This window comes from Chlorocebus sabaeus, chromosome 7 (genome assembly GCF_047675955.1).
Source record: "Chlorocebus sabaeus isolate Y175 chromosome 7, mChlSab1.0.hap1, whole genome shotgun sequence".
In the NCBI taxonomy this organism is placed as follows: Eukaryota; Metazoa; Chordata; class Mammalia; order Primates; family Cercopithecidae; genus Chlorocebus; species Chlorocebus sabaeus.
The window spans coordinates 86,850,156-86,922,244 of record NC_132910.1 but is presented as its reverse complement, the minus strand read 5'-3'; the positions used below and the strand labels follow the sequence as shown (position 1 = coordinate 86,922,244).

At 33.1% G+C, this 72,089-nt stretch overlaps 1 long non-coding RNA gene across 1 annotated transcript; it reads left to right on the top strand.

The window, feature by feature from the left end:
* Positions 1–17,218: 17,218 nt before the first annotated feature.
* Positions 17,219–70,019, top strand: LOC119620488 (uncharacterized). Its single transcript, XR_005236977.1, has 3 exons — positions 17,219–17,277; positions 69,076–69,137; positions 69,818–70,019. It is a non-coding gene; the product is annotated as an uncharacterized lncRNA (long non-coding RNA).
* The last annotated feature ends 2,070 nt before the right edge of the window (positions 70,020–72,089 follow it).

The window sequence follows — 72,089 nt, the reverse complement described above, 5'->3', positions numbered from 1 at the left end:
TTGAGTTCCTTATAGTTTCTGGATGTTAGAGCTCTGTCAGGTGGATAAATTGCAAAATGTTTCTCCTTTTCCGTAGGTTGCCTGTTCACTTTGATAATAGTTTCTTCTGCTGTGCAGAAGCTTTTTAGTTTAATTAGACCCCCCTTGTTAATTTCTAATTTTGTTGCAATTGTTTTTGGTGATTTTATCATAAAATCTTTGCCCATGCCTAGGTCCTGAATGGTATTGCCTAGATTTTCTTCTAGAGTTTTTATAGTTTTGGGTTTTATGTTTAAGTCTTTAATCTATCTTGAGTTAATTTTTGTATGAGGTATAAGGAAGGAATCCATTTTCAATTTTCTGCATATGGCTAGTCAGTTCTTCCAGCACCATTTATTGAATAGGGAAACCTTCCTCCATTGCTTGTTTTTGTCAGATTTGTCAAAGATCAGATGGTGGTAGGTGTGTGGTTTTATTTCTGAGTTCTCTATTCTGTTCCATTGGTCTATGGGCCTGTTTTTGTACCAGTACCATGCTGTTTTGGTTACTGTAGCATTGTAGTATAGTTTAAGGTTGGATAACGTGATGTCTCCAGCTTTATTCTTTTTGCTTCAAATTGTCTTGGCTATACAAGCTCCTTTTTGGTTCCATATTAATTTAAAAATAGGTATCTTTCTAATTCTGTGAAAAATGTAAATGGCAGTTTAATGGGAATAGGATTGAACCTATAAATTTCTTTGTGCAGTATGGCCATTTTCATGATATTGATTCATCCTATCTATAAGCATGAAATGTTTCTCCATCTGCTTGTGTCCTCTCTGATTTCCTTGAGAAGTGTTTTGTAGTTCTCCTTGAAGTGTTTTTCACTTCTCTTGTTAGTTATATTCCTAGGTATTTTATTCACTTTGTGGCGATTGTGAATGGGAGTTTATTCATGATTTGGAACTCTGCTTGTCTGTTTTTGCTATGTAGAATGCGTGTGATTTCTGCACATCGATTTTGTGTCCTGAGACTTTACTGAAGTTTATTATCAGCTTAACAAGTTTTGGGGCTCAATGGATTTGGGTTTTCTAGATATAGGATTATGTCATCTGTAAACATAGACAATTTGCCTTCCTCACATCCTCTCTGAATACCCTTTATTTCTTTCTCTTGCCTGATTGCCCTGGACAGAACTTCCAACATCATGTTGAATAAGAGTGGTGAGAGAGGACATTCTTCCCTTATGCCAGTTTTCAAGGGGAAAAACTGGGCAAAGAGTATGAGGAGATACTTCTCAATAAAAGACACACATGTGGCTAAACATATGAAAAAACTCAACAGCACTGATCTTTGAGAAATTCAAATCAAAACCACAATAAGTTACCATCTCATGCCAGCCAGAATGGTGATTATTAAAAAATCAAGAAACAATAGATGCTGGAGAGGTTGTGGAGAAATAAGAATGCTGTTACGCTGTTGGTGGGACCATAAATTAGTCCAACCATTGTGGAAGACAGTGAGGTACTTCCTCAAGGATCTAGAACCAGAAGTACCATTTGATCCAGCAATTCCATTATTGGGTATATACCGAAAAGAATATAAATTATTCTATTATAAGTTAATGTGCATATGCATGCTCATTGCAGCACTATTCCCAGCAACAAAGACATGGAATCAACCCAAATGTCCATTTATGATAGACTGGCTAAAGAGAATGTGGTATGTATAGATCATGGAATACTATGGAGCCATTAAAAATAATTAGATCATGTCAGGAACATAGATGAAAGTGGAAGCCATTATCCTCAGCAAACTAGCACAGGAACAGAAAATCAAATGCATAACATTCTCACTTATAAATGGGAGCTGAACAATGAGAACACATGGACACAGGGAGGGAAACAACACTCACTGACATCTGTTGGGGGAGGGTGGGGCATGCAGGAGAGCATCAGGGAACAGAGTTAATACATGCTGGGCTTAACACCTAGGTGATGGGTTGATAGGTGCAGAAAACCACCGTGACACATCTTTGCCTATGTAACAAACCTGCACATCCTGCATATGTACCCCAGAAGTTAAAAAAATAAAATAATAATTGTTAAAAAAAAAAAGTTTAGCCCCAACTGAGGATAATTTTTCTCAATTTCGAATATTTAATTTCGAATTTCTCTACATGATGAACTAATCATTCAAGATTAGAAAAACTCCTTTGGAAATCTTATCACTTGTCCATTGTTTCAGTAAATATTTATTTTCTCCTCTATATCAAGTATTATTTAGCATTCCCACCACCCAGAAAAACTGCAGATAAATCTGCTTATGATAATACACAAAAGTATGATGAAAGTATGCTTCAAAGGGGAAATGGAAAACCAATTTCATGGTAATGGAATATATTTAGCTATTGGTCAAAGGGTGAAAAGGGATGAACCTGAAAAGATAGTTTTTAGGGACTTTGTATGTCAACTTATTTTTACCTACCATTGGCTTCATATAGAAATATCCTCTGCTACACATTTTGAGATGAGAAGCAATTTCAAATTTATCTCTCTCCCTACTTTTCATCTGTTAGTGCTGATTCAGTGAGTACATTTTAAATTATAAATAAACTCAAGTATTCAACAAATTGTACCACATTTTAATTTCTTAATATAGTCCTCAAATTTTATCATGGTAACACAAAAATATACTTTGTGGTAGTCATAACTTTCAAATAAATTTTCATAATAACGTGAATTCATTGTCCCAGAAGCAAAGCCCTTTTGTCTTATCCTTTTTCCTTTTCATCTCCCTTTCTTCTTTACTTTTTCTGTTTATCCTTCCTTTTTTAACTTTGTTATTTTTGAAGAGAAGGTATGTTCCTGAGACCTATTGCTAAACAACTGGATTTATCTATTAGCATAATTTTTAAAAAATTATATGTGAAATAAACACTAAAGCTAGTCTATTGTATCTTTTAAATGGTGTAACCTAAATAAATAAAACATTTGTACCTACTGGGAAAACAACCTTTAGGATTAATTTTGGCTTTGACAGATAAACATCTAAAGGTGTTCAATTTCTCAGTAGTTTCTCTATTATACTTTAAAGCCCAGGAATATGGAGGGTAGATTTACTTATGGACTGATAACTTTTACTGAGGAAAAGATTTTGAAATATGATGAAAATTGTAAAAGAAATAAATGTTCACTGTGAAATAAACTGAACAAATAGACAAGTGGTTTGTGACTAATACTGCAAACAGAGTGACTTTTATTTCATGTTTATACAATTCCTTTGAAGCTAGCCTGATATGATTGATCCTGAATCCTTGCTAAAAGCACCTATACATTTCAGTTTTCTAGTCATGTGGAGATTCAACTCTATTGTGTTTTCTAGAATAAATTTAGTGGATTGACTGTTTTCATGGGCCATTACATTTTAAAGAGAGAATTTCTTTTAATAATAAAAGAAATCTTTAAAAGTAGGGTTATATGAGACATTTCTGAATGTCATCCCAATGAATATATCATGATTGATTCTTACGAGTACATTGTAGCAATAAAAATCTATTATTTCTCAACATTGGAAAGGAAAAAAATGAAATTGTTACAAAGTAAACACCCTAAGTCCTAATTCAAGAAACATTCATTTAAAATATAGCTGTTATATAAAATACTATGGATCTCTGAAAAGATTTGCTTATAATTTACAATCAACATTTTTATTTCAGTTCATATTATAGTATTATCATGTGTAATAAGTATTCAGAATAGTAATTTTGGCAAGTTTATTATTGGTTTTTTATAAGTTAAAATTACCACTCCTATGTATGTGTACACTTTTCCATATATATACACAGATGCATCCATACATATGCATATATACATACATACATATTAAATACAATTTTCAGAACATTTGTGCATTATACATTCTGGAAAGTGGTTACTGAAACCATGTATTGTACGCTAAATCCCATTTATCACAAAATTATATCAGTGTGGTGCTGGGGTTGTTCTTTCTAATACATAGCTGTCTAGGTATGTCTTCATGCATTAAAAAAAATAAAAAAAAATAAAAAATAAAAAATAAAAAAAACTTAGCCAGATATACTAGGGTAAAAAGAGCAAGTTAAATTACTTTAAGAAGAAATATATATATTTCTCAGTAAAGACATTAAAAACTTTGCATGATAGTTATTTACTCAGCTAAAGTCTTAGAGAAAACTAGAACCCACAGAGATAAGCAGAGAACCAGAGATTATTTGCTTTGGGGTCATTTACAGAACCTGGTTTGGGCTTTAGTTTCCTTTTTAGGTTGCTGGGAATAAAAGGCAAAGCTCAAAACCAAAGGGAGAGTTAAATAGGAGAGAAATCCTTTATAGCAGGGATTCCACAGTTTTATCCCTTCCGGAAGCAAACAAATTCGACCTCACAACCTTAGCTGACTGCAGTGAAAATGCTATCACACTGTCAAGAAATTAAAATAATTATCCATGCAAAGTTATCATCATAAACATGCCCTCATGTGGATTTGCAGCACAAATTCACATTATCTGCACTATGCAAAAATAAAATAAAATAAAACTAAAAACATCAAGTCATGAATATATTTAAAATGGTCATGGACTAATAGTTGCCCAGTTTACTGACTGAAAGATGTAAACCCCTATATGCATTCTGGAGGAATACTTTATTATTCAAGTCTTGAAATAATTTTCAGATATTTTTCCAATGAAAATCAGAAACACATCAAGAAAGTCTTTGTAAATGTGTGACTATTTCAGTTGTCTTTGTGTGTGGATGGGGATGGAGAGAGAAAATAATGCCTTTCTATTGCCCCAGCATGGATCATGTTACACTGTGAAGAGGCGGTAGATAATACTTAAAATGGAAAATCAGAAATAATGAAATGGCATGCATAAATAACCTACTGAATGAGTTGAATTCAATGTGGTACAGCTTAGGAAAAAAAAAAAAAAAACAACTTTATATTTTCTTTCTCATTCTCTTTCTGAATACTCTATGGATCATTTCTTCTTCCCCATTTTAGAAAGAAATCTCCAACTCACCTTTTAATTTTGGTGTAAAATAGCATCACTTTCAGCCACAAGAAGAATCTCTACTCAGTTAACAAAATGTCCAAGTCAGTATCTTTAAAGGGAACTCCCGTTCACTTTGTCTCCTCTCTCTTCTAAGCTATCTTAAACCTATGAATCTTTGCAGCAGGAGTGAAAGGGTGTAGTGATTGACTTTTAAGTTCATGGCTGTGTCTCCTTAATTTCCTTGAATTCTGTCTACTTCTCTGAAACTCCACCCTAGTGCCTAACCCTGACTGTTGTCTTCTCTGGCCTGCAAATGAAAACTATTTTTCCTTTTATTTTCTTTTTTTTTTCTTCTGAGACGGAGTCTCGCTCTATCGCCCAGGCTGGAGTGCAGTGGCGCGATCTTGGCTCACTGCAATCTCTGCCTCCCGGGTTCAAGCAATTCTTCTGTCTCAGCCTCCCAAGTAGCTGGGACTACAGGCACCCACCACCACACCCAGTTAATTTTTGTATTCTTAGTAGAGAGACAGGATTTCACCATATTGGTCAGGCTGGTCTCAAACTCCTGACCTCAGGTGATCCGCCTGCCTCAGCCTCCCAAAGTATTGGGATTACCTGTGTGAGCCACCACGCCCAGCCTGAATCATATTTCTTATCTTAATTTAATTCCCTTGCAACCCATTCCCTATAATACAGCCAGGTAAAATTATTATCTGAGGACAGAAAATTATTATCTGAACACAGATAATAATTACTGTATTTCCTTTGGGAAAAGGGAGAACATCTTATGAGTAAATCCAGGACAAATTTTATTGAAACCAAGTTAGGTTTATTTAGTTTGTTATAAGATGAAACACACCCCGGGGAACAGCCAGGACCATTTTAATATGGAGCAGTTGGGAGGGACTTTATAATATTAAAGAAGTAATTCAAAAGATGGGCCATTTTCTGAATTTGAAGTGATGTTAATTTCGTGATTGGATACCTCAATAATCTTTATCCGGAGGCTGGAATATTAAAGCTTGGTGAGGTTTGTCACTGGTAAGGAAGTAGTGATAATTCAAAAACAGGAGTGCTATGCATAGGAAGAGGAGATAATTTTTTGATTGCTGTGTTTCACGTTTTGTTGCCCATACGGTCAATTTCTATTTCCTTGGAAAGAAAAATAGAAATAATTGACTGGGAGTGTTGACTATCTAATTGGTCTTTGAGATCATAAATTCTTTGGGTCATAATTCTGTCTGCTTTAATGATAGAGGCCAGACTTTGCTAAATATTTGAATAATCTGAAATAGGCCTTTTGTCACCTGAGGACACTGAAATGAATTAAGTAAAGACACTTAAAGTGTTGAAAAGCTTTAGGTAGAGTGATATACTGTAAAATATTCACTGAACAAAGAGGAAAATGAAGACAGGAGGAATCCAATGAGAAAGACAAGAGAGATTTGAATTTTGGGAGAAGCAGTTGATAATCACTCTCAATAGCAAGAATGTTGTCACACAGGAAAGAAATCCCAGCATTAGCATTTTAGATGTGAGGAAACTTCTGGGTGTTGACTAAGGCTATGATGTAACCGTGCTAGGGGAGAGCTGAAATAAGGAGAAGGTGAATAGTATTCGAGATAATGTCAGATTCTGTTTAAGTTACCCAGCTTGATGTCAGCGTGGAAAAGGCAAATGTAAGACCAGTGCTCAGTAACTGAATGAATGAGAAAGAGTTAAGGAGATGTCAGTAAAAATATCAAGGTCATGAAAAAACAAAGATTGAAAAATTATATCACCTTAAAGAGGCCTTAAAGGAATGACAAATGATGACAACCTGAATTGAATTCTAGACTAGACCAAAAAAAAAAAAAAAAAAAAAAAAAAAGAGCGCCAGTGGGCAGTGGGACATACTGATAAAATTTAAAAATAATCTATGCATTATATAAATAGTACCTTATCAATTTGATTTTGTGATATCTGTCTTTAAACTGTGCTTCTTTGAAAGAATGTCCTTTTAAGAAACACACACACAATTATATACAAAGTCATTCACAGGTAAAGGAGCAACTCACTGAGAATTTACCTTCGAATGTGTGTATGTGTGTGTGAGACAGAAAATACATAGAAATTGAACAAAAGTGTGGTAAAATACATAGGATACAAGTAAAACTTGTATACATGTTCTTTTTAATGTTTTTAAATTTTTTGTATAAATTGAATGTTTCAAAATTCACTGTTAAAAATTGAAAAGAATATGATATATAACACAAAGCTAAGAGCCTCTAATTCACAGATGATTTCACATAAAAGTGAAGAACTTATAATTTGGAAATAGAATCATAGCAGCAGGGATCATGGAGGTTCCTATGTAATCTCCTGACTCCCAATTTTGTGAGATACGGAAAATGAGCACCTTCTACTTGAGGGAGCTTAAGATGAAGTGCTGTATTCAGGAAATGGTAAGCTAGCATGCTTTATCAGTAGTAGCAGTATTAATATTATTATTATTTTATTTAATACTGAAGTAGAGACTATTTCCTCAAGCAAAAATATGAAAGTAAGCTTGCATATGAATAATTTGATTTTTTTCCAGTAAGTATTGCGTTTAAAGATGCATTATGTAGTTACTGTTCCCATGTGAAACAAAGTGGCTTCTATTGGGACTGGGCATAGATCTTTGGCTTCATTAGAGAAATACACCCACCAATTGAGCCAAATGCTCAGATCCTGTAAACCTACACTCCACACTGAGTGATTAACAATGTGGAACTGGGGAGGGAAACTGATAAATTAGTACTTAGGTCCCAGTTTAGAAAACATAACGAAATGAAAAGTAAAGGAAATAACATACTCAAATTTCAACAGAAATAGCTAGTATTTTTGTATTTAATTCAGTTTTCCATCCAGGTGTTATTAATTCAATTTTATTATGACTGTGACATATTTCATGAAGATGAAATAACATGTATTTTAAACACTTATTTTTAAAATTCTTTTCATGCTGATCTATCATTTGAGATAACATATAAATCTAATCTTATAATTTAAAAAGCAATTAAACAAAAATTTTAAGTAGTACAACCTCATAATTTATTTGAACATAAGGAACATAGTAATTAATAAAAGTACTTAATTTTTTATACTAATTTTTAAATGCATTTATATGGGCTTAAATAGAAATCTTGACCACAGAAGATGCTCTTCTAACATTTGATAAATTATTCCATAATATAAATTATATAATTAGTTTTTAAGTAATCATTTGAAAAAAATTTTTATCTATTAGTAATATGTTCAAATTATTTTCACAATATTCTGTGCTTTGCCCTGTGAATTCTCCTGAAAAATAATACCTATATTGCAGTAGGTGTTAACATATTGTCATCTGTCAGTTTTAACAAACTTATTAGATCATCATTAATATTGTCATAGATTTCAAGCACACTGATGTATCCTCATGGACATACTATATAAAGTATGTATTCTATGACTGAAAATGTATCAATCTACATCCCAAATAGAGACACATAGCACATTTCAGTTAAGATAATTTGAAGAGGTTTTATTTGTGTAAGAATAAATTATGAAGGTGTGAATGAGGTGTAAGAAAACTCAAGTGTTAGTACAGATTCCTGCACTAGCTGAATTTTTTTAACAATAAAAGGAGGGTGAGGTTATAGGAACAAGAAAAAAATATAGCTTTGAGGATTAGTTATCTTCAGTAAAAGAACACAGCCAACTGTTGTTATCTTAGTAAGAGGGAGCCTGAGGATAATTTTCCTGACCTATCTCTCCTTCACCCTTTAGATTTCCTACTGGGGCTAATCATTGGTGGAACTCAACTAGAAGTCAGAGGGCCTTGAAGTCTTGTTGATACAGCCCACATATGTCAGTGTCCTGAGTCTAAAACAGGGTTAGCAGAGTTCAAAGTGGATGTGGAGGCCAACCAAGCAAGAGAGAACTATATTTAGAAGACTTTGACTGAGTTGCAACGTACGTTGACTAATAACTCAATAAAAACAAAACAAAACAGAACAAAAATTGGTGTTTCAAATTAATTCAGGAAAAATTATGCAAATAAGGAATGGTTCATAAGAACAGTTCACCTACCTGTTTCTATTTAGACCTTAATGATAATGAAAGAGCTAACTAATTCAAAAAGAGAAAATTTACAATAGACAAATTCAAGTTTTAAAATATATGGACTAGGGTATGGTGGGTCTGAGTGCAATCTGTATTGTCTTTCTTATATTTTCCTAGGTACATATGCTATATATTTACACACACACACAGTGTGTGTGCAAGTACACACAGCATATATAATACACAATGAATATTTTCACTGTTAGCACACAACACCCTAGAACAGGACTTCTGAACAGGGCTTTAGCACCACAGTAATAAATCCTCTTCAATAAGGCCATTATTGGAAGTGCTCCAGTTAGTGCTAGTTGTATTTTTTATCTTGTGTCTGTGACTGTAAATGTTAGCAGTCTGATTTAAGACAGAGTCAGTCACCCTCGCCTGTAACTAAATTCTAGAATTCACACATATGTAAGTTAAAGCCCAAGAAAATATTCTTATTACATATGTTACCATGCTTGGTACTATGTTAACTACGGATACTTTAGTTTAGATTACCAAGACAGAAAATAATTGTAAAGCATTAGATTTTTAGTATCATTTTTATGAGACCCAACTTATTGAAATCATAGACTTTTTCAAAAGATTATTTATCTTCAAATTATGTAACGGTTACTACTGAAACTCCATTCTGATTATATAATAAACAAGTGCTGACTGGAAACAGTAATGGTAACTATGACAAATTATGAAATATAAATACCAAAATGTCACTAAAATACTGATAAAAGTTGACGATCTCATAACTGTTTGGAAGGAAGAAGATATTAATAAATTTTAGATGTTTTAAAATTTTTTAAGTGACAGAGTTTAGTTATATTGAATCTTTAATATTGCAACTTTTCATCAGTAGATGTTACTAGATGTGTTTTAGTTGACAAAGAATTCATTACTTACACCAGTAACTGCTAAGGCACAATAAGTTATAATTGTGAGTTTCTTAAATAACTATCATATTTTAAATATAATTGTTAATTTTACTTATGTTGAATTAATATTGTGACTAAAGTAGTTTTCAGCCTCCACAAATTACATCTCTCAAAGCTTTCCATAGAAAATATTTTCAACAAATTCCTACTAAATTTTGTACTCTTAATTTATAAATGAATAAATGAAAAATAGTCCATTATATATTCTAAAAAGCATCAGCAAAAATACTCAAAATTTTAATTATGTTTTTAAACGTTCAATGTATGATATTTCAAATAATTATTTAAAAATAATTGTAGTAATTTTATTAACCCCATTCTTTGATTGTTCTTAGTCTTGCATCAATAATTTGAAGAAAAAAATCAAATTATGTTTGTCATGCTTTCTTTAAAAATACATCGGCCGGGCGCGGTGGCTCATGCCTGTAATCCCAGGACTTTGGGAGGCCGAGGCGGGTGGATCACGAGGTCAGGAGATGGAGACCAGCCTGGCTAACACTGTGAAACTCCATCTCTACTAAAAATACAAAAAAATTAGCCGGGCGTGGTGGCGGGCGCCTGTAGTCCCAGCTGCTGGAGAGGCTGAGGCAGGAGAATGGCGGGAACCTGGAGGCGGAGCTTGCAGTGAGCTGAGATCGCAGTACTGCACTCCAGCCTGGGTGACCGAGCGAGACTCCGTCTCAGCAACAACAACAAAAATGCATCGAAGGTCAGATTAAAATATAATTTTAAAAGCAATTATGGAAGTAAAAATCATCCCACAGGCTACAGATACAAAATATAAAATAATTCAGGCCAAGCCATAGTAAAGAGCACTTGTATGTAATATAAGAAAGTTGGTTAAAAATCCTGATATAGTATATTCTACAATTTATAATTTTCATAAAACTTTGGATGTAAGAAAAACAGATTTTTTTTTTAGAATATGAATTTAAAATACTCTAAAACATAGTGGAGAATAATAATAAGGGGAGCTAAGCATATTTTGATTATTTGCAACATATTAGCATATATACTTTGTATTACCTAAGCTAAATTATATATAGTAGTTAATATATATGCCATTCTAATATTGGCACTCATTCTGATTTACAATATTTATTCGTAGCATTTGGTTTTCCAAGAAAGCATTACTACAATTAATTAATTCTTAGGGACATAGTTCACATAATACATTGAACACGCCTTAAACCAAATACTAATTTATATGTTTTTAAATGGAGTCTGCTATAGAGAGATTTATGATTCAACCGTATTCTCACGGAGTCCAATTGTGCTCTCCATTCACTATGTTCTTATCAAACCACAGGGGAAATAAAGAGCATATGAGAGGGATTTCCAGAAATGAGTGTAAAGATTAGTAGTGGCCGAAATGCAAAAGTTAATGTCAATTTTCAGATGAATATTGAGAATGAATTTATGCAGTAGTTTGGGAAATCTTTGTCTATATTTGGCATTATCCATTTATAGTTATCTGTTATTCTATATTGTTTAAGATGATAGTTTACTTTAGAAAAGTATATATAAGATAAATTTTTATTATTTTATACTTTAAATAACCAAGATGAGAAATAAATTCACACCAAATAAAATTAAATTTTCAAATTCTCATTTGTTCAACTTCTTCATAGCATATGAAGAGTCTAATGCCATAGAATCAAAGTTTTTAAAAGAAAAAATAATGAAATAAATAAATATTAATATCTAATAGACTTCTCAAAAAAAGCTTATAAATTCAAGTGCATAAAACTAAGAATGATGTCTGGATGTAGGAATCAGAGCTTTAGAAGTTGTTCCATATTTGGGGAGTGAGAAACATTACATATGTATCATGAGTTTATAAAGATCATTGAAATCATCTGCCTGAAGCAAATCTTAATAGACTTTATTAATTGGCTTTGGTTGGTTAGTTTGTTTTAATTTCATGAGCTGGTAAATTTCCTTTAGAAATTGGTGATTTGCCTAACTTTTCACCTTTTTATTGTCTTATTCATCAATAATTTGATGGGGAGTTTCTTTCATAAAATACCTGCTTACATCAATCTGATTAGTAATTATCTTCATTACTATTATTATGATTTAATGTTTGTGATTATTTATTTGTGTTTGTTATTGTTACACAGCTTTCTTTACTTTTTTAAAAAATCTGAAATATCTTGCTTCTGTGGATTTTAAAATAGCGTATATCTTCTCTGGGTAACTTGAAATTTTAGTTTTTAAAATTATTTTCTTTATCTTAAGCCAGAACATAACAAAAATGAACATTGTAAATACTTTTAAAATATAAAAGTGAATTAGTTTCAACCATGTTTTCTGGATTACCTGTGGGCAGCTACTTCTGTACACATAGGAGCCAGCAGAACAAAAGGTGACAGTGAATCTTTTACTTTCAGGTCTTTTCAGTGGTTTGGATTTCACATCTCATTACTCTGTCTTTTTTCATCTCTTTCGATTTTGCCTTACTCTATCTCATAACAAACAACCTTTAGAGGAGCTCAAAATAATTTCACGCTTATTTTAGAGGTAAAAAAGCAAAAAGAAAAAAAAAAAGAAAGTAGATTAACTTTTGTAAACATAAATTAGCAGCAGAAGGGAAAACACATTATTTAAGCAAATGTGAAGAAAAATAGGAAAGAGATCCCGTATGAAAAAGGAGCTTATAATGTTTATTAACAAGTGAAACTCCACAACACTTTATTTCTTCTTTAAAGATGATCTGCACCAATCATAGAGATCCTAATGAATATCATAAATGTGAAGGGACCACCGCTTCGCATTACCATGGTTGCAGAAATGTGTTCAAGGTTCTGTAGTTTGGAGGTCTAAATGGGACTTTCCCAGGAAGCTTACTAGGTTTTGTGAGAATAAATACTAATATCTAATTATAGGTAGAAGAAAATATTATGCTTTCATCTTAGACTATAGGAAGAGTAAATACTGTGGCATTTAAAATTTTTTAATTGATGTGTAATAATTGTTCATACTAATGGAGTATGCATTTTGATTTTAGTTGAAGAACTAATTACTATTAGTAATTTTATATTACTAAATGTATAGTGACTAGACCACTAACAGCAATTACTGATGTAGGCTATTATCAGGGTAATTAGCAGAGCCAGCATCTCCAGCATTTATCATTTCTTTGTCTTGTGAACATCTTCCTTCTAGTTATCTGAAACTGTATCAAACATTGTCAACTATAGTCATCCTAAAGTAGTATAGAACACTAGAAAATTTCCCTCCATCTAGCTAAAATTATATACCCCTTAATACATCTCTCCCTATTCCTCCCTTCCCATACCCTTCCTCTGTTCCACTTTTTAATTTCTGTGAGACCGACGTTTTTAGCTTCCACATAGGAGTGAGAATATGCAGTGTTTAACTTTTTGTTCCTGGCTTATTTCACTCACATAGTGCCCTCCAGTTACATCCATGTTGTTATGAATGACAGATTTTCATTCTTTTAATCTTTTATGGCCAAATAGTATCCCATTGTGTATATCACACAATATGATATTTTGTATATATCACATTCTTCTCATCAATTTATCTGTTTTTGGACACCTATAGGTTAATTCACTACAGTGAATAGTGCTGCAGTGAACATGGTGATGCAGATGTTCAACATACTGATCTTATTTTTCATTTGGATAAATGCCCAGTAGCTGGAATTGCAGGCTCATATGATCATTCTTTTTTTAGTTTTTTGAGGAACCTTCATACTGTTTTCCATAGTGGCTGTACTAGTTTACATTCAAACCAATAGTATTTAAGAGTTCCCTTTTAGCTGCATCCTCTCCAGTATTTTATATTATTGTCTTTTGGATAATGCCCACAATACTTTTGTTTTCTTCTTTTGATAATTGTCTGTTTAGGTAACTTGTCCATTTTTTAATCAGATTTTTTTTTTCGTGTTGAGATATTTGAGTTCATTGGATATTGTGAATATTAAACACCTGTTGAACGAATAGTTTGTAAATATTTCTCTCATTCTCTAAACTGTCTTCTCACTCTGTTGTTTCTTTTTTATACAGAAGCTTTTGAGTTTGATGTAAAATCCTATTTTTTTTCTTTTTTTTTCTTTTGTTGCCTGTGCTTTTGTAGTCTTATAAAATCTTTTCTATATGAATGCCTGAAAAAGTCTCATATGTTTTATTCTAATTTTTTAAAACTATACTTTAAGTTATGGGGTACATGTGCAGAACGTTCAAATATGTTGGTATACATGTGCGATGGTAGCTTACTGCACCCATCAACCTGTCATCTACATTAGGTATTTCTCCTAATGCTATCCCTCCCCTACTCCTCACCCCTGACAGGCCCTGGTGTGTGATATTCCCCTCTCTGTGTTCATGTGTTCCCATTGTCCAACTCCCTTGAGTCTTAAATTTGTGTATTTTATCTCCTTTAAGTTGATTTTTGTATAGGATGATAGGTGGGGGTATAATCTTATTCTTCTACACATGGATACCCAGTTTTCCCAGTACACTTATAAGTAATTTTATACAAAAATAAGAAAGAATTACATTTCAGGGATTGATTTTATTCAAGTGTTGTTACCGTGATCAACATTGAACATAAAGCTATAAAATATTAATTACTATAAAGGTTATATATGTGTAAATATATGCATATATACTTACATGGATAGAAGCATTTTCTGTATTTAAAGGAAAAAATTTCATGAAATTCTTGTAACAGAATTTCTTGAAAACCATATTTTAAAGTCTAATCAACCTTATTTTTAACATATTAGTTCAAACAATTAATGAAAGATATCCATACCTAGGTATAACCTTTTCTCAAAGTCTTGACTAATCTGGGATGAAAGCCTGAACAGTATACCATCCGAAGTGTCTAGTAATACATAAAAATGACTAAATATGTGATGGACTAGGAAAATATGACTGAAGGAAAATTAATAAATAAATAATCCAAGATAAACCAGAGATAGAAATTAGCAGGCAGGAATTTTAAACCAGTTGTCTGAAATATGTGCAAACACTTTAAGAAAAGCAAATCTTAATAAGTAAAACTAAAAACAGAGCTACTAAAAAAACAAAATGAAAATTCTAAGAAGTTAAAGTAAAAATTTATTGAATGTAACTAACAAAAGATTAAAGATGGCAAAGAAAGATTCAACGACCTAGTAGACAAAGCAATAGAATGTATACAATCGGGTGAAGTGGCTCACACCTGTAATAGCAGTGCTTTGGACAGCTGAGGAGAGAGGATCTCTTGAGCCCAGGAACTTGAGATGAGTCTGGGCAGCATTGTGAGACCCTAATCTCTACAAAAATTTAAAGAAATTAGCTGGCTGTGTTGGTGCATACTGATAGTTCTAGCTACTTGAGAGGCTGAGGCGGGAGAACCACTTGGGCCCAGGAGTCAGAAGCTGCAGTGAACTATGATTATGTTGCTGCACTCGAGCTTGGGAGACAGAGCAAAACTTTGTTTCTAAAAATCAATTAATCAATCAATAAAAACTGTAAAATATGAAGTACAGGCAACAAAACAGGCAGCAAAACAGATTGAAAAATAAGTAAATTTGATGCCTGTACCCAGTGGGTCCAGAATATGCTAATTAGATTCTTAGGATAGACAGAATGTCAGAGGGGAATATATGTGTGTATGTGTGTGTATGTGCATGTGCGTGCATGTGTATTTGAGGAAGTAATGGCAAAGATGTCCCAAAGAAGAAGAAAAATACAAATTCACAGACTCGAGATGTGCAGGAACCCTTTTTAGCAGGCCAAATGCAAAGAGCATCACACCCAGACATATTGTAATTAAATTGCTGACAAGTAAATATAAATCTTGAAAGCAGTCAGGGTAAAATAAAAATGAAACAAATAATGGTGGAATTCCCTAGAATCAGAAAATATCAATGAGAGCACACAATGAATGGGCCAATATCTTTAAGGTGCTTATAGGAAAAGTGAACAAGGAAACACATGGTAGACAAAAAACAAAAATTCTATATCCAATCAAACTGTCTTGATAAAGCAAGGTGAATTAAAAATCTTTTCAGAAAATGAAAGCTAAAACAATTTATCATCAAAAGATCTGTACCACAAAAGCTGCTAAGAGAAATTTTCAGACTCCAAATAGAGCGGACCAAAATAGAGGCTGAGACTAGATAAATACTTTGAATAAATGCCAAAGACTTACTTTTTTATTCTTCTCTTAATTGCCTTATTATACAAGTTATAATTTAATACAAAAATGTAACTTTGTATGGTTATGTTTATAACACATGTAGATGCAAAATGTATGTCCATGGTACAACAAATTTGAGGCAAATTAAATACTAATATTATAAAATTCATACATTTTGCATAAAGTGTTAAAATATTAACCCTATACTGAGATAAACAAACATAAAATAATCCCAACAGCAACCATACAATAGATACAGAATGATATGGCAGAAAGTCCATTAATGGAATTTATGTGGAATATTAAAAAAAAAGTTCAGCAATTCAAGAAAAAGAATAAAAATACGAAAGACAAATGGGAAAATAAAAAAAGAATCAATAGATATGGATGGAAAATTATAAATATAAATACAACTACATTCCATCAAATATAAATTGAATTTACAATTCAATTAAAATGTACAGATTGTTCCAAATTGCCAGCCCAAACTCTAAAAACAAAAAATGATAACTCATGTAAAATTATTTCTTTCAATAAGATGCACTTCAAATGTAAAGACATGAATGACTCACAAGTAAAATATTAAAATATATCCCATGCAAATATTAAACATAAGCAAGCTAGTGTTGCTATATTAATATCAGATGAAATAAACTTCAAGACAAGCCATTGTACAAGAAGTAAAGAGGGTCATTTAATATAAATCTTAAAAAACTGTATCTTGAAGACTAATTTTTAATTGAGCCTAATCAATAATTCCCACTCATATCTCACATATTGAGAGTTTTATTATTATTCCATACCAGAAATTGTTTACTGACCTAGGATTTGTATATATTCAATATTTTAATGTATCTGATGGTTAGACTGTCATTACATAAAATATACTTTTGATCTTGTGCTGTATACTCTTTAACTCCCATTTATTTTTAGGTCAATGTCATAAGAGATAAGAGGCATTATTAATGCTACACGACAGAGGCTAAAGAATTCTTGTTCTGTTCTGTACAGGCTCTTGTGGAACAATGAGAAATCAGAGAAAGAACAAGAGGTCATCTGCAGCCAAACCTGGTCAGAAGGATTATAGAACCTTTTATCTTTCTTTTGTTCCCTCAATCCTATTGTCATCATTCAATTAGAACTATTCTTTTGAAGAGCTTTAATAGAAAATTAATGGACTTAACTTTTTTCCGGATTTATTGTGCCCTGCATTTCAAAATAAATATTAGTCACTGAGCTAAGATATATCAGACAACATCAGGAATACTAAGTTATTAATCAAATGAATTTTAAAGTGAAAATGCTGATATCATAGGCTGGATGTAGGCTCTTACCTACTGAGGATCTGTTAGACAAATAGTGCCTTGTTACTGCTAAAGCTAAACAAATATAAAAAGAAAGCAGAGATGGGTTCCCTAGCTCAGCTTAAGCCATGACAGACACAATCTATTCCTGTTACTACTAATCCTATAATACTTACTTAAGAATTCTTACCTTTAAAAAAATTGCTTTTCACAGAATATGTAACTATAAAAATGATGGCATGCTATTAGCATTGTCTATGTAGTCACCTTCTTCATACTTGGTAATATAAACCTATTAGTTAGGATGATCCTGCAACACAAGAAAAAAGAACATATTCCCCAAAATGAAAAGGAAACCAGAGTAACAGATAATGAGTGTTGGCTGTTTAAATATAGGCTCAAATATTTGCCAGAACATGGGGAAATCATGTTAACAAGATTTACAATTACTGTCACATTTTCAAATCAAAAGATTGATAAAAATTAGGGATTGAATTTTCCTGTTTTACCTGAAGAAATGCAGTTGTATATTTTTTAAATGTTAGCAAATATCTAACTAATACAAAATCAGTTTCTTTTCATTGATATTTTGAACATAATAATTTTAAATTTATAATTTAGATACCTAGTCTGATTTTTTAAAATAATATTTGAAACTATTTAAAATGCTTAGCTACAAGTAGGTAATAGTAGTTTTGAATCAGTTTTGAAAATCAAATTCCAAATTCAGTGTGAGTTTACAATTCTTTTATTCAAAGAATTTAAACATTGTCTTGACATTATGTCACATATTTAATTCAAACTAGGATTCCTTTCCATTGAAAAACGATTTTAATTGATGGCTTAATTTAAAGAATGACTCGGTTACTGAATTATTTGAATTTTACATACAGATTGAAATAGTTCACATTAAGTAAGCAATATACCGTTTAACAGAGTTTTCTTTCTTTATTGGGGTTTACTATTATCAAAAATATTACATATGTTGTGAACATCTTCTGTATGAAACATATGACACAGGACTTACTCTCTGGTGAAACCATGGTAGGAACAACTGCCATAGAGGCACTCAAGGGTATGCCAGCAGAGAAAACAGGTGACCCAAACCAAATATCTCCAAGAACTGGAACATGAAGAAGCCTCCACTTATAATGGCTTTGAGGTGTTGTCTCAGTCTGAGTCGTAACATTGCCCATGCTCCCACTTTTATCCATGAAAGGAAATTTGAGTGATTTTTTTTTGGAATAACTGTGCATAATACCTTTTAGAATGTGCTATGGAGCATAAAAATACAAAGTCCATGTCTGAAAAGAAGGACACCGACAAGAGATCAAGTCATATCTTATGATTACTAGCTTTGTGATATTTGCATAAGACATCATTTCTTTCAACTTCACTTTCTTCAATACCTTATACAGGTCTTGAGAGGATTAATGGAATAATAAACATAAAGTGATTAGCAGAAGACCCTTAGAAAAAGACAGCAGTTAGTTGTTATTATCATATTTCACTGTGCAAAGTAGTAGTGATATTAGATGTTGCTGATGAAAATAGGAATAAAATACATATATGAACAAGCTAAATGTTAGACCATTCATTCTCAATCATTTCAAACCAACTTCTCATATATTGTAGTGAATTTGTTATCATGCAAAGATAAACAGAGGAACTGTAACCCAACTTCATAGGCAGTTAAAAAAAAATATATAATGCCCTAACTGTATTAGGAAACATAAAAGCAAATTTAAGTTAAAAAATAATATGTCCTTTAATAATCACACCTTTGGGAGAAGACATAAGCCTTTGCATCATATTAAACAGACAATTGCCACTGATAGTGGTAGGTGAATATCAAGAGTGGCATTGCCTTTGCTGATACAAGTTTGGGGGGAAATACTGAACAGTTTTTTATTATATGCCTCCACATAAAAAACTATTTTCTGTATCTATATAGTTTTAATATTGCTAGAAAAGTATATGCATGCAAAATGTGGTTCCAGAAACATTTTATTTATATACAAAATATTAGTTCTAGGTTTTATCATATATAAATACATATCAGATCATTAAAAATATGTACATGACAAAGGTCTATTTTTGCACAGTGCAGAATATCTAACAGTCCTCATCCATATACATTCAATGCCATCCACATGTGACAACAAAATGCTCATACAAATTTCCAGATGCCTCACTGAATGGCATTTTCCTTACTATGATACTCCCTTTTGCATAACACTTCCTATGACAACTGAGCAAATAAGACATCTTTTTTGTTGTTCCAGATTTGTCAAAGAAGGATATTAAAATTACGTGGCATTTCAAAAATTATCATACCTTGGGATTCAGATTTTGCAATGCCTTTCTTCTTTTTTCCCTTCCATTCTTCTCTCACTTCATATTTTCTTCTTTCTTTCAAACAATATTTATGAAACAGTTATCATATTAAGAAGAATTCTATTTAGGCACTGATGATAGAATAGTGAACAAGAAAACAGATCTTCCCATAGTCACAAAGTTATGAGATGGAGAGGCTAGAAATCAATAGAAGTAATTACAATAAAGTGTGTGTGTGAGTGGGGGGATGGGTGTGGGTGTGTTAAATTGAAGATGAGATAATAAATCTGTACATCTAGTCAGAAATATGAGATCTTTTGGTTAAGTGTGGATTAGAAAAAAAGGAAGGGACAAAAGGCAGAAGGAAGTGAGAGAGGCTCACAAGGTTGATGACTATTTTACAGAGGGAAGTTACTAATGACATCTCTCAGGAAGTACCACTTGAAAAATACTGATGTGATACTGTGATAAGATCTGAGGGAAACATTCGTCTGGTGAAAAAAATGTAAGAATAAAGTTCCTAGGTAAGGCAGAACTGGCTTAACATGCTTAAGGAGTGAAAAGTAGCAAGCCTATCTAACATGAAGTGTGTGATAATGGGAAGATAAATGAGAGATTAATTTGGAAAGGTCATGAGAAGACAGTTTGTACAGGGCATTGTAGGAGCTTAAACTTCTTTGTAAAGGAGATGAGAAGCTGTAAGAGGGTTTGATATTTAAAAGCGTAACTCCAGATAAGGAATTGAGTAGAACTCTGTGAAACAGGAGATTGTATTGTTGAGGCTGTATGAAAGTAGAACAGACAGTATTTGATGATGTATTGGTGAAGTAGACAGAGTAAAATCAAATATCATGTTTGAGAATGAACATCTAGGTGAATAATGGTACACTTTACTGCAATACAAAAGACAGGGGGAGTAGGTTGTGACAGGGACATGGTAGAGTTGAAACAAGATATTTGGAGACATTATGCTTGAATTTCCTGTTCAATATCCAAGTGAAAAATCAAGCAGGAAGTAAAACCAGGTAAAATATATAAATTTCAAGCTTAGGCATGAGTCATTACTAGAGAAATACATCTATTTCTCATCAATAGTTTATGTGGATCTTTGGGAAATAAAAATGGAATCTAATAAAGGGATTTAACTACAAAAAATTACAAATATTTTCAAAAATATTAAACCATAAAATGGTTAAAATATTTTAGTTGGGCAATATAAAATAAATATTTTGTGATTGTTAACTAACAGTTATCACTACTTAAAGAGTATTAAAATATTTTCTGTCACTGAAATATAATAATTTTCACAACATTATCAGAAAAAAATGCAAAAAGGAGGTTAACTGGTTTTCTCTAAGGTTAAGAGTAATAAACAAAGCTTTTACGTTATTTTGTGATTTCTCACAAAAGAGACATGCATGGTTTTTTAATTACAAAATATATTATTTGTGAAATAGGGTATCATAAAGATTAATCTGTTGGCAATGTGTAGAATAAATTAATATCAACTAGGGGCACATTGAGACATATAAGGTAGGCCATCATTTAGAAAGCTACTGCATCACTGAATCTTTCAATAAGGTGATAAAATCTCCCTGGTAAGCAGAAAGTTTATGTGTGTGTGTGTCGGGCAAATGTAAAGAAATGATATCTTGGATAAGATCACCATGAAGTCTTGGATTCTTAATATTTAATAAATATAACATTGACCCTTGATCATCTGTGTTTTGTCTTACTTATTAGCAAAACTAAAATTCAAATTAAACAAATCACCTATTCCACACATGCAAATTTATGAACAAAAGTGACTAGAAAAAAAACCACATAATTATGTCTATTGGTTACAATTTAATTCAGGAAAACAATGTCCAAAATGATTCAGAGATTCTTTTCAGTGAAGTAAATATTGAGATAATTTGTTACCACCAGAGCTTCTGAAGAAAGCACTAAATATGGAAAGGAAAGACAATTACCAGTCACTATAAAAATACACTAAAATACACAAACCAGTAACATTATAAAGCAATGACATAAATAAGTCTGCAATATAACTAGCTAACATGATGAGAAGATTAAATCTACACATATCAATACTAACCTTAAATGTAAATGAGTTAAATGCCCCAGTAAAAAATCACAGAGTGGCAACCTGGATAAAGAACCAAAACCCATTGGTATGCTGTCTTCAAGAGCTCCATCTCACTTGCAATGACATACATAGGTTCAAAATAAAGTGATGGAGGAAAATCTAGCACGCAAATGAAAAGCGGAAAAAAGCAAAGGTTGCAATCCTAGTTTCTGACATAACAGACTTTAAACTAACAAAGATCAAATAAGACAAAAAAGGACATTAAAGAGGTTCAATTCAACAAGAAGAGCTGACTATCCTAAATATATATGCACTCAACACAGGAGCAACCACATTAATAAAACAAGTTTTTAGAGACCTTGAAAGAGACAGACTGCCACACAATAATAGTGGGAGATTTTAACCCACAGACAATATTAGATCAATCACCAACACAGAAAATTAACAAAGATATTCAGGACCTGTATTCAGTACTGGATCAAATGAACCTTATAGCTATCTGCAGAACTCTTCACCCCAAAGCAATAGAATGCACATTCTTTTCATTGTCATATGGCATTTACTCTAAAATCAATCAAATAATCAGAAGTAAAACACTCCTCAGCAAATGCAAAATAACTGAAATAACAGTCTCCCAAACCTCGGCATAATCAAATTAGAACTCAAGACTAAGAAATTAACTCAAAACCATGCAATTACATGTAAATTGAATAATCTGCTTCTGAATGACTTTTGGGAAAATAATGAAATTGAGGCAAAAATCAAGAAGTCTTTTGAAACTAATGAAGACAAAGATATAACATACCAGAATCCCTGAGACACAGTTAATCCAGTGTTAAGATGAAAATTTGTAGCACTAAACACCCACATCAAAAAGTTAGAAAGATCTCAATTTAACAACCTAATATCACAACTAAAAGAACTAGAAAATCAAGAGCAAACACATCCCAAAGCTAGCAGAAGACAATAAATAACCAAAATCAGAGCTAAACTCAAGGAGATGGATATATGAAAAAACATTCAAAAGGTCAACAAATTCAGGAGCCGTTTTGTTTTGAAAAAAAAATAATAAAATAGATAGACCACTATCTAGACTAATAAAGAAGATAAGAGACAAGATTCATATAAGCACAATCAGAAACCGTAAGGGGGCTATTACCACAATCCCACAGAAATATAAACAACTATCAGAGGATATTATAAACAACTCTATGCACATAAACTAGAAAATCTAGAAGAAATAGATACATTCCTGGACACATACACCCTCCCAAGACTGAACCAGGAAGAAATTCAATACCTGAACAGACCAATAGAGAGTTATGAAGTTGAGGCAGTAATAAATAGCCTATGAATTAGAAAATGACAGGACCGGACAGATTCATAGCTGACTTTTACCAGATGCACAAAGAAGAGCTGGTACAATTCTTACAGAAACGAATCCAAAAATGTGAAAAGGAGAGATTCATCCCTAACTAATTATATGAAGCCAACATCATCCTGATAGTAAAAACTGGCAGAGATACAACAAACAAAACTTTAGGCCAATATCCTTGATGAACATTGATGCAAAAATCCTCAACAAACTACTGGCAAACTGAATCCAGCAGCACATCAAAAAGCTTATCCACCACGATCAAGTAGGCTTCATCTCCAGGAAGCAAAGTTGGTTCAATATTTGCAAATCAATAATTGTGATTCATCACATAAATGGAACTAAAAACAAAAGCCACATGATGATCTGAATAGATGCACTAAAGGCTTTTGATAAAATTCAAATCCCTTCATGCTAAAAACTCTCAGTAAACCAGGTATTGAAGGAACATAACTCAAAATATTAAGAGACATATCTGATAAACCCACAGCCAATATGATACTGAATGAGCAAAAGCGGGAAGCATTCTCCTTGAAAACTGGCACTAGACAAGAATGCCCTCTCTCAACAATCCTATTCAACATAGTATTAGAAGTTGTGGCCACAGCAATCAAGCAAAAGAAAAACAGGCATTTGAATAGGAAGAGAAGAAGCCAAACTATCCCTGTTTGCAGATGACATAAACCTATATCAAGAAAAGCCCATCATCTCAGTCAAAAAGCTTCTTAATCTGATAAGCAACTTCAGCAATGTCTTAGGATAAAAAATCAATGTGCAAAAGTTGCTAGCATTCCTATACACCAACAATAGTCAAGCCAAGAGTCAAATCACAAATAAACTCTCATTCAAATTTCCACAGAAAGAAACAAAATACCTAGGAATACATTTAACCAGGAAGGTGAAAGATCTCTACAAGGAGAGCTACAAACAACTCCTCAAAGAAATCAGAAATGACACAAATGGAAAAACATTGCATACGTATGAAAAATAAAGAATCAATATCAACAAAATGGCTGTAAAGCCCAAAGCAATTCATAGATTCAATACTACTCCCATTAAACTATCATTGACATTCTTCACATAAGTAGAAAAACTATTTTAAAATTCATGTGGAATCAAGAAAGTGTCCAAATAGCCAAAGAAATCCTAAGCAAAAATAATACAACTGGAGGCATCACATTACCTGACTTCAAACTATACTACAAGGCTACAGTAACCAAAACAGCATGGTACAAGTACAAGAACAGACACATAGACCAAGGGAACAGAATAGAGAACTCAGAAATAAGAGCACACACCTACAACCATCTGATCTTTGACAAACCTGACAAAAACAAGCCATTGGAAAACAATTCCCTATTTAATAAATGGTGCTGGGATAACTGTTTTACCATATGCAGAAGATGGAAACTGAACGACTTCCTTACACCATATACAAAATTTAACTCAATATGGATTAAAGACTTAAATGGAAAACCCAAAACTATAAAAACCCTGGAAGACAACTTAGGCAATTCCATTCAGAACATAGCCATGAGCAAAGATTTTATGACAAGGATGCCAAAAGCAATTTCAGCAAAAGCAAAAATGGACAATTGAGATCTAATTTAACTAAAAAAGATTCTGCACAGCAAAAGAAACTACTAAAATAGTAAACAGATAATCTACTGATGAGATAATTTTTCACAAAAGAGGCATCCAACAAATGTCTAATATCCAGCATCTATGAGGAACTTAGACAAACAAGAAAAAAACAAACAACCCCGTTAAAATGTGGGTAAAAGAATGAAACACGTACTTCTCAAAAGAAGACCATGGAAAACTATGCATCCATCAAGAAAAATGAATTTTTGTTTTGTTTTTGTTTTTTGGCAGGGACACAGGGACATGGATGAATCTGGAGGTCATTATCCTTGGCAAAATAACACAGGAACAGAAAACCAAATATGGTATTTTCTCACTTACAAGTGAGAAATGGTGTTTCTTACAAGTAAGTAAATGGTGAGAACAAATGGACTCATAGAGGAGTACAATACACACTGGGGCCTTTTGATGGGTGGAGGGTGGGAAGAGAAAGAGCTTCGGGAAAAACAAAAAAAGAGTACTAGGCCTAATACCTGGGTGATGAACTGATCTGTACAACAAAATCCCATGACACACGTATACCTATGTAAGAAACCTGTACTTGTAGCTTTGAACTTAAAAGTTTTTTTAAAAAGTATCTACATATTCTCACAAGCACATTTTCCTTACTTGCCAGTATTTGCAAATACTGACTGTGTTTTTGATGTTACTATAGATGTAATGCTATCACAATTCTGCCTAAATTCAATAATTTCTTTTATTTGAGCTTACCTTCTCTTCTTTCGTCTTTTGACTGTTTATGTACATGGCCTGAGAATGTACACTTTGGCTCTTCCCCACATAAAAAAAAATGATTTTTCATCATCATAAAAACATAATGTTATTTTCCTGTCTTACAATTTTTTGAACACTTTTTTTTTTTTCTTGAATCACTATATACCAAAGCTGTTTCCATTTTTTGCAAATCTCTTAAGAAATAGTTTAGGCTAACCATCTTCGAATTCTCTCTTTCCATTCTCTCTTAAATCCAATTCAATCAAGATTTCCCTCCTAGAGTTCCCATAAAGACTACAATAATTTCTAGGCTGTCAAATCAAGTGTCAAATTGCTCCCTTCTCAATATAAGTTATTTATTAGTAGCCTTTGACAAAGCTTAACGTGCTCAATCTTGATCCACTACTTCTTTTGGGTACTAAACACCACTCTCTCCTCAATTTTTTTCTACCTCATTTTTAGTCCTTCTCAGTCACCTTAACTGGTTCCTCTTCTTTTCCTATTCTTTTTAATTTCTTTTCTCATGTCCTACATTCAATACTTTAAAACTGTATTTGGAACATTACTAGTTCTCAACACTTCCACTGATATTAATATGATGATGAATCTGATCTATTGCAGCTATTCTCCACACACCACAAAGAATGCCTAATGTATACAGGTTTTCTTGCTTTTTTCCTTTGACCCTCATCCCTCCCTTCTCCCTTTGTTTTTTCACCGCAGAACACCCAGAGAGTTTGATTTAAAATATAAGTCAGTCCTTGTGCAATGACTTCTTGTTGTATTTAACATATAAGCAGAGATCTTTAGTGGGGCCCAAAAAACCCACAGGAACTGATTCTTCATATTACTTCTCTGACCTTCTCTGCAACTTTCTCCCTCTCTCTCTCTCTCTCTCTCCCCCCCCCCCCCCCTTTCTGACCTTCCAGGCACTATGACTTCCTTGCTCTTGGGCTAATATTTCAGGAACGCTTCAAGCTTCGCACATTGGCTATTTTTACTCGTTTTGTTTGGAATGTTACACACCAGAAAACAAATACCTACCCTCCTTACCTGCTCCAGACCTTTGCTGAAATTTTGTTTTCTCCAGGATGCCCTGATTTACCCTTTTTAAATAACAGCTGCACTTTTCCTGGGAATTCATGAACTCCCTCATTGTACTCTGCTTTAAAAGGAAGAAAAACCTCCATTATTTATGATATTCTAATATTATATTGTCAATCTTCATTATTTGCAGAGTCCATATTTGCTAGTTCTCCTAGCTGGGATTACAGGCACATGCCACCATGCCCGGCTAATTTTTGTATTTGTAGTAGAGACGGAGTTTCATCATATTGGTCAGGCTGGTCTCAAACTCCTGACCACGTGATCCACCCACCTCAGCCTCCCAAAGTGCTGTCATGACAGGCGTGAGCCACCAGGCCTGGCCTATATATGTTTATTCAAAGAAAATAATAGATTCGTTACACCTCAACCTCACGAAGCACCAGTAAAGAATGCTTAATTTCATGAAAAAAATCTGCATTATTTTGTTATGCTTTTATAAATTCAAAACATTTCAAAAGAAAGAGTAACAATAAAATGAAATTATTGTCTTATCACTTGTCTTTACAAACAAACTTCAACATATCTAATCAAAATGTTTCTCTTTTCTTAGCATTAACAAATAGTGCTCTAAAGTAATCCAATAACTGTTCCAAAACATTGGACATGCTACAAAGAAAACATCTCTATATCTTTTTAGAGTATTGGAAAATTAATCAAAAAATTCTAAGCTGTTTCAATGACAAGTGCATTAATCTCTAAGCAATTGTATTGATATTTCAAATAGTATATTTTACAAGTATTTTTCATGACATTATAAAATTAATCTTTAAAAATGTCTTCTTTGTTGCTGTTAAGCAAAGAAGAAATCAACTGTTTTAAAGGATTGCCTGGACTGATAAACAGCATGCAGGGAAATACCACAGGAACTCTGCCACGGGGACCTCAAACATATGTTGTCAAAGACCACATCCCCGGTCAAAACATATAATGCAAAACAAAATGTGTAATTGATTGTTAGCTAGCCACTATTTTCCTCTGAAATCGAAATAGTGTTTAAATATTCCAGCTTATAAACCAGAGTATAGTAACAGAATAAATAAGAGCTTAACAGATTCGGTCTATGGTACAGTGTCCATTAATCAATTATGAACTTTCACGTCACTCTTGTAATACAGTGTGTCCTAAAATTATATGCTACTGTTTCTCATTCTTTTCTGCTTATTTCTACTAGGAGCTTTGCTATTATTTGCCTTACAGAATTATTGAGCAAATATTTTATGTTAATTTGTGTTGATGCCCTAAGAAATTAAGTCAGAATGTTTTGATTAATTTTTCAGAGTTCTTCTGTTCTATATTAACAGGAAATTGTATATTTACAGTTTTAAATGAAGGTTAAATGTGATTGTATTTCACAGTGCATTTAAAATGCAATAATTTTTCCAAGTTTCTTTAATAATGAGACTGTGGAATTTCATTAACTATTCACATATAAAAATACAATATGTTTGGAGAGAGTTGAGGTAGAAATTGTGTTGCATATTAACCATTGGATTGAATTAGAATCTTAGATTAATTCACCTTCACTTGATCCAAAGCAGAGATTTTATTTTTATTTGGTAAATGTACCTGTTCTTTACATTTATGTTCTAAACAAGACTCATAACTGACCAAATGGGTGGTAGTTATTTCACGACTACGTAGGTTTATGATAGAGTTAGCTATGTGTCTTCGTTAAACACAGTAGGTTTGTTGACAATATTACTACATACATGAATTATAAAGTACAGATTTAATGTATCTTATTTCAATGGCTTGTGTGGGATTTTAAAATGTGCTTCCTTAGAGACAAATTTATCGTAATAATAGTAGAAGAGCTAAAATTTAATTTATATAAATGACAAACTTGGGCAAAAACCCATGTAGAGTTTAACTTCTACTCTATCTGTTTCAAGAAAAACATTGTATATTGCTTTTCAGAATTATCGTAGTTCTTGCTTATTTAAAAGATATTATTACTCCTTAGGGCTTGGGACAAAGATGGCATAAGGTAAATCACTTTATGATGATTCAGACCAAAACAATTTTGCTAACTATAGCCATAAATATGAAAAATAATGGTATAATTTAGGATAAATATTCTGTTCACTGAATGATTTACTCTAATGTGAATCTATCATTTGTCACAAAATTTCATTTAAAAATAGCTAAATGTTTGCTTTCTATTTGCAGTACCTTTTTTTAACTTCTCTTCTTCAGAACTCATTATTGAAAGAATAAACATTTAAACAAATAGTAAATAATGGCAGGATAGCCAATGAAAGTCTTCCATGATTTTTTGTTTAAGCAATTATAATGCAGGAAAACAGCTAACATGATAGATAAGTATATAAAAGGATAAACAGATAGATAAACAAATTGATAGAAGGATGAATGGTAAATGAATGGGTATAAATATATAAATATGTATTTAGAAAGCTATACCTCCCAAATACTTAACTATGTTAATTTATAGACATAAGTTTCATTAAAACTTTATGTTTCTGCATGTGTAGTTTTCTTTCTTTTTTTTTTGTCCCTTATGGTCTTTTTTTATTTTTTATTTATTTTTTATTTTTTATTTTTTTGTTTATTTTTTTTTTTATTATTATACTTTAAGTTCTAGGGTACATGTGCATAACATGCAGGATTGTTACATATGTATACTTGTGCCATGTTGGCATGCTGCACCTATCAACTTGCCAGCACCCATCAACTCGTCATTTACGTCACATAAAACTCCCAGTGCAATCCCTCCCCGCTCCCGCCTCCCCGTGATAGGCCCCGGTGTATGATGTTCCCCTTCCCGAGTCCAGGTGATCTCATTGTTCAGTTCCTACCTATGAGTGAGAACATGCGGTGTTTGGTTTTCTGTTCTTGCGATAGTGTGCTGAGAATGATGGTTTCCAGCTGCATCCATGTCCCTACAAAGGACACAAACTCATCCTTTTTTATGGCTGCCTAGTATTCCATGGTGTATATGTGACACATTTTCTTAATCCAGTCTGTCTCTGATGGACATTTGGGTTGATTCCAAGTCTTTGCTATTGTGAATAGTGCCGCAATAAACATACGTGTGCATGTGTCTTTATAGCAGCATGATTTACAATCCTTTGGGTATATACCCAGTAATGGGATGGCTGGGTCATATGGTACTTCTAGTTCTAGATCCTTGAGGACTCGCCATACTGTTTTCCATAATGGTTGAAATAGTTTACAATCCCACCAACAGTGTAAGTGTTCCTATTTCTCCACATCCTCTCCAGCACCTGTTGTTTCCTGACTTTTTAATGATCGCCATTCTAACTGGTGTGAGATGGTATCTCATTGTGGTTTTGATTTGCATTTCTCTGATGGCCAGTGATGATAAGCATTTTTTCATGTGTCTGTTGGCTGTATGAATGTCTTCTTTTGAGAAATGTCTGTTCATATCCTTTGCCCACTTTTTGATGGGGTTGTTTGTTTTTTTCTTGTAAATTTGTTTGAGTTCTTTGTAGGTTCTGGATATTAGCCCTTTGTCAGACGAGTAGATTGCAAAAATTTTCTCCCATTCTGTAGGTTGCCTGTTCACTCTGATGGTAGTTTCTTTTGCTGTGCAGAAGCTCTTTAGTTTAATGAGATCCCATTTGTCAATTTTGGCTTTTGTTGCCATTGCTTTTGGTGTTTTAGACATGAAGTCCTTGCCCATGCCTATGTCCTGAATGGTATTACCTAGGTTTTCTTCTAGGGTTTTTATGGTATTAGGTCTAACATTTAAGTCTCTAATCCATCTTGAATTAATTTTCGTATAAGGAGTAAGGAAAGGATCCAGTTTCAGCTTTCTACTTATGACTAGCCAATTTTCCCAGCACAATTTATTAAATAGGAAATCCTTTCCCATTGCTTGTTTTTCTCAGGTTTGTCAAAGATCAGATGGCTGTAGATGTGTGGTATTATTTCTGAGGACTCTGTTCTGTTCCATTGGTCTATATCTCTGTTTTGGTACCAGTACCATGCTGTTTTGGTTACTGTAGCCTTGTAGTATAGTTTGAAGTGAGGTAGCGTGATGCCTCCAGCTTTGTTCTTTTGACTTAGGATTGTCTTGGCAATGCGGGCTCTTTTTTGGTTCCATGTGAATTTTAAAGCAGTTTTTTCCAATTCTGTGAAGAAACTCATTGGTAGCTTGATGGGGATGGCATTGAATCTATAAATTACCTTGGGCAGTATGGCCATTTTCACGATATTGATTCTTCCTATCCATGAACATGGTATGTTCTTCCATTTGTTTGTGTCCTCTTTTATTTCACTGAGCAGTGGTTTGTAGTTCTCCTTGAAGAGGTCCTTTACATCCCTTGTAAGTTGGATTCCTAGGTATTTCATTCTCTTTGAAGCAATTGTGAATGGAAGTTCATTCATGATTTGGTTCTTTGTTTGTCTGTTACTGGTGTATAAAAATGCTTGTGATTTTTGCACACTGATTTTGTATCCTGAGACTTTGCTGAAGGTTCGTATCAGCTTAAGGAGATTTTGGGCTGAGGCGATGGGGTTTTCTAAATATACAATCATGTCATCTGCAAAGAGGGACAATTTGACTTCTTTTCCTAACTGAATACCCTTTATTTCTTTCTCTTGCCTGATTGCCCTAGCCAGAACTTCCAACACTATGCTGAATAGGAGTGGTGAGAGAGGGCATCCCTGTCTTGTGCCAGTTCTCAAAGGGAATGCTTTCAGTTTTAGCCCATTCAGTATGATATTGGTTGTGGGTTTGTCATAAATAGTTCTTATTATTTTGAGATACGTTCTATCAATACCGAATTTATTGAGCATTTTTAGCATGAAGGGCTGTTGAATTTTGTCAAAGGCCTTTTCTGCATCTGTTGAGATAATCATGTGGTTTTTGTGTTTGGTTCTGTTTATATGCTGGATTATGTTTATTGATTTTTGTATGTTGAACCAGCCTTGCATCCCAGGGATGAAGCCCACTTGATCATGGTGGATAAGCTTTTTTGATGTGCTGCTGGATCCAGTTCACCAGTATTTTATTGAGGATTTTTGCATCCATGTTCATCAGGGATATTGGTCTAAAATTCTCTTTTTTTGTTGTGTCTCGGCCAGGCTTTGGTATCAGGATGATGTTGGCGTCATAAAATGAGTTAGGGAGGATTCCGTCTTTTTCTATTGATTGGAATAGTTTCGGAAGGAATGGTACCAGCTCCTCCTTGTACCTCTTGTAGAATTCAGCTGTGAATCCATCTGGTCCTGGACTTTTTTTTGTTGATAGGCTATTAATTATTGCCTCAATTTCAGAGCCTGCTATTGGTCTATTCAGGAATTCAGCTTCTTCCTGGTTTAGTCTTGGGAGAGTGTAAGTGTCCAGGAAATTATCCATTTCTTCTAGATTTTCTAGTTTATTTGCATAGAGGTGTTTATAGTATTCTCTGATGGTAGTTTGTATTTCTGTGGGGTTGGTGGTGATATCCCCTTTATCATTTTTTATTGCGTCTATTTGATTCTTCTCTCTTTTCTTCTTTATTAGTCTTGCTACCAGTCTATCAATTTTTTTTTTTTTTTTCCAAAAAACCAACTCCTGGATTCATTGATTTTTTGGAGGGTTTTTTGTGTCTCTATCTCCTTCGGTTCTGCTCTGATCTTAGTTATTTCTTGCCTTCTGCTAGCTTTTCAATCTGTTTGCTCTTGCTTCTCTAGTTCTTTTAATTGTGATGTTACAGTGTCAATTTTAGATCTTTTAGATCTTTCCAGGTTTCTCTTATGGGTATTTAGTGCTATAAATTTCCCTCTACACACTGCTTTAAATGTGTCCCAGAGATTCTGGTATGTTGTATCTTTGTTCTCATTGGTTTCAAAGAACATCTTTATTTCTGCCTTCATTTCATTATGTACCCAGTAGTCATTCAGGAGCAGGTTATTCAGTTTCCATGTAGTTGAGTGGTTTTGATTGAGTTTCTTAGTCCTGAGTTCTAGTTTGATTGCACTGTGGTCTGAGAGACAGTTTGTTATAATTTCTGTTCTTGTACATTTGCTGGGGAGTGCTTTACTTCGAATTATGTGGTCAATTTTGGAATAAGTGTGATATGGTGCTGAGAAGAATGTATATTCTGTTGATTTGGGGTGGAGAGTTCTGTAGATGTCCATTAGGTCTGCTTACTGCAGAGATAAGTTCAATTCCTGGATATCCTTGTTAACTTTCTGTCTCATTGATCTGTCTAATGTTGACAGTGGGGTGCTGAAGTCTCCCATTATTATTGTATGGGAGTCTAAGTCTCTTTGTAAGTCTCTAAGGACTTGCTTTATGAATCTGGGTGCTCCTGTATTGGGTGCATATAGATTTAGGATAGTTAGCTCTTCCTGTTGAATTGATCCCTTTACCATTATGTAATGGCCTTCTTTGTCTCTTTTGATCTTTGATGGTTTAAAGTCTGTTTTATCAGAGACTAGGATTGCAACCCCTGCTTTTTTTTGTTCTCCATTTGCTTGGTAGGTCTTTCTCCATCCCTTTATTTTGAGCCTATGTATGTCTCAGCATGTGAGATGGGTCTCCTGAATACAGCAAACTGATGGGTCTTGACTCTTTATCCAGTTTGCCAGTCTGTGTCTTTTAATTGGAGCATTTAGTCCATTTACATTTAAGGTTAATATTGTTATGTGTGAACTTCATCCTTCCATTATGATATTAACTGGTTATTTTGCTCGTTAGTTGATGCAGTTTCTTCCTAACCTCGATGATCTTTACATTTTGGCTTGTTTTTGCAATGGCTGGTACTGGTTTTTCTTTTCCATGTTTACTGCTTCCTTCAAGGCCTCTAGTAAGGCAGGCCTGGTGGTGACAAAATCTCTCAGCATTTGCTTTTCTGTAAAGGATTTTATTTCTCCTTTACTGATGAAATTTAGTTTGGCTGGATATGAAATTCTGAGTTGAAAAATCTTTTCTTTAAGAATGTTGAATATTGGCCCCCACTCTCTTCTGGCTTGTAGAGTTTCTGCCAAGAGATCTGTTAGTCTGATGGGCTCCCCTTTGTGGGTAACCCGACCTTTCTCTCTGGCTGCCCTCAAGATTTTTTTCCTTCATTTCAACTTTGGTGAATCTGGCAATTATGTGCCTTGGAGTTGCTCTTCTTGAGGAGTATCTTTGTGGCATTCTCTGTATTTCCTGAATTTGAATGTTGGCCTGCCCTACTAGGCTGGGGAAGTTCTCCTGGATGATATCCTGAAGAGTGTTTTCCAACTTGGTTCCATTTTACCCCTCACTGTCAGGCACCCCAATCAGACGTAGATTTGGTCTTTTTACATAATCCTATACTTCTTGCAGGCTTTGTTCATTTCTTTTTCTTCTTTTTTCTTTAGATTTCTCTTCTTGCTTCATTACATTCATTTGATCCTCAATCGCTGATACTCTTTCTTCCAGTTGATCGAGTCGGTTACTGAAGCTTGTGCATTTGTCATGTACTTCTCGTGTCATGGTTTTCATCTCTGTCAGTTCATTTATGGCCTTCTCTGCATTAATTATTCTAGTTATCAATTCTTCCACTTTTTTTTCAAGATTTTTAGTTTCTTTGCGCTGGGTACGTATTTCCTCCTTTAGCTCTGAGAAGTTTGATGGACTGAAGCCTTCTTCTCTCATCTCATCAAAGTCATTCTCCGTCCAGCTTTGATCCGTTGCTGGTGATGAGCTGCGTTCCTTTGGAGGAGGAGATGTGCTCTTATTTTTTGAATTTCCAGCTTTTCTGCCCTGCTTTTTCCCTATCTTTGTGGTTTTATCTGCCTCTGATCTTTGATGATGGTGACGTACTGATGGAGTTTTGGTGTGGGTCTCCTTCCTGTTTGTTAGTTTTCCTTCTAACAGTCAGGATCCTCAGCTGTAGGTCTGTTGGAGATTTCTTGAGGTCCACTCCAGACCCTGTTTGCCTGGGTGTCAGCAGCAGAGGCTGCAGAATATAGAATATTGCTGAACAGTGTGTGTACCTGTTTGATTCTTGGTTTGGAAGCTTCCTCTCAGGGATGTACTCCACCGTGTGAGGTGTGGGGTGTCGGTCTGCCCCTAGTGGGGGATGTCTCCCAGTTAGGCCACTCAGGGTTCATGGACCCACTTGAGTAGGCAGTCTGTCCGTTCTCAGATCTCAACCTCCATGTTTGGAGATCCACTGCTCTCTTCAAAGCTGTCAGACAGAGTTGTTTGCAAAAGTCTGCAGAGGTTTCTGCTGCCTTTTTGTTGTTGTTGTTGTTGTTTAGCTGTGCCCTGTCCCCAGAGTTGGAGCCTACAGAGACAGGCAGGCCTACTTGAGCTGCTGTGAGCTCCACCCAGTTCTAGCTTCCCAGAGGCTTTGTTTACCTACTTAAGCCTCAGCAATGGTGGGTGCCCCTCCCCCAGGCTCGCTGCTGCCTAGTGGTTAGATCGCAGACTGCTGTGCTAGCAATGAGGGAGGCTCCGTGGGCAGGGGACCCTCCTGGCCAGGTGTGGGATATAATCTCCTGGTGTGCCCGTTTGCTAAGTATTGGGGTGGGAGTTACCCAATTTTCCAGGTGTTGTGTGTCTCAGTTCCCTTGGCTAGGAAAAGGGATTCCCTTCCCCCTTGTGCTTCCAGGTGAGGCAATGCCTCACCTTGCTTCAGCTCTGGCTGGTCGGGCTGCAGCACCTGACCAGCACCGATTGTCCTGTACTCCCTAGTGAGGTGAACACAGTACCTCAGTTGAAAATACAGAAATCACCTGTCTTCTGTGCTGCTGGCTCTGGGAGCTAGAGACTGGAGCCATTCCTATTCAGCCATCTTGCTCTGCCCGGTCTCTGCATGTGTAGTTTTCAAATTTTTAAGTCAATTAATTTCTTTGACAAATGTATATATGGATATATATACATATGTATAAGATAATATGATTATACAAATTATATATATACACAAATGCCACTTTGGTACCTGTAATAAGAGGGTGGAAGGGGTGGATCCATTGTTACTTGCATAGGTTTATAAACAAGGTCTCAGGTTGATGCTTGTTTGTGATAACTTTTGAAAATGGATAGAAAGCACTGCCTATACTTAGGGGATTTTTTTTTTTTTTTTTTCAAATATCACAAATCATCGGGAGTAGGCTATCATGAAAACATTTATCTGTCACCATGGACCCCAACACATTCTGCAGAGGCAATCTGAACTAAGTCAAGCTTTCCCCTTAGGCATTTCTTTCAAAGATTTACACAATATATTCCTTTTAACTTGACTTGGAAGTTTCTCTTTCCTCTGGAAGATTAAATCTAGTGGCAATGCCAGAAAACTGAAGTAAATAAAATAGCCACAGTAGAATCCCTAGCTTCAGTGTCAAATCCAGAAGAATGTATTTCTTGAAATTGCAATGTGTGTCTGATTTCTATAACTATGTGGAGGTAATTAATATTAATAAATGTAATAGTGTTTTTATGAGTGTACATGGAAATATTTCAGTATTTTAGTACATAATAAACTGGCATTTTAATATGTTGATATAAAATAATATTTTCTCTCTGTCCTGGGAGCATTTGTACATAGTGTGCTTTTGTTTTTTGAAAGTTTAACCAATTCCACATGGGGAAAAATATCTATCATTTATTAACTTTTCAAAGTAAATTAATTATATTTCAATTTATCCATATCTGTCATTTTATGAATTTGAATATTTACTTATGTTTTCAGTCAAGGCTTAGGCCATAAGCATTTGTGGGAGTTGGTAAGTCTGTTTTTGTGTGTGTGTGTCTGATGCTGGACTTAGGAGTCCACAGGGCCAGCAGTTAAGAGGAGATGGTGGGTGTAAATTTGTATTAGTCTACATTGCTCTAAAGAAAAACCTTAGGCTGGGTAATGTATAAAGAAAAGAGATTTATTGGGCTCATAGTTTTTCAAGTTGTACAAGAAGCATGGCACTGGCTTCTGTTTCTGGTGAAGACCTCAGGAAGCTCATGATGGAAGGTGAAGAGGAACTGACATCACATAGTGAGAGCAGAATGAAGCAAGAGACAGACGGGAGGTGCCAGACTCTTTAATAATCAGTTCTTGCAGGAATAAATAGTGAGAACTTGTTATAGAGAGGATGACACAAGGCTATTCATGAGGAATCCACCCTGAGGACCCAAACACTTCCCACCAGATTCTACCTCCGATCTTGGTGATCCAATTTCTACATGAGGTTTTGAGGAGACACAAATCCAAACTATATCATTTCACCTTGGGCCGCCCCCAAATCTTGCATCCTTCTTACATTGCAAAATACAAGCACCCTTCCTCAATCGTCCCCAAAAGTCTTATTTCAGTACCAACTCAAAAGTCTTGACTCTCAAGACTTTAGACTTGTTTACTGCAAGTTCCTTCCAGCTCTGTGCCTATAAGTTCAAAAACAAGTTATTTACTTCCAACATACAATGGTGGTAGAGGCAGAGAATAAACTTTCCCATTCGAAAGGGAGAAATCAAACCAACAAAAAGGGTAACAGGACACATGCAAAACCTAGCAGGTCAGATGTTAAATATAAGTTCCAAAATGATCTCCCTTGACTCCATGTCAGGCATCCTGGGCACACTGGTGTAAGAAGTGGGCTCCCAAGGCCTCAGGCAATTCTCTTTCCCCAACTTTGCTGTGTGTAGGCCATGTGGCTATTCTCAGGGTTTGAGGCAATTGCCTGCAGCTTTTCCAGGCTAAAGTGTGCATGCTGCTGGTGGCTCTAACTTTCTGGGGTCTGGAGGGATGTGGCTCCATTCTCACAACTCTTGTAGGCAGTCTCCCTGTGGGAACTGTTTGTGGGGCCACCAACCCCACATTTCACCTCAGAACTTCTGCAGAGATAGTAAAGCCTCTGCAGAAGTTCTGTCCCTACGGCAGGCTTCTGTCTGCGCACCCAGGTTTTTCCGTACATCCTCTGAAATCTAGGTGGAAATGGCCAAGCTTTGACCATTCTTGCATTCTAGGCACCTAAAACTTAATCCCACAAGGAAGCTGCCAAGACTTATGGCTTGTGCCCCCACAAAGCAGTTATCCAAGCAGTACCTAGGACCCTTTGAGCTGAGCCTAGATCCAGAGCAGCCTGTTCAGTGGTTTGGTGGGGAGCAGCACTCTGAGTTAGCACAGGCAACCTGGGCTTGCCACTTCCCCATACCATTCTATTCTCCTAGGCCTCTGCTCAGTGCTGAGAGGGGCTGCCTTAAACATTTCTGACATGCCCTCAGGGATTTTTACCCATTACCCATTGGGTTCCTGTCCTGAAAATGCTTTTTCCTTCTTTACCACATGACTAAGTTTCAGATTTCCCTGATTTATACACTCTGTTTTCTTTGTAATTACAAGATCCAACTTTATATCATTCCTTTGCTCCCATGTCTGATCATAGATTGTTAGAAGTAGCCAGACCACATTTTGTATGCTTTAGCATTTAGAAATTTCTTCCACCAGATAACCTAAATCATCATTCTTAAGTGTGGCCTTTCACAAAGCCTTAGGACATGCAAACAAAGCAGCCACATTCTTTGCGGAGGCAGAACAAGGATGACTTATTTTTTTCAGTTCCCTATACATTTCTCGTTTCCATTTGACACTTCATCAGCATGACTTTTACTGTCTATATATCTATCAGCATTTTGGTTACAACCACTTAACCAGCCTCAAAAAATTCCAAACTTCCCCTTATCGTCCTATCTTCTTTTGAGCCTTCTGAATTCTTCCAACTTCTGTCCGTTAGTTAGTTCCAAACGTCTTTATACATTTTTTGGTATCTGTCTGGTATTTTCAGGAAATACATTTTTTCTGGATTTGACACTGATGCTAGGGATAGTAATGCCCCATTCTTCAGTACCAATTTGTTATTTTAGTCTATCTGTGTTGCTATAAATAAAACACTGAGGCTGGGTAATTTATAAAGAGAAGAACTTTATCTTGTTCCCAGTGCTGCAGACTGTGTGAGAAGCATAGTGTCAGCATCTGATTCTGGTGAGGGCTTCAGAAAGCTTCCCACTCATGGTGGAAGACCAAGGGGAGCAGGGATCACATGGCAAGAGAAGAAGAAAGTGAGACAGAGAGGAAGGAGGTACCAGAGTTTTTTAAATAACCAGCTCTCCCAGGAACTAACAGACTAATAACTCACTCCTTTCAGTGAGGATGGCACTTCCCCCCTCAAAATCTCCCAAAAGAACACTTCTTGTGGAATACAGTCTCTGAAAACATGCTTATTAGTTAGTTTTCCCCATTGAAAGGAAGAAAACCAGCAGATCACACACCACTGCACTAGCATAAACGGAAGACAGGACCAAAATACTAAGCGATGTAAACCTGCAAGAGATAGTGTTCCTACAAAGGAAGAATTCAGAATTTCATTTACAATATAAATTGTATTTTATTGCTATAAAAATAAAGTTTATTTCAACCTCTACAAAAGGACAATTCAGAATAAAATCTTAGAGTTTCTTGCCCAGTTTTTTCCCCTACCTCCCTCCCTTACCTTCTCTCCCTTACTTCACTCATTCCATTCCACTTCTGTTATGCTTGCCTCGTTGCTATTCCTGTAGCCATTCTCATAGTGAGCAATGTGTGCTGGTCCTTCTGACAGGAACATTCTTACAGCAGAAATCTCCACATTTGTTATTTGTGTCCTTGGGGTCTTTTTTAAGGAGGCCCTACCATCACTTCCAACTTCCATTTGTAATACAATTTTTTTCATAACATTAATATCCATGTAATGTACTATATATTTTACTTATTTATCTTGTCTAGAGTCTGTCTCCACTCATTGAAGAATGTGCTCAATGAGAATAATGTGTTTGCCTGTTTTTATTCACGGATCTATTCCAACCTTTATGAGAGGATGAGGGCGCCCATGACATGGTGTGTCGGTTTCATATATATATATTTTTTTTGCTGGATGGATGTATGGCTTGACTGTATGCAAAACAGTATACATAACAAAATTAATGAATACCAGAAATATTTTTTCAAATTTACTTTGATAAATAATTTTCAATGCAAACAGGAATTATGAATGCATTGATGAAAATAGGAATTGTTAATGCATAGCTCTAGTCACTTTGCTTTATTGCTATGAATAAAGTAGCTAAAACAAACTGACTTGATTTTCCTGTTTACTCAGAGTTATAAGGTTAGGCATGTGTGCATGTGCATATGTGTATGCCCAGTGAAATTTAGTGTCTCAAATAATTAAATATAATTAAGGTTCATGTAATAGGACATTTAAAATAATTTTCTGTTATTAGTGCATAAGTGTAAACTTGCAGTTTCTTTATTATAATTTTCTTTCTTTTGAAGAAGTAGTGACAAGATCATCCTCTGTTGCTCAGGCTCACTTCAGCCTCAAACTCCTGGGCTTAAACAATTCTCCCACTTCAGCCTCCTGAGTAGCTGGGACCACAGGCATGCACCACCACACCTGGCTTTTTTTTTTACTTTTGTAGAAACAGGATCTCACCACCTTTCCCAAGCTGATCTTGAAACCCCACACTCAAGCGATCCTCCCACCTTGGTTTCCCAAAGTGCTAGGATCATAGGCATGAGTCATTGTGCCTGGCCTATTTTCTTATTTAATTAATGTTAAATTTTTACTGTGAATAATATAAATATTTGTTGATGCCACAATTTATACCTACTTTAAAATGAAGGTTTTTGTACACAGCAGTAAGGCATTTAAAAACCAATACAATATGATTTACTCTGTTTAATGATATGTTATGCAGAATTTAACGATTTGATAATCAGCATAATAGATTAAAAACCAGGTCAACCTTGTTTAGCCTTGTCTATTTGGTTGGTGCAAAGGTAATTGCGGTTTTTGCAATTACTTTTAATGTCAAGAACCACAATTACTTTTCACCAACCTATAATAAATTACTATAGAATACACACCTGTCTATCTTATTGTAAACATTTTGCTGAAAATGTGTATGTGCACATGCATGTAAAGTCCAGGATAAACTGACATCTGTACTGTACTGATTACTTAAGTACATATTTTGCCACCTATAAATTCCAAAATTTATCTTTGAACTAATTCTCCAAAATATAGTGTTTGATTCTTCAGATGCAATCTGAAGAATTATTTTATCTTTGAACTAATTGCATTATTTATATTTGAACTAGTTCTTCAAAATATAGTATCTGATTCTTCACATGCAATCTTGACTCTAATATGGGAAAATATTCTTAAAGAAATAATATGCATTTGTCTACCTACCTACCTACCTATTAAGAATATGAAACAGTTTGATTAATATATATGTTATTTTTTTCTTTCCAAAATTAGATACTGGGAATTAAACTGTGTTCATCAGTATGCCTAAATTTGCATTCACCCATGATTATTTTTAGTGAGGGATAGAGGAAATCCTGTTTAATTTACATAAATAATAGAAGTGGCAAGTGGAACAAATGTGTGATCTTGAATCCTTTTGCTTGTACAGTATTCCATTAAAATTTTATTGTTTTAAACAATAACTTTCCTTCCATCCTCAACCTGTCTTTTCTCATTTTATCATTAAGGAAACAAATACCTAACTAACAACACTGAGAAGAGAAAGTTGTGAACTGAATATGTACTAGGGTGTTTTTCTATATTTCCTACAGAGACATATACAATGAAAACAAAATTAATTGCGAACTATTAAAGTATTGTTCTACAACTATTAAAGTAATGTCCACAGATTTGTTGTTCTTTTGTTCTTAGCAGGAAATCATTAATGTGTTCTCTTAGAAACAAGAGTGCTGGGGCTATAGTAAGACTTGAATAATGTTAAGTTCTTGGAATGAGTTAAGACTTGAATAAGTTAAGTCCAATAAAAAATGAATAGAAATCAACTTTGAAAGAAAGAAAAATATTTTTAAAAATAAATGAGAGGAATGCAGTTTTATTCCTATAAACCAATGTAACCTATTAGTATGATAAAAGGAAACAGTGTCAAAGATAAATAGTATGGGATCAAATGGAACTTGAAAGTAAATTGATTCAGGACTGTGGTTTTTTCCTTTAAGAAGAAAAGTTTGTATGGGGAAAGAAAGATAGGAAGCAACAATTTTCCAATAACATAGGTACTAATTACCTTTGTTCCTAAAAATATTTTTCCCAAAATATATATAGATATTCACTTATGTATATATGCATGCTCAAACTATGTGTTGAGTGCTAACTTCATGACAGGCACTGGGTTATATGTTGGGAATAATAAAAAAGTATAAAACATGTCCCCTGCTTCTGCATAGGATAGTGGAGAAGCTAAGACAGAGCCACGTGAATTAAGTAGAGGAGAACCCTTTATGTGTGGGAAATAACCTTGTGCAGGGCATAGAGAGGCAAAGAGGGCATAGGGCAAGGAGAAATTAATTTAGTTTCCCCAGGGATTAGGTTTCAACGACAAGGTGAAAAGTTGCTCTGAATCTTAAAAGATTACCCAATGATCAAGAAGTTGAGGATTTAGGTTGCAACATGAATAGTGTAGTGTTTTTTTTTTGTTTTTTTTTTTTGTTTTTTTTTTTTTTTTTTGACAGAGTTTTGCTGTGTCATTCAGGCTGGAGTGCAGTGGCAAGATCTCAGCTCACTGCACCCTCTGCCTTCCGAGTTCAAGCTATTCTCCTGCCTCAGCCTCCTGAGTAGCTGCGATTACAGGCACTACATCAGCTAATTTTTGTACTTTTAGTAGAGATGGGGTTTTGCCATGTTGGCCAGGCAGGTCTCCAACTTCTGATCTCAGGAAATATCAGTGTATGTTATGATGCATATTTATATCAGTGTATATTCTGATAGCTATAGCATAAGGTATTGAAAAGAACTCAGATTTATATGGAAGAGATGTCAAACATTAAGAGTTTAGGATTTCAAGCAGGGTATCAAAACTTTCTGTAAAGTTCCAGATATTTAAGCTTTGTAGGCCACATGGTCCCTATCATAGCTACTCAACTCTGCCACTATAGACCAAAGCAACTACATACAATTACAAATGAATGGGCATGGCTGGTTCCAGGAAAACTTTGCAATAACTGCTGGAAGCCAGAGTTGGCCCATGCATCATAGTTTACTAATTCCTGATTTAGAACGTGAAGAAGCTATGAATTTTTTTTTTAATTACATTTTGGAGTATAAATCAGATTTTTAAGCATATTGCTGGGGTTCGGGATTCTAGTGAAGTAATCACCAAAATAGTGGATATAGTACTCAAGAGGAAGCTTTTCAACTCTTACTCTTCTCCCTCCATTCTTCCCTTTAGAGTTCCCTGGTGTCTATAGTTTCCGTCCTCATGCACATGTGTACCCATTGTTTAGATCCCATTTATAAGTGATAACATGCAGTATATAATTATCTGTTTCTGTATTAATTCACTTAGGATAATAATCTCAAAGTCCATCCATATTGGCTCAGAGGACCGGATTTCATTATGTTTCGTGGCTGTGTAGTATTCAGTTGTGTATAAATAACACGTTTTCTTAATCCAATGCACAATTGATGGATGCTTAGGTTGATTCCATGACTTCACTATTGTGAATAGTGCTGTGGTAAACATATGAGTGTGGGTGTCTTTTTGATATAATGATTTCCTCTGGGCAGAAACACAGTAGTGGGATTGCTGGGTCAAATGGTAAATCAAATTTTAGTTCTTTGACAAAGATCCATAATATTTTCCGTGGGCAAAAGATATGAATAGACACTTCTCAAAAGAAGACATACAAGCAGCCAGTGCACATATGAAAAAAGTGCTCAACAGCACTAATTATCAGAGAAATGCAAATTAAAACCACAATTAAATACCATTGCATATCAGTCAGAACAATTACTATTAAAAAATCAAAAAATAGTAGATGTTGGAAAGGCAGTGGAGAAAAGGAAATGCTTAAACACTGTTGTTAGGGGTGTAAATTAGCTCAACGCTCATGAAAAAATTTCAAGCATGGATGTGGTATAATCATGCCTATGTTGGAAGAAAATTACTCGGAAACAGGTATAAAAAGTTTGTGAGTGATGTGGGAATGCAGGTGTGCAGAATACTTAGAAGACAATAGCTCAGGACTAAATATCTGTCTGAATAATATAGGAGTACTGGATATAGGCAGACAAGATATGTGAAGTCTAAAGGAGGTAAGATCTATAGAATTTAGTGATGGATGGAGATTGAAGTTAGGAGAATAAATAAGATAGGAAGACGCTAGTTTTATGACTCAAATGACTTGGAAGATAGCACTCTTCAAAGGGAAAGGGTTAGAGAAGAAAGAATATTTTGTGGACGTGATTTGCATTCATACTGGGAGAAGTATCAAAATAAAAATGATGATTATATTTAATTTTTATCTTTACATTTGATGGACCTTTCTGATGGTCATTTGTGACTTGAAGAGAGATTCTTGGCTAGAAATTACTCCTTAAGTACAGCTGCATGCCCCTTTATCTGCAGGGAATGTGTTCTAAGATCTTGTTGGATGTCTGAAACCACAGAAAGTACCAAACTTTATAATTACCAAGTTTCTCCTATACATACAAACCTATGATAAGTTTAATATACAAATTAGGCACAATAAGAGATTAACAACAATTACTATTAATAAAGTAGAGCACTCTTAACAATATACTGTCACAAAAGTTACGCGAATCTGGTCTCTCTCTCAAAATATCTTATTGTACTGTAATCACTTATTTTCTGACCTTGGTTGACCACATGTACTTGAAACCATGGTGGTAAAACTATGCATAATGGGGGACTACTGCAGTGATGAGCTTGTAGGTGGTATTTGGTGATATTTAAAGTAATTTTCAAATGAGCTGAAAAATTTAAGAGTGGAAAAGAGTGGAAAGAGAAGAAGTCCAAGGACAGAGTCGTGGACAAAACTACTCTTAGGGATTGCAAGGGAGTCACAGCAAAGCAGACATAAGAAAAAATTTACAGTCAAGATGTATTTATGTAATATAGAATAAATCATTAGTATACAGAATAACTATCATATAAATAGAATGCTATTAAGTTCTGGCTAGTAACTATTTATTAAACATAACATCAAGGCACTCTAAGAAATGACTCCTAAAATCCAGAAATAAAAAATGACTTTGTTTGTAGCAATTTTTTAAACAATCAATTTAGATATTTTGTTTTTTTGTTCAATCTAATACTTTTTAGGGACTAAATTACTTTTAGAATATTGGTTTGAATGCACTGAAAATATGCATGCTCATTATAAAGAAGTTTTAAGTCATGCATAATAAAAGATGACCAAAGCATAAAATTAGAAATCATATTATTAAATAACCATATATAATTTTAACATGAGCATTGATTCAATTACCTTGCTGACTTTCTGGGAAAGCAAAGAAATAGAATAAAGTACAGCAGAAAATGAATGAAGATGGAAGACAAAAAGAAATGTAGCTACAAACCATCTCACCTGCACTCCCACAAAAATAGAACATGCCCATTCAGCTTAACTCCCTTAGTATAATTCTATTCCTTCAACTAAGTAAACTTAACATATTCCAGGAACCACCAATGACTATAGCATTTTAATACAATTTTTTGTTTATTTTTGTGTTCTCTTTCAAATCACTATTAATCGTATTCTTTCATATATTTTGTATGACCAAACTTTGAAATATGTACTTCTTTATGAAGAAACGATTGACCATTTCAATTATACCATGTAATGTTCTTGTTTCAAATGCAACTATATCCTTCTTCAGTCACCTATAGAGAATTGTTGAGTACCAATCTCTGTCAGACAGCATATTTTCTCATTATGCAATTACCAATTCTATCTAGATCTCACTTGAGAGATAATTAGAAATATATTTCGAAGTCATCTATGTTTATTACTTACAGCATTTTGACTAACAGCCAAATACAAAATATATTAGCTTTAATCAAAGAATGACAATAATGTTTTAGCACACAACACATCTGAATATTGTTTATCCATCTATGTTAACTTTTTATGAATAATCTCTATTATAGTGGCATTTCTTAAGTAATCTCCATTATTAAAGTTTTGCTTTTAGATTGAGCACCGTCTTAGTTGTTGCTTTTGAAATTTAATAAAATGATCTTAAAATCAAAGGGGATAACAGCTGTACCAGAATACTGAACAACTGGCAAGAATGTTTAAAAACTTACTGTGTATGAATTGAGAGAATAAATCATAAAACCTCTGAAAACAAGTTGACCTGGAAACTGCATAGGAAAAGGTATGCAGATCAGAACAAAATAAAACTACACAAAAAATATGAATAGAACTTAAAATGTGTGAAAAGATTGCATTATGAAGTTAGCATTATTTCAGTGAGAAGTAGATTAGTTATTTAATCAATAGTGAAATTCTCAACAGAAACTTTAGTGACATATCAGCCATGTCACAATATACAATCAGAATTTTCCAAATTAGAAATACCTATATATGGTGGATTAAGGAGTATTCAGATACATTAACTATTACAGTCATTTGGAAATTAGCAGCTTGCTAAAATCAAGGTTAAGTAGCACAAACTCTGATCCCACAATTAAACAACAGATAATCACTTTCAAAAATGCAAAGTACCTATATATTAACAAATATATATTTATTCATTTAAACACACACACAAACACACACAATTACCCAAAAAAGATACATTGTGAGATGAAGAAGCAAATAAATGCCCATCATTAAAGACAGTTTTTTTTTGTTTGTTTTTTGTTTAATGTCAAAACCAACAGTAGTAGATATATACCAGTTGATTTGGAGAGATTTCTGCGATTAAGTTAATTATGAGTAAGATGACCCAATTTTTTAACAGTCATAATTGATCTTAATTCTTCCTGTATTTTCGTATGTATAAATTAAGGGCAAATACAAGAAGGTATCTTAGTGAACTAACATGGATTAATGATTGGTAGCACTTCTAATGAGAAGTAAGAGAAGAGGCTACTTATACAAATTTTAAAAAGGAAAGCAAAAGGAAAAGAACTACTAAAAGAATAGCACACATGATAGTGTCTGATTTATATATTTATCCATAGATTTAAAGATTATATTTTTAAATGTTTGTATAAAGAAATTTTAAAGGACCATGAAAATTAAAGTCCATTCTTGAATAACTGGAATACTTCTCTGATATTGAGCTGTGTAATTGATCTGTCAGATTTCTTTTTTTTAACTATAGATTTTTACTCTAGGAAAATCAATCAAATGGAATATTAGTTTCAGTAATTCAATTCACTTCATAGTGAATATGTTTCTTTCTTTATTTTATGTAGTTTTCTTTTTATATATGCTTAATATTAATATGTATATATCAGTGAATAGAACATATATACACATTTTCCATAATTCCTTCTAAAAATATATCTTTCAACATATGTCTCCCTCATTTCAAGTATATCAAATTTTACAAGGGCTGAATAAAGTTACAATATTGAATGAGATTAAATGAAACATATCAAAGATTAAGAATAATGGCAATGTCTCTTACTGTTTTTCAAGAGACACTAATATTACTTTTGACTCTGCCAAAGATTACGGGGACAAATCTATAATTTCTAAGAACCATAAAGCATACTAAATAATGGTATCATTAAAGACAATGTCTTTGTCTAATTTGATTAGAAATATATATTTATATATTTGATTATATATGCATACATATATGCTTCCATGATGAGTTCACTACCCCTGAAAATTAGATTTCTTGGTAGACTGTGCAAAGCAATTTTAGAGGAGGACAAGCTTGCTGCATCAAACCTCAACTTTCTGTCTAGAAACAATCGTAACAACCAGAAAGTGACATTGAAGGACAAAATTTGCAGTTTGAGAATGCTAGTATATGAACAAATCCTGTAACAAATTTCCAGTTTTGGCAATGGTATCTCTCTAAATTTAGTATAATTTTACAATCCTTTTATTTTCTTTTAAAATGTTTTATTAATTTTTGGATATGCCCAAATCATTTTTGTTAATTTTAATTTTAAATACAAATAATAAAACACATAACTGTATATCTTCTTTGAAACGTGGATAATACAAATTCCTAATTTTCAATATTAGATCCCCTGTATGCCTCCTTTCCAATTATTTTTCCCTTTCTCTGTTCAGGAGAGAAATGTTACCTCAATTCTATGTTAACCACTCCCTTTCATTTTTATGTACTTTTGGAATATATACATGCATTCTTTTTATTATACTCAGCTTTGCATTTGGAATTGTATATAAATTAAATAATAATGTATGTATTCTACAACTTTATTTCTTTGGCTCAAAATTTTATTTTGCTTTATGTTATTATTTTTCTTTCCATTGTAATAACTTTGATTTGTTTGACATTATTTTGCTTTCTTTTTCTACTTTCTTCCTCTAATTTAGAAATTAAATACACTATTTTTGTTTTGTTGAAAATGTTTACCATCAACATTTCAACATGCATAATTTAAAATATTTAAATTTATTAAATAGCTCTAATATTATTTTGAGAAAAGAAATAAAATCAATAATTTAAGTCACATTTGCACATCAAACTTTGCTATTGTTGTTTAGATATTAGATCTCTATGGCTTCATTTAATCCTACAAAATACTATTACTGTTATTTTCTTATTATTATTTATTATTATCATAATTTTGCCTGCTTAGTTATTTATCTCTTAACTTTTGTTCATGTTTACTAGGCAATCTCTCTGGAATCTTTTCTTCTGTGTGAGACATATCCATATATTCCTTCTAGAGATTCTGTTGGTTACAAATTCATCAAAAATTATTCATACACCATGTTATGCTTCCCACTATAGCTATAGAAAATTTAACTGTTGATCTAAAGTTATTTCTTTGGAATAAATATAGTTTTTCTCCCCTGGCTCCGGTTAAAATCTTCTTTCGTTCTTTGCTGTTTTGCTATTTCACTCTGGTGTATTTAGGTTTAGTATTTCTTATTTATAATGTTTGAGAGTCATTGAGATTATCGAATTTGAAAATGTGAGTCTTTCACCAAGTTTTTTCAACGATTATCATTTTAAATGTGGACTCTGCACCATTTTCTCTCTACTTTCCTCCTAGTAGTCTTGCTAGCCAAGTGGTAACTAGATTCTTCCGTACATTCTTAATCTTTCTTTTAGAATTACCACTATAATATATTTTTATTTATCTTCCAAGTCAGTCTTTCTCCTAGCCACTTCTAATTAACTAGGTAATTGCCACTGTATTCATCACATGAAACTACTATTTTCCCTTCTTTAACTTCTTTGGTCGTTATTCCAATGTGCTTGACAATTTTATGTCTCTTTTTTCTTTTAAACTCATTTTCTACTTACTATTTTATTTGATCAGTTATACTACACACACTTATTTGTTGTATTCTTACTGTTAATTTTTATATTCATTTGGGTATGACTATACTCTTTTGTATCCTTTTGGTCTTGCTCATTATACCTTTGTTTCTTGCATATCTAATCTTTGTTAGCTCATGTCCCTTAGAACCTTCATTTGTAATAATGTTTGAGGTCTTGTCTGAAGACTGTGTTCTACTCCAAATAATTTATATTTTGTTTTCCCATTTTCTTGGTGACATTATATGCTTACAATGGCATTTATACACTCATTAGAGTTTCTCAGAAATATATAAGAACTGTAAATTCAGGTGGCATGCTCAGTTAAGGTTTTTGATTTTGAATTCTTAACGAAGGTATTTTCTCCTGGTACACAATGCAAAGTTTGAGAGAAGAACGTTTCTTGCTGCCCTCTTTTGAGGGTGGATGATTCTTTAGTTTGCAGTCATACTAAGAGGATAGTTTTTACAGGTGTCAGCTTTGTTTTTTGAGTCTTCTATCAGATTTCCCACAAAATCAGTTTCTACACTTTGTCTTCTGCTATGTGGTAGCAAAAATTGAAGGTTAAAGCCAATAGAATTTGACAGATGACTCTTTTAGAATCTTTGCCTCTTTTTACTTTCTGTTTGGTCTCTGAGAATTTTTAAGTTATTTTTCATACCGTTGATAGATTCAAAGTTATGTTTTTATGTTATGCTTTTTTAATAGTTTCTTGGTATTTTTATCTGTTTTGCAGTGGTGCCATTAAGGTATATCATTCTTTAACAAGAGACTGTTTCAATATGTTCTTTCCATTTCCACTATATTTATGTTTTAATTATCTCATATTTGTATTTTTGTAGAATTCTCCTAAGCAATTAAATAATCCCAAAGTTCCACTTTCCAAATTGCTTTTCCCCTAATTTGTACATCTAATGAGTTCCTGTAAACTTCAAGCTAATGTTGATATTATTCAACTCTATTACATAAAATATTTACTTACTGTTATAGGTAAAAATTTACCCCCTCAACACTTACATTAAAGTCCTAACCACCAGAATATCTGAATAGGAGCTTATTTGAAGATACAGTCATTGCAAATATAATTAGTTAAGATGAAGCAATACTTGCATAGAGTAAGCCCTTAATGACTGCTGTTGTTATAAAAAGAGGAGAAGAGACAGAGACACAGAGCAAAGATTTCTGCATGTGGACGGAGGCAGAGCTCACACTTATGCATTTATAATCCAAAGAAGGTCAAGGGTAACTGGTAACTCTCAGAAGCAGAAAAAGAAGCCTGGGACAGACTCTTCTTCAGAGCTCTGAAGATGGGACTAATTTTGCTGGTATGTGATTTCGAAGTTCTAGTCTCCAGAACTGTGAGAGACCAAATTTCTGTTGTTTTAAACCATCCAAGTTGTGATAAACTGTTACTGAAGCTATAGAAGACTAATACAATTGCCAAATCTAACGTATCTTCTTACAGATATTTTTCATGAAAAGCCATCTAACCAATACTCTCATATGAAAGATCTACCATAATTACACTATTTTCTACTTTTTAATGTCATGTTTCAATTCTTACCAATTCTGTTCTTTTCTCAGCCAATCCATTCTGCCATATTATCTTCTTTGTCTACTAAATATCATATCAACAGCTCTTTTTCCTACACTATGTTACATATGTTCACATATTATTGTTATTATTTTCTCAGAATCATTATGTTTATATGTCTAGTTTAATATATTTTATATTTGTACCTGACAAAATGTAGTACTGTGCTGCACTCATTCAATGCATTTAATTTAACTTCAGCACGATTCTATACAATGACTCTATGACTTGTTGATATATCAGGCCCCAAATAAAATACATTAAACATTTTTCCAAATAAAGGGATGTTCCCCTATTACTAATGCAAATAAGAATATTCCAAATTTAATGTTGCAAACTGTTGACTCCATGTTTCACAAAGAAAAATTGACTTATAAACTTAAACACTACTGATTTTTAACAGGCAATTAGGAACAGCAGTAATCATTTTTCTTTTGACAGCTGTTATTTGTGCTTCTGGCACTATCATTTGTCTTGAACATTTTGTCTCTGATTTTGACCATTTTGGGGTATTAAGCATTAAAATATTTGTTGAATAATATGTAAACTCTGCAAAGAGAAGTTTAGTGCATTTGTGTAACTACAGCTGCGGATATTTAATTCCAAATGAGAAAAAAGATAATTCTGTCATGAGCTGTCTTTTACTAGTATGAAGCAATAACTAGCTGAATATTTTATATTTAACAAAAATCTACCTAATTTTTGACATTTGTATTTATGTGTGGTAGTATTATATATTTTTAAAATGTTGTTTTGCAGTCTGTTCTTAGAAATCTTTCAATTCAAGTATCACTATTATTTGATTTTTTTAAGTTTTAAAACACATGTAAAAATAAATGAGGTCCAAATAAGTTATTTATTCGTGATCACAGAGACAGACAGTGAGAAAAGAAATAGTTAGTGTTCTTTATTACTAACAGTATTCCTACTCTTGGTTATTTCTTTTCTTGGACACAAAGATATTTCGGGCATCTATACATGTGTGTACAAATCTGCAGTATGTTTAACACTGTTCTGCTAGCTAAATAGCTGTCTGATTATTTATTATTCCCGAGTTTTGCTGTGTTGTACTTTGAGGTTTTCTAAATTCATAATTTTGCTTTCTTTCTCAAGATCCTGTATCTAACTAACCTCTGAAAATCCCAAGTCAAGAAAGTTTTGGTAAAACATTTATGAGGCATACAATATCTTTTGTTTAGTTGTGATCTTAGGCTTAGAGCAAGAAGGGATGCAATCTCTTCACAGCCTCTGCTATTTCATTCTGTATTTATCAAGCTTAGTGATTATATACTCTAAATAGATACCTGGCCAAAATCCTAGGCAATTTAATGTTTTTATGCCTCTGACATTCCAATTCATCCTCCAAGTCTCATTTGTTCATAAATAAAATAATCTATTTTCAGATCACGCGTCCTTAAATAACTGAAACAGTTAAAACATAAAGAACAAAGAGGATAAAGTCTAGTATTCTAAAAAGATCCTCGAAAGACCATTTAGTTAATTGAATTGTCAATGAATGTTAACAAACCAAGGTTTATTGAATTATATTTACATTGTGTTGTAACTTTATAAAATTGATTGTCATACGGGATTTAATAGGTATAAAGATATTATGTCAAACCAAGCCACTAAGGCACATACTGTGATATAAACTGAGCTGTTGGATTGATCATTTTGCCTTACCAAATATTTCATATTACCCCTTTCCCAGTCCCAGTGGACACATGGGCACACGTGCGCGCACACGCACGCGCGCGCACAAACACACACACACACACACACACACACACACACGATGTATTCCATAAATGCTTTGATTGTCACAGAATGCACAACAAATGAAAAACTCTGTTTCTTGAATTCTGGGAAGAATTTAAAATCTATTAAACCCTGTTCATCCTTGAAGATGCTGTCTCCTCCAGATCCTTCAAGATTGGAAAAAGAAGGTGATGAGCATTTTTAAACTCAGTTCACTGAGCATTGAACAATTGCTTAAGGGAAGATGAGTTTGGCCTAAAAGACAATAACAAAACCATGACCAATTTGTTTTCTGGTTCAGTGTTCTTTGTGCTGTTTCTATGGTGTGACATAAGTCATTTTACAATGCTAGGAGTTGTTAAAATTAGCATCAACATTAAGAAATTTTCTATCTCTACCCAAGATGCTAGGAAAAAAAAAAAAAGTAGAGTTTAGCTTATGCCTATGTCCTTTGTATTAGAAAATTAAAATTATTATCTATGTATATGTGATGCAAAATCACTCACGTGTATAGTGCAACTGAAAACATCTGATATGTAAGATTTAGTCATTGCCTGACATCCTGTATGTATGCTTAATCTATCTAGTGGTTAGCCATTATTTTCAGACCCTAAAGCTCTATCCAAGACTCTATCTTCTACCAAAAGTGTAATGTAACTTGAAAGTTAAATGAATAGGATATTTTGGATTATGACATGGATATTTTATCTGTTGCTGCTACAAGATGGTCAACATCACTGTTTTAATGATTTTTATGAGAAAAACATTCTATAGATTTTATGTTTCTCTTTATTTGTATATTTGACAATATTAGTTTAAGAAATTTCATATGAAATCAAATGAAATGTTATTATGCACCATTTAATATTAACAAAATGGCTTCATATATCTTCATAATAAACTCATGTTAAATAATTTTGTATTAAACCTTAGATTATAGTGAAGTCTGCAGAGGCTTTAAGGACACAGGTCATAGTAGAAAGAGAAAACCTGGTATAAGAGAGCCAGAAATAGAGAAATCAATAGTTGTTACCCATTAGAATTCACATTATAATATTTAATGAGTGTAACAAACTTAGGTTTCAGCTATGCTCAAAGTCCCTAAGCTAATAGAGACTTGTTCTAGTGAGGGAGGCATAGTCACAACGTTTCCAAAGAGAACAGAATACATCATGGGACACTTGTATTTAATTGGATTGGGTTGTGATAAAAAAAAATTGGAAATGAGGATTACAGAGTGTATCCCCTAAAAACAGAGGGCTTTAATGGTTTTGAGTGTTAGGTTGAAACTTAGGAGAAAGAACTAGAATAAAAGTCATATATCGGTATATAAATTGGGTAAGAAAAACAAGAGAGCAGGAGAAAGGTCATAGTTTGCTGACTTAATAGATACTCAGGACTCTGAACAGAGATCTGGGTAAATACTGGATGCAGTACAGAAAAATAATATCAAACACAGCAATCTGTGAGTCTGAGCCTATCTGCAATATTTTTCCTTTAAAAATATATTTTTAAGAATTGTTTTGGGGATCCAATACCCTACATTAAAAATATCTTTTGCTGAGATCTAAGAAGCAGCAGGAACTGTTTGTTATTTAAAACAAATGTCACTGAATTGATGGAGTTTGCTTCATTTGTTTAGCATAACAAAACAAATCCTGGTAAAATCCTAGCTTTAGAATTCCAATAGCTTAGTTTATGGTGCACCCCTCTGCTTTGCTACATTCCAACAAAATACAGTGTCTCTGATTGCTTGACCTTATGCATTTTGTAATTCTAATTAATAAGATTATTTTATCTTACTGATAGTACTCTTAAAATAACTATAAAAGCAATGGCCATTTTTGGTAGCTGCAAGTGCCAAAAAGAGATTACATTGATGAAAAATAAGTAATTATTTCACTTTATACAAAGCACACATTTTTGTGTATTTTACTTTTGTTGTTTTAATTAATAATTAATTTTAATTGACAATAATTACGTATATGAATGGGAAAATAAGAGATATTAATCAAAAGTATATTGCTTCATTAGACTGAAGGAATAAGTCTTTGTGATCTATTGCACTGGATGGTGGCCAAAACGTAAGTTTAAACTCTGCTAGACCAGTGAGTTCTGTAGCACTTCATGAAAGGCAGTCTTTGTTGGTGTATAAGACAGGCTGGAAGGGGTGAATGGGCTATTCTATCTCCCCTAATATTGAAAGCATGAATAAGCATTCATGTAAATATAGAGTTCTGTAATCAAATGTTTTAAAACTACAATTTTAAGTCAAGAATACAGGAAATTATATTTTGATATCTTAGTACAATCTTGTTATTTTTTTCATATGCAGTCAATATATCTGCAATTTATGAGATACTTTCAGCCATGATATGCAATAAAAATATTTGTTTTGTATTGTCTTTGAGAAGAAGAAAATAGAATTCTCATTCATAGCCAATTAGAATTAAATAACATGTGATTATCAATCACCAAAGATTTGCCTTTTTTAATTTTTATTTTTTAAAGGAGAGAAAAGAACTTTAGACATAGACGTTAGGATCATGTCCCACAATCCCTCTGGTAGTTACACTTTCCCTTTCTATTTGTATTAACGTACTGAACTCTTGCAACTACCTATGAGGAAATTATGATTGTTATACTCATTTTAGAGATGAGGAAGCTTGAGACATAGAGCTTAACTTGCTCAAGGTCATACAGCTAATAATTATTGGAACTAAGACTCTAGGCAATGGGGCTACAAGTTATCTGATTTATATCTCAATGCTATATGTAATCTAAAATTAGAAATCAGAAAATTTAATCAACAGTAGTTACTGTTTCAAAGTTTGAAGGACATAGCAACAATCATAAAAAGTAATGCCTCAAATACATTGTCTCTTTTATAAAGAAATAAACTTCTGTATTGAATAAACTGTGGGCATTAAAAGGACATTGATAACCTATAGATAAGAGAATAGCCATATATATAAAAAATATATTATATGATATATAATATATGTGTGATACATATATTATATATCATATAATAGTATATGCATATATTATATATACTATATGTAATTTTTAACAGGTAGGTAATGTTACCTATATATGCACATATATAGACATTAATTTCACACACACACAACACATATAGATGAAGATATCATTCAATCTTTAAAGTGTAACTAATATATCTTTTAAAGCTGAAGTCCTGAAACATAACCGTTCCTGAAGGGTTTCATTAAAATCTAAAATTTTAGCCCATAGTCAATTCAATTTAATTATGATAGTAAATTTACATCACTGCAGGCTTAACTTTTGGAAAGTAGCTGAATTGTAAATTTAAAGCAAACAACTATTGTCTTCAAAAATAGTATGAATGTCTCTCATGTTTGGGCTTGATAAGTCCAGCTCAATGTAAATCTCCCCTCCTCCTTTCTGGGAAATGAATGAAAAGATGCTGAACTTCATTAGTAATTACTGAATGCTTATGCATATATACATATGTAAACAGACTGCAAGGTGTCCAGGAAGATGTTAAGGAAATCAGATCATCTAAACAGCATAATAGTCTACAGGGTCTCAGAGGAAAGCATGTTATTTAATGATAAAAGGGTAGGTTCATTATGATGCTTCCATTTGCCTACTGAAAACAATATCAGTAGATATGAAACATGACACCTCTTTCCCCCAGGGTCACCGAGTTTTGAATAGTTACTAAAGTTGCTAGTAGTTACTAATAACCAATAGTAGTTAATAGTAAAGTTAGATAATGTATTTCAAAAAAGAAATTTGCCTATGAGAAAAATGGCCTAAAAATTAGCATTTTATCATATGGCATTATTTAGCAGAATGTATTGAAAACTTAGTCACTCTATAGATACATAATCTATTTGGAATATAAAATCAAACAAATAAAAAATAAGAGGCTTAATTATTTATATTTAAAATAAGAGAAGAGACTCCCCCCTTTCCTATAACATTTTATAATACTTACAGTTTTAAGTTATTCTTCTATCTTTTTGAAATATATGGAAATATTTTTAAAAGTTAAATAAGCTTCTTGTCAAGTTTAAAACCCAAGAATATCTTTCTCCAGGTCTTGGGAATCTTCTCTTAGAAATGTAATCATCAAGAAAGGGGTGGTGCCCTTATTTCCCAGTTTTTTTGTGAAGGAAGGAGTCTAACTCAGTGGTTGCTTCACTCCAAGTTGTAAAATTCTCTCATGAGAAGGATGTGAAAAGTTGATTTATTTATTAATTTTGGATTAGCCAATTCATAAACACAGATGGCCATTTTAATGACCTGTTGATTATAGAATGACCTTTGTGTGTTAAATGGTGCTGTCAGGGCCTCTTATTTGAGCACTAGTTATTGTTTATCTTGAGAACTCATATGCAATGGATTAGATCTGCTTCACTATACAAAATAATAATATTTATTCTTGTCTTTGTATTCCCTTAGCAGATTATCTGTGATGAACATCACATTCTGTTTTGATACCTATTCAGTTACAAAAGTTGTTTTCTTTTACTTGTACATTTGCAGAGAGGTTTTCTAGGTTTGGAGTAACTTTTATTTTTAATTATATTTACTCAACAGCATTTATGCCATAAAAAGGGAAAATTCAAATGTTTCTCATTTGATGTAGACATCTTAAGTGTTATATAGTGAATGTAATTTAAAACTGCATCTTATTCATGTTTAATTCTTAGATCTTGCTCTTAGTAAAAATATTTTGCTGAAAAATACAAATGTTTATATTACTTAAAATTGGGGCCTCCAACACTTCATAGTAATTATTTTATGGAATTTAATAAATATTGCTAAAGGAGTTCATAAATTTCCTTTAAAAAGTCAATTTTGATTTATAAAGGAAAATAACAATAGTTTCTTTTTTCTCCCTCAACTTGATTAGTGATATAACTTGTACTGTTTGATAGTTTAATTGTGATGTTAAAATGCTGGTATTCTTTCCTGGGTCAAGACAGAAAGCAGTGAAGCATAGAAAGGGAGAGAAGTTTCCACAAGGCAGCTATGCTCTATTGCTCATTGCATTTGACATGCTTCATGATGAATGAGGGATACACAAAGTACTATTAAGGGAGAAGACCATCCCTCATATTGTCTTATGCCCAATTTCTGCCTCCAGAGAAAGAAGAAGTAAAAACTAAAAGGCAGAAATGAAATCCACAGGCAGACAGCCCGGTGCTACACCCTAAGCCTGGTAGTTAAAGGTCAACCCCTGACCTAATTGGTTCTGTTATCTATAGGTTACAGACATTGTATAGAAATGCACTGTGAACATCCCTATCTTGTTTTGTTCCTATCTAATTACTGGTGCATGCAGCCCCCAGTCATGTACCCCCTGCTTGCCCAATCAATCACGACCCTATCACATGCACCCTCTTAGAGTTGTGAGCCCTTAAAAGGGACAGGAATTGCTCATTCGGAGGGCTCAGCTCTTGAGACAGGAGTCTTGCTGATGCCCCCGGCCGAATAAACCCCTTCCTTATTTAACTTGGTGTCTGAGGAGTTTTGTCTGCGGCTCGTCCTGCTACACTATATGTAACTTTACTGCAGCCAGACACAATTATATCAGTGAATATTTGAAATTACAGCTATTTACAAATAATTCACAAATTGACAATTACATGCACACAAATCTTTATGAAAACTGGAAAATTAATATTTATTAATATTTTTCCTAGCAATATTTATCAAGATGAAATTATTCATTCTAATATTACTATTCCAATGTCTTTTTTCCTTCCCAAGCACATAATCTACTTTTCCTATTTTATATAATGAAAAAAGAAAATAAAGCAATTTGCTACTGAGTACTGTTTTTGCACATTAGACCAGAGTATTTTCTCTTTTGACATATTACTTAAAGGTTTGTCTTAATATTAAAATGAAAATTCTTGTTTTCTGGTCTAGAAAAGCAAACAGAAAAAATCAAGCGAAGAGATATGGAACATAGATACTAGTAGTAGATACTAATAGTAGATAATACAACTTTGAAAACTAAAATGAAAGTTAACTTTGCACTATACTCTTCCAAACATTAAAGTTTATAATCTTCCAGTAAAAATATAGGAATTTTTAAGAAAATGACTTCTTTAATGTGACCTAAAATTAAAATTGCAATGCAATTCTGACACTATTATTCACTAAAATTTTCAGGGTAACTGTAGCTAGATTTAATCTTTCATGCGTGTTCAGACATGGGGAACTGGAAAAGTAATTAGTTTAATTTTGAAACTATACACAGGTCTTCAATGAGGCGATCTATCAACAGACTAATCTAGTACAATGTTGTTCAACCATGGAAACTTGAGGAGTTATTTAACCTCTTTGACATTCAAATTTCACAACTATTATTATAAAATCTGAAGACTAATTCTACTTTTCATTCTTCATCTCACAATGTTTGTTTGTTTGTTCATTTATTCATTTTTATTGTTTTCTTTTTTCCCTGAATCAAATGAGATATTCCATGTAAAAACAGCTTGTAAAATGTAAATCACTGTATGGACATTGTTACATTTGCCCCCTTTTCAAGCTTCCTGGTGCATAAATCCCCAGTCTGTGCTTCCTTAGCAGGTATTTGAGATACTCAGTGCTCAGTAGTTCCAGAATTTTTCCAGGATTTCAGTGGCTCTAAGAGTTTGACAGGAGATATGACTTAAGAAAGAGAAATTCAGAAGAGTCTGCATTTCATTAATGCTGAAAGAAACCTACTTCAAAGAAATGTCAATTCTCCTTTTTGGCTCTACAATTGAAAGTTATTTCTAGACTTCTTAATTTGTCTATTATTTCTTTTGTTTGAAAAATCTTTAGATTTGTTTAAAGCCAAGGACAACACTCATATGCATGTGTTTGCACATTAGTACAAGGTAGGACATCACAGACATGAAACAGTAAAATTAAAATTAGAGACAGCACTCTCATCCACTCCATGAAATGGTTTTGTATTCTTTTAATATATATAGAGCAGAGCAATATGGAGATACAACTTGCTATGTAAATCCTCAAATAAGTTTGAATAGAAACAATACTAAAGTGTCCATCCAAGTAAGTGTTGTCTACTGTGTTAGTTCAGGTGACTATAACAAAATAACATAAACTGGGTCATCTATAAAGAACAGTTATATATTTCTCACAGTTCTGGAGTCTGGGAAGTCCAAGATCAAGGCACTGGCAAATTCACTATTGCCCTCTTTCTGGTTCATAGATGGTCATCTTTTGACTGTGTCCTCACATGGTAGAAGGGCAGAACTCTGATCTCTCTATCCTTTATATAGAATTAATCCCATTCATGAAGGCTTCACTTTCTTGACCTCTAGTCAACTCCCAAAGGCCCTATCTCCTAACACCATCACATTGGGGGTTGGAGTTTCAACATATAAATTTTGGAGGAACATAAATTCAGGCTATAGTACCAATAGACATGTGGAGTGATGAGAGCCCTAAGCAATCCTGTTGAAACCCCGCCTTCAACAATCGCCTCAGTAAAACTTAAGAGTTTATAACACTTTTATTTTTGCAGATCTTAATCTTCTTAAGAAAGCATTGAGACAAATAACAGTAAGAATGTCAAAGGAAGTTATAATATATATAAAAAAATATTATCTCAAAAAAGTACGAGATAAATGTAACAAAGAAATCAAAGACCACAAATTCATTGGCCATAAATTACTTTCTAATTATTTACTTATTTTTCTTAAAGCAGGCAAGAGGAAACAGTAACACATGGCCACTTATGGGATTATTATCATCAGAAAGGGAAAAAACATTGATTCCTTAGAGGATGTGAACTGTACCTTGCATATCTCTTCTAAAAGCAATATGAACTTAAATCTTCACCTGAGGCTCTGTAAAAGGAGCACAGAGTGATACTTTTTTCTGCAGTGTTCATGCAGATAATGAAATCACAGATTTCAAATGGCTGGACAATTTAACTTCTTTAGACAACAACCAAGTGTTGAACGCTAAAGTAAAGCTCAGTGAGCTTATGTCTGTGTGGTTTGGCTCTCAAGGACAGACAAAAGATTACCTAGAAGAGTGGCTGTGTTAAATATCATCTAAAGCATTTAACACAGATAATTTCTCCAATTCAGTATATTTATGGGGACTGACAAATAACATAGAAAAGCGTATTCTCAGATGACAGGCTAGAGCACTGACTCTCAAATGCTGATGGAAGGTGCATTCAGATGCATTAAAATTCAGACAATGAACAGACATAATTAGAAATTTCTCTAGAGTTGATGGTCGCTTTAATTTAGACCATAGGTGGTTCAAAATAGTTGCTGAAGATCATGAAGAAGTCAAGCTTTAAGTACATATTTCTTTTTTACATGCAAAATTAATCAGATTTTCATCATCAAATGACCAGTGAAGTCATTTTACTGTATGAATATTTCTTCTTGCTAACTCAAATTTCAAGATACATATTGTTTGTTATATTCTATGAATAATATAATCATTCTCTATACCAGGCTTGTAATTCTTTTTTTTCTTATATCACTAAATGTAAAGTATTAATGTAGCTGTCAGACAAGAAATATTTAAAATATTGTTATTTTATTAGCTATCATAAAGTATAAGTATCAGTTAAAAACAACTTACATATAATTTATTGAATTGGATTACAGGTCCTGTCTACTCCTTAGACAATGAGGAAATGAAGGACCTTTAATAAATACAGGAATGACACGACCTGAAATTTAAAAGTGCCGCACTGTGGCAGGGTCTATTAAAACATCAGTTGTCCTTCTCCCTAGATTGTATTTCCCAACATCCCTTCCAGTTCAGTGTGGCCATGCAACTGAGTTATTTTCAAGTAGAGGCAAATGAATGTAACCTATGAGACTTTTAGACGCATAAAACAACTCTCCACCCATGGTCTTCTATACTCTTTGCCTCTGCTACATGAAGGTTGATGAAAAGGAAATTCTTCCAGGAGACATGTTGAAGGTGTATTGTCACTGACATTTTGCTATTGAATTAATACATAGAACAGAGCACTTCCTCCAACCTGTACATTCCTTGATCTAGATACTTGATTGAGAATAAGTGTATAGTCTAGAAACATTACACATTGAAGTGTGTATTTGTTAGTAATGTTAGCCTGTTCACGTCATTTAAGTTTGTCCTACACAAGAGATCTTGCTTCTACTGAGAAACATACTTCCTTGTATTTCTATATATTTGTGAAAGCTGGTCTCTAACATTGTATTTACACATGGATTAGTTTGATGGTAGCTTGTATTCTCCAAATTCTTTGAATTCATCTCTTATTCCACATCATGATCCCGCCACTCTGATCTTCTTCCGGTTTCTCGAATACATCATACACATTTCTGCTTTAGAACTCGTGTACGTGACTTTTCTTTCTGCCATATTCCCCTTTCTTTCCTTCCTTCTATGCCTGACTCCTCATCTTTTAGGTGTTAGTTCAAATGCCATCATATCTTAGATCTTCCTTGGCTCACATGAATATAGAACATCTATTGCTTGACTTCCTCTGTTGCGTTATTGTGTTTATCATTATTAGAATGATGTTGCTGCTGTACTTTTCAGCCATATTTGTATGAGTGTGTACGTGTACTTGTTTCTCTCCCTGCTCCAAATCTAGTCTCTAATATGACAAAAACTATGTCTTTTTTATTCAGCAACTTTTCTTCAGTGTCAAGGATAGATAATTCCAGGTACATATCAGGAGTTTGATAAATATGTTTTCAACTCAATATGAATACTGCTTTTTCAGATAGACCAATAGGTAAATAATTAGATACTTAAAGCCAGTAGGTTCTCAACAGATTTTAGTAATGGCAGTTTATTTTCAAGTATTATTGAGCAAAATAATTTATCTACCATAGAGCTGAATTACAAGGTTAGGTGAAGCAAATGTTGACTGTGGTTAAAATTCCATAAAAGTTTTATGTGTACCTATTTAACATTTTATAAAAATTGAAATGAATCTATAGTGTTTTACATAAACCATAACCCCTAAGTTAATGAAGAGTTTACTGCTTCTGAAGAAAGTAATTAAGTAAATGTGAATTATTCATTGATTTTGTTACAAAATTCAATAAACTTTTAAATATAGTATTGTTAAATCAAGTTAATGAAAATATAAAAACCATGTTTAACTTATTTAAAAATTAAAGTCATGAGGCTTCGTATTCAAACCTGATAAATTAAACATGTGCTAATTAGGAAAACATATAGAGCTGCATTCAATATATATTATATATTTTTGCATAAATGGTTTATAGAATGAACGAATGTGGAGTTGTTGAGCATGAAAAAACAAATCTGATTAATTTTTAATTGATGTCTGCATTCACTATATAGTATATTTTAGGTTATATTATTTACAAGACAAATGCATTTTTAATTATAAGCATATATTTATAAAACCAATTAAGAAGACTGTATGTTAAGAATAAAATATATATATATTCATATGTATATATAGTTTGGTTTTTTGTTTGCTTGTTTTTTGAGACAAGGTCTCACTCTGTTGCCCAGGCTGAAGTGCAGTGGCCCGATCACAGCTCACTGCAGCCTCAACTCCTGGGCTCAAGAGATCTTCCTACCTGAGCCTCCAAAGTAGCTAAACCACAGAAGTGCACATGTTTCTGTATATTTGTATATTTTGTTGAGACGAGGTTTTGTCATGTTGCCCAGGTTGGTCTTGAATTCCTGTGGCTCAAGTGATCCACCTGCCTTAGCCAGTCAAAGTGTTAGGATTACAGATGTGAGCCACTACTTCCAGCCAAAATATTTTTAAAAGATCAAAAAATGACCATATGTTTTAAAAACTAAAGTAATGATTAAATGTTGTCATTTGAGATAGTTTTTTTTTTTTTCCAACAATACAGGAAATCAAGATACACCCTACAATACCATGGTTTATATGGGAGGATGATTTACCATCTCTCATCTTTACATCTACCTATGTGTGTATACGTTTCCTATTTATACATTTAAAACAATCAACTTCATATTCATATCTTCTCAAACTGAAATCAGTACTAGAAAAAAATGTAAGTAAAAACGCAGGTCTCTAACACCAAGGAAATTATAGGTAATTTAATGAAACTAATGAATAAACAGATGAATCACAGATAAGCATACATGATTAATAAAATAACATGGTATTTACATGTTATTGATAATATGAATAATGTAGAACAATAAATTTGTTCCCTTTGGATAAATGAAAAAAATATACGTAGAAAAATTGGTATGATCTTGTCAACAAAAATGTAGTATAATTCTCTGAGAAAGAAAACTTCATCAGAGATATTTCTCCCTTTTAAAAGGAACAACACTTCAATTAAGAAAAGCTTTTATGAAGCACATTTTTTGAACTTAGAAGTATTTTCTTTATTCAGGTAAATTATTTCACTTTCTTCTATGAGTTGAAAGGAGAATTTATTACTGAACAGAAAACCTTATTTCACTAATCAGTTTAAGAAATTTTCTTTATGGGATTAAACTTTTAAGCTCTTTATCAAAAAAGATATATTTTTCTATTTCTATTGCTGTTATTAGTTTCCATTCAATAGAAATAAATATGAACTCTGGTTGACTAGTTTTATTACAGAGATTGACTTGTCTCAATGGTAAATATTTATATTTTTATGAGTGACAAGCTCTTAAAATGAATTATAATAATTTGTGAACACCAAAAACCATAAAAATATAGTAAACAGTGACAGTTTATAAATATAAACACTGTTACTCATTTCAAATACGAGAGGACTTGAAATAATGTTTTTCTACATGGTTAGTACTTTAAATTGAATTCATTTCCCACAGACATTATAAAAACCCCAAAATGATTTATGGCATTTAAAACAGCAGCTCCTCTCTTCTATTCCTTCTGCATTGTTAAAAATAAAAGGCCTTAGGAGACTGAGGCAGGAGAATCGTTTGAACCCCGAAGGTGGAGGTTGCAGTGAGTCAAGATCATGCCACTGCTCTCCAGCCTGGGTGACAGAGCAAGACTCTGTCTCAAAAAAAATAAAATAAAATAAAATAAAATAAAATAAAATAAAATAAAATAAAATAAAATAATAAAATGTCTTTGGGTGGTTTCAAAATCTCATTATAAATTGATTTTTGTTTCTGTGCTTAATTGTTTTCTAACAGCCCCTTTATGTTAAAAGCTAATAGTGTAGACTAGTGGGAAAATAGGTACAATATCAAAAATCATTCCATATAGGAAGTTTTAAAAGGAGTATATTTAACATTCAATGGCTGTATGATAAGGGTGTATCTACTTCCTCTCTATTTTTTCTGAGTTCATGATATTATTAATTTACTTTTACTTCTTACAAACATTTTCAGTGAATGGAGCTGACAGCTGTCTATAAACTAATAACAAATGGGACTGTTTATTAAAGAATACAAAAAGAACCCATGTCATTAGTCTGGCCTCTCTATTCGCTTTCTTTCCATAGCCTCAGTAATGCAAATATCACCAGTAGGTATTATAAAATATGTATTTTCCATAGTTTAAGTAATGACTGAAGGAATTTATTTTTGGTCTCAACTTTTTACATCTGATATTAATTCATTTCTGATTATCTAATTCCAAGTGGTCAAAAAATCTACTCTTCCGCTTTTTTTTCCTAGGTTCAATTGAACCTAGAAAATGATGTAGCTCAAGTGATCCAACCTTCAATGATGAGTCTATTATTTTAAATGAATTTGACTTGCATTCATTCCTTCTTGTGAATAAAATGCACAGTAGCAGTATGTCTCAGAATTGTGCCTCATATTATTTATTTATGTATTTATTTATTTATGTATTTATTTATTTATTCAGACAGAGCCTCACTCTGTTGCCCTAGCTAGAGTGCAGTGGCACCATCTTGGCTCACTGCAACTTCTGCCTCCTGGGTTCAAGCGATTCTCCTGCTTCAGCCTCACCAGTAGCAGGGATTACTGGTGCATGCCATCACAACCGACTAGTTTTTATATTTTTAGTAGAGAGGGGGGTTTCAGCATGTTGGCCAGGCTTGTCTGGAACTCCTGACCTCGGGTAATCCACTCGCCTTGGCCTCCCAAAGTGCTGGGTTTATAGGCGTGAGCTACCGCACACATCCTCATATCTTATTATTGACTCTATATTTGCCAGCCTTCCTACATGTGCTTTGTTGGCTCGCTACATGGCTTTAATATCATCTTAATGTATACTAAGTACCATCACTCTACAGTCAAAGATAGCATACCTATCTATATGTTCCCAAAGTCTTGCAGGTAGGAACTGTACACCTTACTCAGCAAAGGCTGTAATATGCCCCAGAAACTACTGAGCCATGGACTCTTTATATTTTCTGCTAGTCTCAGAATTACATTCATATACTGTGTGTTGCACAATGACCATTGTAATGTGGTATTAACCCTTTGAGATAGCTCGTTGCTTTGTGTGTAACTTCGCATCACACATATGTATCTGAAAACTGACTAGAGAGTATGAACCCCATTGGACAATGCATTTATATACCACACTAAATATTTATTTTCAGAAGTGCTTGAGGATATTTTCCTTCAGCTCAAACTTGTGTGAAATTTGCATATGCTCAAAACTAACCTGTCCCAACTGTAAATGACAAAGCTAAATCCTTGTCAAGCCAAAAGAAGGATGATAGGATTTGGGATAAGATCAAAATTAACACATTAATAATAAATAGGTTATTTCTAAAGCATGATTCATAAGATGTTTTATGTTTCTAAACATAACAAAAATTTACTTCTGTTCTTCAGTTGTTCTTTTACAATACACATGAAATTTTAAAGTGGAATCATTAAAAATAAGTAAACAAAACACTCTTTGTAAGATGCAATTAGTAAAATATAAAAAAATAATTAATTAGGACAATGACATATAACAGCAAGACTTACAAAGATGGCAAAAGTTATCTTTGATAGACAAGGTAATTTTTATATGATACGCACATCACTGGCTGTTGAGAAACAGATGTAAACTACATGTATAGAAACACAATTTATTTTCTTTTTATGAATCTTACAGCTATATACCTTGTCAATTTTTCTTAATAATGAACCTGCAAATTTGGGTGAGGGGGTTCTCTATGACAATCCATCATGATGTCTTTGGAAACGGTGTGTTTTTATTACTTTTTTCAATCTTCCTAGAATTAATTTATTTTGAAAGTTTTAGTGTGCTTGTTAGAATTACCAAGACAATGTGAAAGAAAAGCTTTGATTGCAGAGATCCTTGCGTTATTCCTAATTTTAAAAGAATTTTCCCAACATTTCCTTATTGATTGATGTTATGCAGTAAGATATTTGCAGGTAATCCTTATCATGACAAAGAAATTCTCTTTGTTTTTTAGTTTTTTAAGATGGTTTTTATATTATGAAGACATGTCAGACTTGAAGAACACTTATTCTGAATCCATCTATCCTGTATTCTCTTTATTGTCTTCACTCCGTTAATGTACTGAATAGTTTTTTTATAGATTTTGTTTGTTCACCTCCCATTGCCAATTCCCAGGATAAATCAACTTTTCATGTTGAATTATCATTTAATATACTGCTAGAGTTGGACATTAATAGTTTATGAAAAATATTGGGAGCTTTGTTGATGAAGAAATTCACTATACCTATCTGATAATATTCCCATTATCTTTTGGTATGTAGATGACATGGCTTCACTGAATGAGATAGAAGATATTCTTTTATAAATTACTTTAAAATATTTGGATACTATTAGAATGATATACTCTAGGAAAGCCTTACAGACCTTTATATTGGCAATCACTGGGTCTGGTGTTTTTCTTGTAGTTTGATAAGAAATATTTTAATTATTTCAATTTTATAGGGGTATTCAGATTTTTGTGATTCAGATACAGGTTATATTTTTTCTAAGAATTCTGGTATTCCAGCAAAATCTTCAAGTTATTACTATAATAAAGTACTCTCATTTTTAAATGCAGTTATTTTTGCTTTAGCATTACTAATATTATTTTTACGTGTGTCTGTTTTTTTTTTTTTTTTCTTGATCAATCTGGCCAGAGATTTTTCTCTCTTATTTTATTTTTTTTCAAAGAACAAACTTTGCACTTATTGTTTTCCACATGTTATGCTATTTTTTCCAATTTCACTGTTGTCTAATATTATCTGTACTATCTCCTTTATACATTTTCTTTCTGGGCTGAATATTTTCAGTGTCTTTAGGTTTATCATTCAGTATAATTATTATTTCTTTGAAAATAAAATATTAAAGTACAATAAATTTATTTTTTCTAGAAATTTAGTTCTTAATTAATATTTGTCTTTTTGTACCTAATAGTCCTTGTCAATTGGTGAATTTTGTGATAGTATTCTGTATTCTGTTTAAATTACATACAGAGTTGTATGTGCTGTATCTGTAGCTAGAGCTCCTGAGGAGTCTCAATATTATTTTCATTTTTTTTTTCTATTTTATTCTTATTTATGTATTTATTTATTTAATCTTTTACTTTAAGTTGAGGGTACAAGTGCAAGTTTGTTACGTAGGAAAATTTGTCTCATATGATTTTGTTGTACAGATTATTTAATCATCCAGTTATCTAGCCTAGTACCCATTAGTTATTTTTCCTGATCCTCTCCATCCTCCCACTTCCACCCTCCAAAACACCCCAGTGCATGTTGTTCCCCCTGTGTGTCCTGTGTTCTCACCATTTAGCTCTGACAAGAGAGTGTGGCAATTCCTCAAACACCTAAAGACAGAAATAGCATTCAACACAGCAATCCCATTACTGGGTATACACCCAGTAAAATATAAATTATTCAGCTTTAAAACACATGCACTTGTATGTTCATTGCGGCACTATTTATAATACCAAAGGCAGTGAATCAACCTAACTATCCATCAATAGTATTTTCATTGATTCTAAATCATAGGGACTTTGCTTTCTCATGTGTTTTGTCATATCAATTAGCCTGTATTAGTAAGTCTATACATTTATTCTTTTAAACCATAAACAAGTCATATTATGCACATGTTACAGTCTGTCAAGATCATCTTCAACTATGAGTTTCTCTTGCAGAGTACTAAAGTTTTTGACATCTGGATTTTGATAAAAATAAACAGCAAGAGTAAGGGCTAGGGCATCTGAAGAATAACATCAGTTCCTTCATCTTATTTTGTTGTTTATGGTAACTCATGAAATTTGCTCTTCATAAATTACCTCAGACTTTTCAGAGTTGATAGCAAAGCAGTATTCCTCTAAGAAAGGCCAATAGGGGTCCTATATGTGAGTGTGTGAGGAGACTTAAATATAAGAGTGTTAATAAATGTCCAGAGTTATTATTTGAAAACCATAGGAATTATTAAATATCTATGTGATTTTCTACAATCATATATTAGAAAGAAGGCTAATAATTCAACTATTAATTTTATAACTTGTATCAGTTTTATTTTTAGAAGAAAATAAATATTTATTGATATGCATCACATTTATTCTATTTCATCTCTACTTGGCAATATTTGGTATTTATTTATTTATTACTTATGAGGGTGACAGTCATGTCCCAGTGGAGATACACAGTGAAATAAAACATTAACCTCTGAGGCTCTCCTGGTGTGAAATTCTGACCTCAAACTATCTATTCAAATAGGCAACTGCTACAACTGGAATGACTAGATAAATTCACAAGAGAATAAATCTTGTTTCAGGTCAAAGAACAGAAAAAATATTTAAAGAAAAGAACTAACCTTCATAATATATGTGCAAACAGGTGATATTTGTTGACTGTGTTTGTGTGTGTGTGTGTGTGTGTGTGTGTGTGTAACTTCAGGATGAATAAGGCAGATGAAATATTTAAATGTAGACATGTTGAAAGCCGATATAATTTATTCCAGTGAAATAACAGATTGTTAACATAATGCAATTATTTCTTACAGTAAAATATTTATTAAAATATATCATCTTCTAATATGATTAGTGTATTTCCCCAAAGTTAATTCTGTATTGGAACATTTCAAAATATAACTTTGACTAATTTAATTGGAGCAGAAGAACAGTGCGTGCACCTACATTAAATTGACATTAAACGGAAATAGCAAGAGCAATGCCTAATAGTATGTGCCTCTAATCCACTGAAGGCCTGACCCTAATGGCCAAAAGCACTTCAATTAAGTTTCATTGCTCTTCATTACATTTTCTCAATATATGTGTCTGATGTGATTGTTTCTGCTCTCACAAGACACAGGAACTTTTGATAAGGGCTAGGGGTAACTTTGTTTTTTATGTAATTTAATTCTAATGGGAAATGTCTCTACGGTTTTTAGAGTTCCACTATTCAGTGGTATTTTATCTTTCTCTTTGGGTTATTACTGCTTTCTAATCTTGCTTAGAATATGTAATTAATTTAATTGTTTTTTTTCTCTCTATGCTCTATGTCCTTCTATAATACAGGATTGCACAGATTGCCTTTTTGTGACAAAAACAGAGGAAGAAAAATGGCAACAACCAAGATTATTATTATACTTAAATGGTTTCTCACACTTTATGAAGATCTTTATGTAAAAATATTAAGCAGTCCATTTAACAGAGAAGTATGTTTGTTTCACATGTATCAGAAAATGTGAGTCTTAATTAAAATGGATCCTGACGTCAAGTGCTATTGATGAGAAGTTATTATTCTATATGTTATATTTTATATCAGTGTAATGTGATAGGAAGTTTTAAAAGACCTTATGTGTTTCTGCCAGATAGTGATACAGTGATAAAATAGCAGCAGTTAAAAAAAAGAAAACAAAAAAAAAACCCAAAAAAAAAGCAGAATGAATGGTTCATATGAATGATGACGCTAAAAAGAAAAAAAAAATCAGACCCTCAGAATGAAGGTATATCTTGATAAGCAAAGCTGTTAGATGTTATGTGGCAATATCAGATGTCGGGAGACAGAAAGAAAATATTGGTTGCTTCCAAGGGATCTAATATAATGAACATAGTTGATCATGATCCCTTGGTTATAGAATCAAGTTGATAAGACTCTACTAGTGAGTGGAAGTTAGGGGGATCAAGATTTGTTAAGAAAATCTTATGTATTGTTTAGCAAACTATATGTAGAAGAAACTATCAGAGACATAGAGAATTACACAATATTTATAGGTAGACGTAAAACTGCATAAAACTTCATGTAATTGTTGTTATATATACTACTTAGTTTTTCACCAACTAATTTCTTTTAATATTTTATAAAATTATGTTTTTTAAATTCATTTATATTGATATACATAGTTCTAGTTTAGTCACAACGTTTCAGAGTGCATACATATGAAGTAAAACATAAAGAATGTAAAGGGGTAATAAATATAAATTCAGAATTATAAATATCTCTGTGTGGAAGAAGAATACAATCAGTAAAAGTTTGTAGGAATGATTCAACTCTGTTTTAAGTTTTATTTGTTAATAGGGGAGACAGAGAATATTTTAGATTCTTTATTCACTTTATATTCCTAAAATAGCTCAAAATAAATTTAAGCTTTCTCCAAAATGTCTATCAATGTAATTTATAAATTAATGGCAATGCTATACATCATAGTCCATAAAGATAAGAATATATCATGAACATTATAAGGTAGAATTTTAGAAGGAACTGATAGTAGAAGTGAGTATTGAGTATTATTTTTTCCTTCTATCGTGATCAGAGCCCAAATCTCTTTCCACAACAAAATGATCTTCAACTAAAATTTCACATTAATGGATCTTAAATAAGCATTAGTGTAGTATATAGACTTAATTCTTACACCAAAGCTTATTTCACAGTCTCTTATGGTTTTTTCAAGTGCACATATGTTTATTTGTGTAGTCTTTGCAAATCCAAGTGTTTAATGACTATATGTAGATAAGTGTGTACATGTAAACATACATACTTACACATTAAGTTCTATGTGTGTTTAATTTATATCTCCTTCTAAAATATCCATCATTACCTATTGTTTTAACACAATTATCTTCAGTAAATAGAAACACACAGAATAGAATGTCTTTATGTTTTATCGTCCCTGTGAAGACAATAGCATATGAGGTGGCTTTAATATTAGAATATAATACAATTTTTTTTTACTTAGTTGGCATGTTGCAAAGACAATTTATTGTACGGTGGAAACAGCATTTAATCTTAATGAAATCAATGTGGAATTTCTTCTTCCATTATCCATGGCAGTTTGGAAAGTTGTATTCAATTTTCTGTTTTTTATATTTTGAAGCTATGCAAGAAACACTTGAAACTATAATTTTGAAATTCCTTCACGGTGTGAAAATTTTATGGTCATTTATCACTAAAGATGATGTGAAATAAAAAGCATAGCGCTAATAGGAGGTATAAAGATATACTTAGAATGTAGAATTAAGGTAGCATTTTTAATCATCTCTGCTATTCCTACTTATATCATTACTGAATTGAAATTCATGCACTTTATATGCAAAGCTACATTTTTTTTTTGTTAAAATCAAATAAATATACTGTCAAACTCCAACCTTCCAATTTAACATTTGCATGTTTTCTTGATTTTAAATTGTATGATTGAAGGAAACAGAAATGCTTTTATTTTGAAATTTGAGAAACACCATTTAAATAAATTTTACATCTGCCAATTTGCAGTTATATAATCAGAGTTAATTAAGTCAATTAAGAGGTACACTATAAATAAGAGGTGCCTTTATTAAAACCTAGCCTAAA